Below are 61,136 nucleotides of genomic sequence, written 5' to 3'. Positions count from 1 at the left end.
TGGAAAGAGCCAAGATGTCCATCGACAGATGAATGGATAAAGAAGATGTGGTATATATATACAATGGAGTATTATGCAGCCATCAAAAGGAATGAAATCTTGCCATTTGCAACGACGTGGATGGAACTGGAGGGTATTATGCTGAGCGAAATAAGTCAAACAGAGAAAGACATGTATCATATGACCTCACTGATATGAGGCATTCTTAATCTCAGGAAACAAACCGAGGGTTGCTGGAGTGGTGGGGGGTGGGAGGGATGGGGTGGCTGGGTGATAGACACTGGGGGGGGTATGTGCTATGGTGAGCGCTGTGAATTGTGCAAGACTGTTGAATCTCAGATCTGTACCTCTGAAACAAATAATACATTATATGTTAAAAAAAAAAAGATAGCAGGAAGGGAAAAATGAAGGGGGGAAATCGGAGGGGGAGACGAACCATGAGAGACGATGGACTCTGAGAAACAAACTGAGGGTTCTAGAGGGGAGGGGGGTGGGAGGATGGGTTAGCCTGGTGATGGGTATTAAAGAGGGCACGTTCTGCATGGAGCACTGGGTGTTATGCACAAACAATGAATCATGGATCACTACATCAAAAACTAATGATGTAATGTATGGTGATTAACATAACAATAATAATTTAAAAACTAAAAAATAAATAAAATGTATGAAGCTATAAACTTAAGGTGTAGGCAGGTGATTGCACATGATCTGCAGTTTTAAAACACGGAGGGAGGGGCGCCTGGGTGGCTCAGTCGTTAAGCGTCTGCCTTCAGCTCAGGTCATGATCCCAGGGTCCTGGGATCGAGCCCCGCGTCGGGCTCCCTGCTCCACGGGGAGCCTGCTTCTCCCTCTCCCACTCCCCCTGCTTGTGTTCCCTCTCTCGCTGTATCTCTCTCTGTCAAATAAATAAATAAAATCTTTAAAGAAATAAAAAATAAAAAAAATAAAACACGGAGGGAGGGAAAGAGAGTTCCCGCGAAGGCGGGCTCAAGAGAAAATCGTGATGCGGAGAAGCAATTTGCTGTCGCAGAGACGGTGACACGAGCTGACCGCTAGCTAACTGACCCAGGTAGGCGGCGGACTGAACAGAGACCACACGGAAGGTGAAGCACCCCCCCCCCAGCCCCCGAGAGCTTCAGCAAACCCAGACAAGCCATGTCAGCAGGGCTGGGCCCTCGTGGGCAGGCAGGCAGGGCCACCGCGCTGTGCTCGCGCACACAGTGTCCTTCTTCTTCTGCCACCAAAGGTACGGGAAGGAGCTCGGTGACTGCACACCTCCCCCCCCCCCCCCCCCCCCGCAGCTGGCAGAGAGGCAGAGAAGCTTGCTCAGAGGCTTCGGAGGCTCTCTGAGCCCAGGACGCAGCGGGCAGCAAGCGGAAGGAGGGAGCAGGCATGTGGCATGTGGCAGGCATGTTCCTCGCTGGCTGTCCCCATGAGCTGCAGCTGGCCGGTGTCAGTCAAGCGGGGGGCCACCCTGATGATGCCCGTGCCGGTCAAGTCCCTTTTTAGGGACTAACCCAGGGACACTGCCGTTATACTTGAGCCATCTGAGGGATTCTTGGGCGGGTCTGCAGTTGGCGGTCGTTACCCGTTTTCCACTGAAGATGGCTCCAGGGCCAGGGGCCAAGCTCAACTCTGCAGCCGCGGGAGGGCTGCCCGGTCTCAAGAAGTCGCACTAAGAGCCTTGAGCTCCTCATCTGCTAGGCGGCAAGGTCTCGGGGGCGGCCTTGAGCCTGTTCTGCCATCACGCCGCGGTCAGCTGTGGCACGGACCCCTCGGGGAGGAGAGCAAGGACCCGACGGGGAGCTCGTCTGCAAGTGTGTAGCAAAACCAGTCCTAGAACCTCCGCTCCAGCCTTCTGCCCAAGCGTGGCCCCAGGGGCCGGCAGCCTCGCGTCCCCGGGGGCTTTCTAGAAACGCAGGGTCTCGGGCTCCACCCCAGACTTCCTGAATCGGAATCTGCATTTTAACAAGATCCCCAGGTGATTCCTACACACGTTAAGGTCTGAGAACCCCCGCTCTGTGGCACACTGACTTCGGAGCCCTACTAACTTTTCCCCAACAGGGAAGACAGAAAGTAAAAAATAATAAAGCAATTCATCTTCCCGCCCCACCCCCCGCCAGGAAGCTCTTTCTTTATCATTAATTTTGCTGCCAAGGCACACATAACTTGAAAGTGTCTCTCAAGTAAACAAATTCCATTTTCTGGTAATGGTCTGACCGCTCCATTTTTCAAATTTTAATCAAAGACATAGATCACTCCCTGTCAGAACTTCTCTTCCGTGCAGGATGCCAAGGGTTTCTTGGTTGATAGAATTACAGCAAAAAGCGAAGAGATATGCTGTTTGGTTAGCCTGGGAGGCCTTATCAGGGCTAAGTGCAGTATTTCCACTCGGGCCTTTCGGAGCCTTGGATTGAAACAAGACTGAGGACCATTTGCCCTCCAGTCTGCCCCGGGGCTGATGAGAATAACTGATGTAATTAAGTGGGACTGGCAGAGACTGAATCTGCCTGTCTCCTGGCCCCACCTCAGGCTCTGGTAAGACTCGTAGTTACAGAAGACAGCAGAGCCACGGAGCCTACAAGGATCAACTTTCATTCTCAACAGGGTCCGGCATTTAGTGTATAATTTGGGTATACACATGACATACATCTCACCTATATATATCTCAATAAACCTTACTTTAAAAAATTGCAATGGCATTTTTGGGGGGCTCAACAAAAAGATTCAGAAATGAAGCTGGCAAAAATAAATGTGAAAAATAGTTATAGGAAAGATATAAGTAAATACAAGAAGGGAGTAAAAATAAGAGCAAGGAGGAAGGACTTGCCTTGCCAATATTAAAATATATTGCTGAGCCGTAATTTTTTTTTTTTTTAATTGTAGTGAGTATACAGCATTTACCAGATCAAATCACAAACAGAAGTATGGAAACAGAGACATGTCTTGTAAAACTCTCTAACAAAGGTGGTATATATATCGGATTGGTGAAGATTTGTAACAGTATTGGGACTCAGTGAACTTAATGAAATGAGAAAAGGGAGATTGTTACTCTATATCCTCCATTCAAATGGACGTAGGTAGATTAAGGATTTAGGTATAAAAAATAGTATAAGCACTGGCAGGAAATACGTGTGAATAGTTACCCTACTGGGGGTAGGTTTCCCCCAGGTGTCATGGCGTGCATCCTGCCCACATGCACCTAATGGCATGGACCGACAGGCTGGACCACTCAGCTCCTCCCTCAGGAACGTGAACAGAGGAACGCTGAGCTGGTCGGCAGTGGGAGCTACCACAAGGCTTCAGTGAAGACGGTCCCCAGCCAGGCCAGAGGTGGTCGCCCTGAGCCACCGAGCCACGTGCACATGGAAACAATGCATGCACAGCAGTAAGCAAGCGGAGTCTGTGGGCAGAGCCAGGAGCAGGCAGACGGAGACAAGCCGGAACCCCAAAAGAGAGATTTCCTTGAGCGGCATTCTCCAACCTTTCTGAGTAGCAATTTTTTTTAAAATAAAAAATGTGACAAGCATCCTCTAATATATACACATTTATTATTTATAAATTATATACACATATTACTGCATGAATACACCTGGCAAGTGGTTGCCAGATGTAACACATTAGAGAAAAAAAAAAAAAAAGCCAGAAAAATGAGAGGCTGAAATAGCAAATAAATGGAATTTTTAGCCTGGGTGATATATACATGGGTATTTGTTATTATTTTATAAACTGCACATGTGCATGTTTGTATATCTTATGTATGTTTGCCCTATTTTCCTATAAAAATTTAAAACGTATATACATCTAAGTAGAGGGGCTAAAATCTTCTTCCCACATCCCACTGCTGTGTGTGCTCCTGACCTTGGAAACCAGCGCTTTAGAGTGCCTGGGGCTTCCCGTTTTAGACCGAATCTCCACCTCTTCTTACAGTGCCTGCCCTCCCCATCCCACCTCTTTTCTCTGGATGATAAAAAGTCCGACTAAGACAGTAGAGAAAGCTTTTGTAAACACGACTCACACGTTAGGCTTGATCAGAAACATATGTAACAAAGAGTTACCATCACTAATATATAAGGAATGTTTACGGATCCCTAAGGAAATAGAAGATAACACCCCAAGGGAAAGCTGAGCAAGGGATATAAACAGGCAGCTCAGGAAAGCAGAATATCAAAGAGTGAATAGCCATACCAAAAAAAAAAAACATTACTAGTGATCAAACAATGCAAATTTAAGGAGTGGAATTTCTTTCGGGCTGACAAAATGCTAAGAAGAATGTTACTCGCTGAGTGTGAGGGTATGGAGAAATGGACCTTCCCATGGAACTAGGGGGATATAAAGTGTGGCAGGCTCTCTGGACAGCAATTTGTCATTTTATGGCAAGCCTGCTCGTCCACCTATGCATTTATCCACAGAAAGAACCGTAGAGAATGCACAAAGATTTGGTCACTGCAACGTTTTTATAATGGTAGATAATAGAAAGTGTAAATAACAGAAAGCAACCTAGGGGACCAACTCTAGGGGATCTATAAGGTGCCCAGCTCCAGGGATAAATAAACCATGGTCCATTCTGAAGGGGACCCCCATGGACCATTGAAAGGGAGCCGTTGATTAATGTTGAATGATACGGAAAGACATCCAGTATATACTTTAAGTGAATAAGTAAGCGGCAAAAGCTTGATCTCATTTTTTGTATAAACCCCAAAAATACATACCAAAGTGATATTAACAACGATGGTCTTATGGATTATTTTCAGTTTCTTATTTTTGAGGATTTATTTCCTAAACGCCCCTAAACAAACATATTTTAATTTCGTAATAAGACAGTGATCTTTAGGAAAAATATCCTACTTTCAGGAAGACAAGTGGTTCATCTCCATGTCAATTTTAATCAAATAGTCATTGCTTCCTAGGAGACAATGCCAAGGATTCTGAAGCTGTGGCCGGGCTCAGATGGTGCGTGCTAATGATCCGCTAATGATGTCTGCAGGGATCGTGGGAGGTGGGAGTAAGCTACCTTGACCTAGTACCCTCCAGCCGTGACACAGAAATGCAGTTTATCAATGTGGCCTTGTGTTTTGGGTTGCTTTTGAATGGGGAGAGACCCAGCCAGAGTCATGTTCCCAGTTCCAGCCCGGGGGTGTCTAGGAAGGAACCGCTCTTGGTAACACACCGTCACGGGCACTTGGGACGTGGATGGAGAAAGACAACCCAGCTGCCTCCCGCACGCCACGTACATGCTTTGAGGATACAGCCAACGCCCTCATCCAAGTGGATCTCTCTGGTGCTTCAAATCACAGAAGCAAAAGATAGCGCTAAAGAAATGTAAGGGATCATTTGATTCTACTCCATTTTTTTTTTCTTTTTACAGAAGAGGAAACCGAGGAGCAAAGAGTTAAGACGTTTTGATTTGCATAGGAGAAAAGTCATTCCTCCCAGAATCCTGAAGGGTGCCACCAGGACCCTGTTGGAGCAGCAGGACAGCTTGGCACGCCAGGCTCCGAGCAAGGAAACCCAAATATTCCCCACTGAGTCACAGTTTCCACATCAATTAAGTGGGGATAATTCCACCTGCTCTGCCTACCCTCCCCCCGCCACCCCGGGAATGTTGTGAGGCTCAGATGAGATAAGGAACAAATGAGGGAAACATTTGCAATATACACAAGAGATTACCAAAATCTTTGACATATGAAAGTTCTTAAAATAGAAGCATATTAACCTCTCAAGAGGAAAAAGACAAAGGACATGAAGACTATTTATAGAAGAACTACAAATGACCAGAAGCATATGAGGTCCAACCTCACTCATAGTAGAAGAAAAACACGCTAAGACATCAGGAAGTTACATTTTTCACCTATAAAACTGGCACAAGTTAGAGCAATTGAGGCCCAGAGTTGGCAAAGATGTAGGGAAATAACCTTTAGGTGGTGGGGAAGGTGGGCGGGGGTTGGAGAGTGAGTAGATGTGATCCTTCGGGATCAAGGATGCTCATCACTATGATATCTTAAAAAGTGGGATTTATTAAATTAATTATGGTACATCTACATAATGCAATTGTATGGCACCATTACAAATGATACCATAAATCTAAAGTTCCTGACATAGAAGGATGTCCACAATAACATCATGTAAAAATAAAGTTGATTGCAAATACATTTTTGCATGATATCATTTGAATTCTACAGGGAGCATATGCTGCTTACTAAAAAATAGGTACACATCTCCCTGTTTATTTTGAAAGGAAAAATATGGATAGGCATATAAAAATATTTGGAAGTAATATATAATACTAGCGGTTGTTAGTCTCAGTGGGGAAACTACGATTTACCTTCATTACCTTATAATTTCCTATAAAATTTAAATATGTGTATGAATGTTGATTTTATTATCAGAAAACAATCTTGACAAAGGGAACCTTTTCCCATAAGGTCTGGTTGCTACCTCGTTTCTAAATGAACTCTTTGCTCATTGTCACTCCCAGTTTCCTGAGGACCCCAGAACCTGCTTTTCTAGAATGAATTATTCTGCCAGAGAGATGGTCCCTGGCATGGAGGACTTGTTTCTGGCTGGAGCTTCCCGTATAACACCTAAGAAAATTCACAATAATTTCGTATCTAATATCTAATATCCAGGTTATGCTCAGATTTCCTCAGATTGTCCACAAAATGCCTTTCCAGATGGTTCCAGATTGTTCTTTCTTCCCCCTTTCCCTTCGTTTCTTTTCTTCAATCTAGGATCTCACCGAGGTTCATGTGCTGCATCTGGTTCTATCTCTGTGGTCTCTTTTAACCTAAACCAGATTTAAAAGAAAATAACATCGACTCATTTTGAACTATCTTGGCCAGTTTGTTTTTTTCTTGTGGAATGTAACGCATTCTGGATTTGACTGATGGCTTCTTCTCCATGGCATCACTCATCTGTTCCTCTCTCTACTTTCTGAAAGGCATGACGTGGTGTCCGGAGGCTTGATTAGATTCGGGTTGGTAGAGGGTATTTATAGTGCGTCCTGGATCCTCTTGTTAGGACGCCAGGTTGTCCTAGCGGGATGTGATTTGTGGCTATGTTTCATCACCTGGTTAGGGCAGTGACTATCCTTCCTTCACCCAGTGGTTTTAGTAGCATTAATGATCCTTGCTTGGACCAGCTATAATGGAGATGGCAAAATGATGCTATTTCTCATTTTCTCATTCTGTCAGGTCTGTTGGTGGTATTCTTCTGTGAAGAAGAGGAAGAGCTCACTTCTTCAATACTCCCACCCCTAGGGCGCCTGGGTGGCTCAGTCGTTAAGCGTCTGCCTTCAGCTCAGGTCATGATCCCAGGGTCCTGGGATCGAGCCCTGCATCGGGCTCCCTGCTCCGCGGGAAGCCTGCTTCTCCCTCTCCCACTCCCCCTGCTCGTGCTCTCTCTCTCACTGTGTCTCTCTCTGTCAAATAAATAAATAAAAATCTTAAAAAAAAAAAAATACTCCCACCCCTCCACCCTGTCTTACTTTAGGACTCAAGGATTATTTCCTACTCAGTCTGCTGATACTCAAATAAAGTCATCATTCTTCCAGATACTCCAATCGATTCATACTAATAGGTCCAATTCAAATTAACATCACTGGATTTTTCTCACCTTCTTTTATTTTATACTTGTGCCTTTTTTTTCCCCTTAGAGTGAAATCTTGGTTTCTCATAAAGTGAATATTTTATGAATATTTTATAATTTAGTTATTTGCATTATCCAAAAACACATAAATTGTTTTGAATTGTAATCCAGTATTACAACTAATAAGAAGCCTACTGAGAAGAGTTCCCAATTTCTTTGCAGTTCTTTTCATGCTTTGAATACATCTCCTGAAGAATGTACAGAGTATTTTTCAGAATTGGCAGGAATTAAGATTTTTCCAGGTGTGGGTATGCTATGAATTTTATATACATGAGGTTTATTTGTTTTGTTTGTATTCAATTTTGGGAATTGCTTTTTTTCCTTCCTTTTTAATTTAGATTGACTTTTGAATATATAAACCACTGACATGGCTCAAAAGTCAAAACCATATTAGGAGGCACAGCTGTCTGGATTCCTATTGCCCCGCCATAGTAGCCATTTTTATTAGTTTCTGGTTCATCCTTCTTACGTTTCCTTTTGCAAAAATGAGCAAATATGGATAGATATTCTTCTATCTCCTTTCTATACACACTGTTCTGGACCTTTCTTTTTTCACTTAAAATGTATCCTGGAAATTACTCCCTAGCAGTTCATAGAGATCTTTCTAGTTTGTTTTGTTTTGTTTTGTTTTGTTTTTATGGTTGCAGAACCAGAGATCCACAGAGTCCCTCATGTGGATTTAGCATAATTTAATCAGTAAGCATCCCATCAATAAATCGTTGGGGTACTTTCAATTGTTTACTGTTATATATGGTGCCACAATAAATAACCGGGCGTTTACATTTTACTATTTGTGGACTTCTATCTTCAGGGTGGATTCCTAGAAGGGGTTCTGCTGGGCCAAAGGGAACCTGCATATTTAATGTTGCAGATCTTTGGAAACTCTCCTTCACGGCAGGTGCATACTTTTCCACCCACCAGAAAAGCACAAGAGTGCGTGTTCCAGCTCATCAAGGGAATCTGTTGCCCAGCATTTGGATTTTCTCCACCCTCACTGGTAAGAAAGTGCAGTTTTCATATAAACTACAGACAGATGTTTTTTCCTATCTTTAAATGCCACCTGCTTATTTTTTTCTGTGAATTGCCTGCTTGTGTGTTTGCCATTTGTTTCTGAGGGTTGTTTTAAAATTTCTTTTCTTCCCAAATTTTAAGAATTTATATATTAAGATCGGCCCTTCACGATTTAAATTGTAAAAATTTTCTTCCAGTTTGTCATTTGTCTTTTTTGTCTTTTTTTTAATTATTTATTTGACATTTTTCTTTTGACTCTGTTAATTTTTTGTCTTTTTTTTTCATTGTATAAATCTGGGGCCCTCAATAGGCATTTATTAACCTTCCTCCAGTGAATAACTTTTTGTCTTTTGACTCACCAAGCTTTAACCACTATGATGCTGAATCTCTATATTTTTTTTATTTTACCACTCTGAATCCTGAGGCATGGTAGGCCTTTCCCATTCCTGGACCGTAAAGGATTTTCGCCCGTGATTTCGTGGTGCTTGTTTCATTTTTACATTTGGACCTCATACATCTGTTACTTCATCTGGTGGGTGAGATGAGATCCGGATGTATCTTTTCCCAAATGGCCTCCAACACTATTATTAGAGACCCCATCTTTGCTCCACTGACTTGAGATGCCGCCTTCATCCTAAACCACATTTTCATATATATCTGGGCCTTTCTCTGACCTTTCTACTATGTTCCTTTGGTCCGTCTGCCTCTTCAAGCACCAAGATGACAGTCTTCAATATGTAGACTTCACAGTGTATGTTTTAGTATCTGGTAGAATGTCCTGCCTGTGACGTCTCTTCTCAGGGTTATGCATACATGAAATCTAGAATTAACTACCTAGCTCCAGAAAAAAAAAAAAAATTGGTATTTGTATTGGGATTGCCCTGGATTTATATATTAATGTGCACATAATCAGCGTCTTTGTGATGTTGACTCATCCTATCCAGTAGCAAGGAAAATCTACTTTTGTGTCTTTCCGTATTACAGCAAGGCTTTGGCACATATCTTGTTAAGTTTACGCTTCAGCATTTTCTCTTATTTGTTGCCATGGAGTCTCTTCTGCAATATGAGGTCATGTCTTCAATTGGTTATGCAGAGGTTTTTTTGTTTTGTTTTTTTTAACAGCTCCTTGGGTGACTCTAAAGTATAGTTAAATTTGAAAACTCCAATTCAAAATGAAAATTCACTGTTATCCTTCTATTTAAAGGTTATGCTTTAGGGTGCCTGGATATCTCAGGAAGTTGAACATCTGACTCTTGATTTCGGCTCAGCTCATGATCTCAGGGTCGTAAGATCAAGCCCCTCAGCGCAGAGTCTGCTTGAGATTCTCTCTCTGCCCCTGCCCCCCATGCTCTAAATAAATAAATAAAATCTTTAAAAAAAAAAAAAAAAAGGTTATGCTTTAAATCTTAACCAACTACCACGGCCCAAACTGGCCACCTTTCTTCCAGATTCTCTGTTCTCTGCCATTCGTCCTCCTTGTCCTCCCACCGGTAACTCTGACCTTTTCCTTCCAGGCCCCGCATGCAGCCCGGGGACCGGTGTACTTGCTTCCTTCTCTATGGTGTTGTTCTGACCCGTGTGTTACTGTTCATTCCTGTCCCCAAATCCCCTGGCAAGGCCCTGGGCCATGCCTGTGCCTTCCCTTGGAATGCCCATCTTCTCCCGACCAGCTCAAGCTCGAGGCATTCTTCCCGGCTTCAGTCATGCTCCATGCTCCTAAGCACAAGGGCCCATCAATCACCTGCATCTAAAGCAGGCTGGGACAGCAGCACGGCCACCCCACCTCAGGTACAGGACTCACCCCCCTCTGCCAATCCTGCCCTCGCTCAGCTCTGTGGGTCCTCTCCTAAGGCTTTCAGTGTGGGGGGCAGCGCCTCACCTGCTCAGCTTTTAGCACCTGCTCCCGCTTTCCCTTAGGGATTCAGGTTTGACATTTTCAAGCAGTTTGCTCTGGGTGACTTCACAAACTCCTGGCTCACGTCCTCGTTCCTGACCCGTCCATTCCCTGAGCTCCTCCCACGCGCACAGTGAGGTGGTTCATACACAGCACGGCTTTGACCTCAAACCCAGCAGCATTGTGGTCCTGCCTGTTCCTTTACTAGGAAATTTGAACTTAGCTGTATGTTTGCAGTTTTTCCGTAACAGAAAGTTGGGAAAAGTGGGTGTCTGTTGGACTAAAGGACAGCTATGGGCCCTCTCTGCTTGAAGTTCTACCTGGGGCTCCCGGCACTGTCACAGGACCCCCACCCTCCGCCCCAGGGCCAGGAGCGGTCTTGGCTCAGCATAACCAAGTGCCTTGCTTCGAGTGACACCTAATCCCCCTCACAGCGGGACACGGAGAAGGTCCTTGATCTAGGAGGCATCTGCTCTCAACGCTGACCTCATGCTCTGGCAGAGAGTGGGCCCGCCAGTGCCACCGCGAAGCTGGAGACAGCAACAGAGGGGAGCAGCTCGGGAGGGAGCGGCCGGGCTCTGGGGAGGGGAGTCGGCCGCTCTCCTTTACTGCCTCCCCAGTCAGAGAGCATTCTTGAGACACCCTATGGTTTTGTCTCCAACTCATCCAGGAATAAAGGCAGCTCTGTGCCCTGCTGTGGGGATTAACTCTAGCCAGGCAAGGGCTGAAGGAACAAGGGTGCCCCCTGTTCCCAAAAAGGCGGCTAATAATATACTGATAAGTCATCTGTTCCCCGCCCCCCCGCCCCCTCGCCCGATTGGAGGACAGATTCCACACCAGCAGAGCGTTAGCTTAGCCCCTTCACACGGTAAGAGGTTGTCTCCTTTAAGGTTTCTCTCCCTTTGGACATCTCTTTAAAATACTCCTATTATGTGTGTCCTTTCCCCCCTCTTCATCTCAGTAAACAGACAGTCGCTGTAATTTAGTCCAGGGCATCAAGAAAACCAGTCGTGCTACACTGTGACACAGGCAAGGCTTCAGACACAGGAGATTTAAACGTCCACGATGTGCCCTACACGGAGCCTAGCACGGTGTGTCTGACACTTTAAGATCCCGCTGAATGCACACATGTAGGCTGGGAGGCAGGTGCCTCGTCCCCATTTTACAGGCGGGAACATGGAGGCTCCGAGGAGGCCAAAGCCCCGCCCCCCAAGCAATTTACAAGGGGTTCTTCCCTCTCCTGAAAACACGTTGAAACCAGAGGACCAGATCTTTGGATTCCTGATGTCTAGTTTTTAAGCTGTTTTCTGCGCTGGAGGTTGTTCTTGTCCCTTCTTCTGTCTTCCTGGGCGTTTCTTCTGGAGAGCGGAGTCCTTCCCCACCTTGGATCCTCTCCCTTCCGGCCTTGGGTGAGCCCCAGGCCCCTCCTTCCATGTCCTCACATGCAGACAGAGCTTAGTTAGCAAATGGCCTGTGCAACCGTTCGGGTGACACTTCAGATCCTACGACCACGAACGTGATGGAGAGAAGGGAGAGAGGCTGGTGATTCTGGAAAAGCTGGGGTCGGAGGCCGATGACATTTCCAAGCTGGTGCCGAACGCGGCCGTGTGACAAGTGCTCTTTTACAAGGCACTCAGAGGAATCCTGTACTGACTATGTCCCCTCCATTTCCTGGGTATGGATATGGTTGGACAGAGAGATGGGTACACGGGTGACTAAAAAACGGAAACCCCAAAGTCCCACATAGTCCCTCCCAGCCAGTCTCGGTGTTTGAGAAGGAAGGACAAGGACCCACCCCCAGCATGGCCTGCCCTGCCTACCCACGACCCTCTCACTGCGGCTCGGCCCCTGGGCCTTGCTAACACCCCTGTTCCCAGGGGACACGATCCTAACCAGGCCTCCAGAGGAGATGGCCAGCCGACAGCATAGCGGTTTGGACTGACGAGCAGACAGGACAGGCTGCAGGGAGACCACTGTATTTTGGGGCACGGACAGAGACCAGGAGCGCCAGTGCTCTTTCCCTGCATGAGGAGGGCGTCCTAGTCCAAACTGGAAGAGAAGGGGCAGGGAAAGGGGCGCCTGGAGGGCTCAGTCAGTGAAACATCTGCCTTCGGCTCAGGTCATGATCCCGGGGTCCTGGGATGGAGTCCCAGTTGGGCTCCCTGCTCAGCAGGAAGTCGCTTCTCCCTCTGCCTGCCGCTCCCCCTGCTTGTGTTCTCTCTCTCTTGCTCACTCTCTCTCTCAAATAAATAAATAAATAAAATCTTTAAGAAAAAAAAAAGGAAGGGGCAGGGAAACACAGCCATCCCAGCAGGCTGGAGGGGCATGCCGGCGGGGTAGCAACTTTCTGCCCCAGTAGTCGCTCACAAATGTGTTACTACGATCTGAAATTGCCTAAATTTTGAACACAACTGATTCATCATTTAGAGTGTATACTATTCAGAGTAAGGCTACCCTTCATTTCCTTTGTATCTTCTCGAAGTGCCCCACGCAGGGACCAGCATCCAGAGGGTGTTTCATCAGTGTCCCTCCATCCGGGGACTGCGGCCCCGCTCCCCCTTCCCTGCCCCACGCCTCTCTGCGCAGCCTCCTTGCCTGCGCTTGGGATGGGAGGGTCGTCAGGGCGCAGCTCCTGTTCTCGAGTGGGAACGCTGACCCACAGTTCTAGCTACAGTTAATCACAGGATGCCCACCCGGCCACCCTCCCAAGGGTGTGGCCAAGGAAAAAAGTGGGGGGCAAACAAAAAAGTCGAACGAGAATGGGCGAAAGCTTCAAATCTACCGTTACTCTGGTCTTGAGGTTTTATGTTTCCAGTCTTTGGAAAACAGCCACAGGTGTCAGACAGCCCCCTGCGGGCTCCCCCTGCGGGCCCCAGCGCTCCCCCCGGCCCCCCACCCGGGCCGGCAGCTGGTCCTCCCCGATTGGTAATACATCTTAACACAGTCGGCCCTCACGCAGCTGTCGCGGAGAACTCTGGCTGCCGGAATAGCTCCCTGGCAGTCGTGCACTTGTTGGTCCTCCCGGGGCTTCAAGAAGGATTAAGTTAATAATGACACTAGTAAGACAGAAAGTTACACAGTAAACGGGGAGCAGGAGGAGGTGTTACTATTATCAGTGTTGTTGTTGTTGCTATTGTTCCTGGCATAGTTGTACACGCACACAACCCTGTGTTGGGACAACAGTCTTGCTCACCATCCCCAGGAGATTTTAGCCTTTCCTCCTGGGTTGCATCCACAGTGCCATGTGCGGGACGGACCGAGCTCTGTGCCCGCGGCCGGACGCGCACTGACTGCGAAGCCCCAGCCGCCCGCAGGATCAGGCCCTCGGCAGCCAGACAGCTGCTCCCAGCACGGCAAATGAGGCCGTGCCAGCCCCAAGTCCAGAGAAAGGCATCTCAAACTTCCCACTTCTACAGCTGGAAAATGGTTACGGACCCTGCTCATTTCTATATATACCTTTCCCTTGGCAACGACCAAAAAACGTGAGGAAGGAGCTGCTTCTCAGCTTGTGGTGTCGGTCACTCTCTTTCCAAATATAGAGAAGGAATGAGCCAGTGGGGTTGCAGGGGGGCCTATAAAAGCCCCGACGGCCACAGCCCCTCTGTAGCTCCCTCTCTCCTGGGCGGAGGTAAGTCACAGCGCCCCTCTCGTGTTTTCCGTCTCTGTGCTTCAGAGGACAGCGGCTCGGTGGGGCCGGGCACGCGGCGCGTGGCCCTGCCTGGCTTTGGTAAGGATCACTTAGATGTGAGGCTGGATCTCTCTGGCCCAAATGGCCATCCCCCTCTGCCTCCAGCACCCCATCGAGGTAGGGGTCCTTCAGGCCCTCCTGCCACCTCCCCACACTCCCTATGACCTCGTCTTTGGGTGCCCGCTTGGGTAGGATCCGTCTGCGCATGCCATGGACCGAGGCCTGTCCACCGTGGCCTGCTGTTCTCCCTTGGCCGCTCTGACCCATGCAGAGGGCGGGGGAGGGGGGCACTCCGTGCTTTCCCCTGCCCTCTCCCCTGCCCCACCTGGGCTGTGTGCCTCTCCAGCACTCCGTCCCCTCAAGACCATGCTGGCTGTGCGGCAATGACCACTGTCAGAGACATCTCTCTGTCCACTGAAGACTAGGAGACCTGACCCTGGCTGGAACCCCAAGCTTCTTCTCGGGGATTCTGACCTTACTGCCTGGTACTGGGCAGTCCTGGGAGGCACTGCCGGTTGGAGCCAGATGTGGGGGCAGCTGGGGTTTTCCTGCCTTAGTGGCTTCCCTGTGGGTCGTGTCCCACTTGCTCCTCCAGCTTGCGTCTGGGGCAAGGCTCTTCTTAAGTGATCAGCCTTGGTCCTTACGTAGTTATCCCAGCAAGAGCTGCTCAAAGCTGAACCGGACACTCCCCCGTGTCCTGACTCTGCCTTTTGCCTATTTATTGCAGGTCTGATTTTTCCACAGGTGCTGTTTTGTGCTGCCTTCCTGTGGGTGTGACCATTCAGGTGAGAAAGCCGATCAGGTCCCTGGGCTGTTGGAAGTCTCCAGGTAATCCCAGGTTCCCCATTCCTCCCACCTCCCAATGGCCTTGAGGGCGCGGAGTCTAAGAGAGCTCAGACAAGCACAATTTTGGCGGAAGAGGAAACTTCCAGATCAATGCTGGCATCCGATGCTGCTTCCAGTCTGAGCCACTAAAGGAAGCCAAAGCTGGTTTCCTTGTGTGAGGAGGTAGCCACCTTGAATCTGAAGGGTCCAAAAATTCCTTAGCTATTTGCACCTTAGCATACTCTCTTTGAAGAATGGTTATTTTTTTATAATGTTTACTTGTAAAGCTTTCCTCGGCAACTGCTGAGTTTTGCAGACCAGGAAAGTGAGGTCCTGGGAGCTGCACTCACCCCTGGGGGCCCTTCACGGTCAGATCCAAACCTTGGATCACCTGTGCTCTGTGCCCTTTACACAGATAAGCCACAGGGCAAATATGTGCACATGTGATTTTTGCAGCACTTGGGTCCCGCAGGTGGAGCCCCGGGGGATGGAGGGCGGCCCGGCTCCTGGACCTCTGCTCACGGGGTGCCGCGGGCAGGCGGAGCGGGCGGGGCATCACCTGCCCATCTGCCTTCCAGCGGCACCATGAGTAGCGACACTGAAATGGAAGTATTCGGCATCGCCGCTCCTTTCCTCCGGAAGTCGGAAAAGGAGAGGATTGAGGCTCAGAACCAGCCCTTTGACGCCAAGACCTACTGCTTTGTGGTCGACTCAAAGGAGGAATATGCCAAGGGGAGAATTAAGAGTAGCCAGGATGGGAAGGTCACGGTGGAAACCGAAGACAACCGGGTAAGCCCTTGCATGCCCTGTGCAGGCCCCTGGGGCCCTCTCTCTGCCCGGCAGGGTCCCCAAGTCTGTGCACCTGCCCACCCCTGCCACTTCCAGAGGTGGCTCTGGCACCTGGATGCCTCGCATGGCTTCCCTGCCTTGGCTTCCCAGGTGCCCTCAGAGATAGCAGAGTGAAAGTTGGCCTCGGGTTGAAGGGTAGAAGGACAACCCGGTTGTGGCCGCTCTTTGCCAATGTTCATGTCACTTTTGGGCATCGCAAGGGTGTGGGGCTTCCCAACAGTGAGAAGACATCCTTCAGTAAAATACTCTCCTTTGATAGCCTGGGTTTCCCTACTTCTTCTAGCAGTAGCCGTCTAGCTGAGGAAGTAAGGGAAAGTGAGTAAGGGATCCTAGTGGACCACAGGCTCCATGTGAAATGGCAGCCTCCCTATTTCATGAAGGCCATGAGCAGCGTAGCCTACTACGTTCTGTCCCAGAACACAGTAGTGAAATCCTGGACTTCACTAGCTTCTGAAATCGAGACCAGAAGAATCTGGAAATGTTCTGAGAAAAGTTAAAAAAATATTAAAAGAAGAAAAAGGAAAATCTGAAGGAGGAGGGCATAGTGTCATTGGGTTGGGTGTGAAGAAAGCAGGCAGTGAGATTCGCCCTTCGAGGCCACCACCCCGAGGCTCCCAGAGGGGGGCTCTCTGTACATGTCAGATGTCGGGGCTGAGAGTGGGTTTGCAAAGCAGCAGGGAAGGGGAAAGCTAGGCGGTCTAGACCCTTCACAAGAAGGGCTTGTTGCATGGGGCGGTTTAAGTGAATCCTGCTTGAAGGCAGGAGAAGGCAGGTTTCCCACCTGCCTTGCCCAGAGATGGGAGTGCTGTAGAGAGAAAAGGGTTAAATCCCTGAGTGACGGAGACAATCACACGCTCCCGGTGCCCCTGTGAGCCGCCCCCGGCCCCGTCTTCTTCCGCTGTCCAAAGGTCCTTCTCCCCAGGGCTTGCCCCTTGGGATCCAGGCTCTTAGTGTGAGACAAATAAAAAAAACGAAAACAGGGGCAAGACACACAGAGGACACGAGGTAGTCACCGTACCTCTTCCCACTCAGACCCTGGTGGTCAAACCAGAGGACGTGTATGCGATGAACCCCCCCAAGTTCGACCGGATCGAGGACATGGCCATGCTGACGCACCTGAACGAGCCGGCTGTGCTGTACAACCTCAAAGACCGCTACACGTCCTGGATGATCTACGTCAGTGCCCAGGGTCCCTGGGGCGGTCGGGGCGGGGGGGTGGAGATGGGGGTGACCAGGTGTGACACAGCTGTCGAGCAAAAGAGGGGAGACTGGAGGAAAAGGAGGAGGAGGGGAGGAGAAAGGCAGGGGGCAAGGGAGGAAGGTGGGATTAGGAAGAAGAGAGGCTGGAAGCAGGGAGCAGGGAGCAGGGCAGGAGAGCCAGCCGAGGGCTGGGGCTGGGCAGGGTCACTTGCTAGTCGCAGGAGGGCCGGCCGGTCCCCTCTGCGTCTCTGTGTCTCATCTCTAAAGAGAAATCCATCCCTCCTTTACAAGTTTAGTGTAAAGAGACAGAATAACAGCGGCAGAGAGCTTTACACTCGCACACGCGCACGCGGTTTTTCCACTCCCACAGACCTACTCGGGCCTCTTCTGCGTCACCGTGAACCCCTACAAGTGGCTGCCGGTGTACAACCCCGAGGTGGTGGAAGGCTACCGAGGCAAGAAGCGCCAGGAGGCCCCGCCCCACATCTTCTCCATCTCCGACAACGCCTATCAGTTCATGCTGACGGGTGAGTCTCTGGGAGGGCGAATGCCATGGAGGGTCCCCGCACAAAGGGAGGAGGGGAGGGGTAGTTAAAGAGGCTGGAAGAGGCCAGATCTTTTAGGGACTTGCAGGCTCTGCTAGGAAGTTTGGATTAAACACAAGCATAGGTTAAACCATATGAAACCGACATTTTGGGGAGGCGAAGATGAAGATTGACAATTTCACATAGTTCAACCCAGTGGGATGAAGAGCCGCTGGTGGGTTCAAAGCAGAGGCTTCACGTCTGAGTGTCGCTGTCAAGAAGGAGGCTCTTCCAGCCGCCCCCGGGACCACACAAAATGCTACAGGGAGGAGGCCTGGCGTAGCGAACCGTGACTGCTTGACAAGGGGCAGAGGGCTGGGGAAGCTCTTCATATTGCTGTCAACTCTGTTTCGTTTTTTCCTTTGGCAGATCGTGAGAACCAGTCCATTCTGATCACGTAAGTATCCAAGACCTAGAGCAGCTTCGTAGCTATGGCTCTTTGTCTCCAAGGCAGGAGCCTAAGGCACCGTTTGCTCTATTCTGTTAATTAGAAAGTAGGGGCGCCTGGGTGTCTGCCTTTGGCTCAGGTCATGGTCCCAGGGTCCTGGGATCGAGCCCCGCATCCGGCTCCCTGCTCAGCGGGAAGCCTGCTTCTCCCTCTCCCACTCCCCCTGCTTGTGTTCCCTCTCTCGCTGTGTCTCTCTCTGTCAAATAAATAAATAAAATCTTTAAAAAAATAAAAAAAGTACTTAGAGCAGGGGCGCCTGGGTGACTCAGTTGGTGAAGCGTCCAACTCTTGATTGCAGCTCAGGTCCTGGTCTCAGGGTTGTGAGATCAAGCCCCTCGTCGGGCTCCACACTCAGCGGGGAGCCTGCTTGAGATTCTCTCTCTCCCTCTCCCTCTGCCCCTCCTCCCCTGGCACTCTCTCTCTCTCTTTAAAAAAAAGAAAAGAAAAGTACTTAGAGCAGAGTCTGTGATGAAAAGACAGAGATGGAGATGCACACACAGGAGGGTATATATAAGGTCTCGAAAACTGGAATCACCCACTGTCAGGGCAGCTCAGCTGTGATGAGGCTTCCCTTGGGCCTCAGCCTCTCCAAGTAGTTTCTCACATTTGCCTGGTAGGGGTGTGTCTGCTGTGGCTCGTATGTCCAGGCCTCTGTGTGACATCTTGGGGAGGCTGTTTACACTAACAGGACACATTTCTCTCTCCCTCTCTCTTTCGATCACTCCAAATAGCGGAGAATCCGGGGCAGGAAAGACTGTGAACACCAAACGGGTCATCCAGTACTTTGCAACAATTGCAGCCACTGGAGACCTCGCCAAGAAGAAGGACTCCAAAATGAAGGTACAGGGGAGGGAAAGGCTTGCTGTGTTAACTTCACAGCGAGGGGCGAGGGCGGGCGAGGATTTGAAGTCCTAAGAGAGCCAGTTACTGCAGACAACCCAGGGTGTGGTTGATCTTCCAGGACCAGATCCTGTGACTTTCTAAAAAGGCAAGGCTCGAAGGCTTAACTAAGGAAGGTCATTTTGGGAGAAGCTCAGAGAGCTTGTTCTTTTAGGGCAGAATCACATGTACCGACTTAAGAGAATTGTAGCAATACTCACTTTTCAAAACAGAGCGGTTACGACCCGTAAGAAATGAATGCTGACACCCGAACTCGCTGGAGAGAAGCAAGGCATTTTGAAGCATTAAGGGAATTTTACATCAAGACACCCAAGTACACCCATATGTCACAAAATAGCGGAAGCGTTTCAGCTGAGCCACGCAGAGGATTTGGTTGAGACTTGTCCTGGAAAGCCAGGGGGACGGAGACGGGCTCTGCCATGGGCTTCCAGGCAGCAAGGGCGGGTAGGCGGGCAGAGCTGGGGAGCATTCCCAGTGTCACTTGCGGCTGCTTCCTCCCCTGATGTCTTGCCTTAGGGGACACTGGAAGACCAAATCATCAGTGCCAACCCATTGCTGGAGGCCTTCGGGAACGCCAAGACTGTGAGGAATGACAATTCCTCCCGCTTTGTGAGTCTGAGTTCAGTTCCGCTGGGGTTTCTCGGGCCCTTAGGACAGGCGAGTTTCCTGTCCTCACAGAGCTACAGAGGCTATGGGCTGGGGGCAGGGCGGGGTGGGGGGTGGAAGGGTGGGGGGTTGGGGAGGTGGGGGGGAGGGCATATAGCCAATGACAGAATGAAACTCAGCAGCGAGACAATTTCATGAAAAGCTCAATAAACAGGGAGTAACTGGGGGCAGGGTCTCCTTTAGACAAGGTTGGCAGAAAAGGCATCGAGGGGGGCCGGCCTGTGAACCCCAAGATCTGTAGGATGGGGAGGGACAAAGGGAAGAGCAAGCACACACTCTCTGAGGGGGAGAAGGGCAGGTATAGTCAAGGGACCCACGAGAGTACACGCGGCGGCAGCAAGGTGGACAGGGGGTGGGTCCCACAAGGTGGGGGAAGAGGCAGACAGAGGTCTGGTCATGTAGGAGCGTGGAGGCCACGAGAAGGGGGCTGGATTTTATTCCGGAAGCGCCTGAGGGATTCTGTAAGCTGGGAAATGATATGGGTTCATTTGCATCTTGAAAAAAGTCACTCTGGGCGCCTGGGTGGCTCAGTCGGTGAAGCGTCTGCCTTCGGCTCAGGTCATGATCTTGGGGTCCTGGGATCGAGTCCTGCATCGGGTTCCCTGCTCTGCGGGGGGCCTGCTTCTCCCTCTGCCTCTCCGCCTGTCTCTCATGAATAAATAAATAAAATCTTAAAAGAAAAAAAAGGCACTCTGTTACTTTACAACTGGATGGGGTTGGGGGTTTGGAGAAATTGTGGGGCGAAGGGCATAGAAGCGAGGGGACACATCACACTGAGCAGAGAAGGGAGAAGAAGGAAGACACACTGAATTTTAGGTAGGGGAAGAAAGCTCCTGTTCACGTTGCCCAGGAGACTAGCAGAACACCTGGAGCCACGTAGACACTGGTGTCCCTTTCCCCCCACAGGGCAAGTTCATCCGAATCCACTTTGGGACCACTGGGAAGCTGGCCTCTGCGGATATTGAAACTTGTAAGTCAACTACAGAGCAGATGGCGTCTCGGGGTGGGTGGGGCAGTTTGGAAAACAGCACTGTGTTTGTGTCCACAGATCTGCTGGAAAAATCAAGAGTGACTTTCCAGCTAAAGGCTGAGAGAAGCTACCACATCTTCTACCAGATCCTTTCCAACAAGAAGCCTGAGCTCATAGGTGAGGCATCTGGGCCCTGACGTCACCAGACCAAGGAGAGCTGCACCTGCCTATACATAGGTGACTCGGCAGCCAACGGAGGAAGTTTGTTTTAGAAGTGGGATGGGGCTGTTTTTGACAGCGATGTGCCAGTTTGAAAGAAACTGAATCCCCTGGGCAGGAAGGAGTTTAAACCACAACCGAATTCAGCAAGGGCTCATGAAAACCTTCTGAACAACTAAGCATTTAATTGTCCTTCAGTGCCCCCTGGTGTTCTGACATAGGAAGCAGCCTCTCTCCAGACCAACAGCCCCTCGTCCCACACCCAACACAGGCTTATGTGCACGCCGTGTGCTTGCTCCACCTTCTGGTCCCAAAGCCTGGAAACAGGCTGCAGCCCTTCAACAGGTTTTGGAAAAGGCTATGATAATACCAAAGCACCTGTGCTTTCCCTCGGTGTGGGCTCCTCTCCTGACCCAGGCTCAGCTAGCTTCCCATATTAAATTTCCCCAACCTACACTGATATGCGCCATTCACGTGCAGAGCAAGAGAACCTAAATGTGCTCTCAGGGGCTCTTAATCCACATGGCACAGGCACGCTGCAGGAAAGCAATTTCTGACTCTAAATTCAATTTGAGCTCCAGTGGTGAAAGTCTCAGCCCAGAATCTAGGAGCTCAGATCCACCGGGTGGATGTTTCCTTTGCATCTGTGTGACCTCTTTATTTGAAATTTCTTGTTTCAGAGCTGCTGCTTATTACAACCAACCCTTACGACTACCCGTTCATCAGCCAGGGTGAAATCCTGGTGGCCAGCATTGACGATGCAGAGGAGCTGCTGGCTACGGACGTAAGTAGAATGAGGAGGAAGGTGTGGGGTGCTCCTCCTCCATCACTGGGGTCAGCCGACTAACATGCTGTTCTTTGGCTGTCAGAGTGCCATTGACATCCTGGGCTTCACCCCAGAAGAGAAGTCTGGGCTCTACAAGCTCACGGGAGCCGTGATGCATTACGGGAACATGAAGTTCAAGCAGAAGCAGCGGGAGGAGCAGGCCGAGCCGGACGGCACCGAAGGTACGAAATAACCACAACAGGCCATTCACCAGAGCTGGGTGAGAGGTCAGTGGAGATCATTTGCTGCCTCTTTTGAAAGCAATGAATCCTCTCCTGGGCTCCGATGCCTACCGTTACCACCCCCATTTGCTGAATCACAGGAATGGGCCTGTTTCAAAGGCAATGAGACATGACCAGGGCTTTCTGGAACCCAGTCCTGCCTTCCCATGAAACCTACTGTATTCTCGGAGTGACTTAGCTTCCACTGGCCACATACAAGCATTTAAAGAGAAGGGATGTAAAAACAGCCAAGACAAGCTTCGCCAAGCTTTGAAACGTCTGCAGAATTTTTCAAAGTTGTTCTTCTACTTTGCCAAGTATCAGGGGTGCCCCTTTGTGATCGTTTTTCTTTTCCTGGCAGTGGCCGACAAAACAGCCTATCTGATGGGCCTGAACTCGTCGGACCTCCTGAAAGCTTTGTGCTTCCCCAGGGTGAAAGTCGGGAATGAGTATGTTACCAAAGGTCAAACCGTGGATCAGGTAAGCTCCTGCTTCGAGGCTGCGAGAGACGCAGGCTTCCGATGGCCACTGCCTTCCAACTTCTGTGATCTTTCCCCCAACAGGTTCACCATGCTGTGAATGCCCTTTCCAAATCAGTTTATGAAAAGCTGTTCTTGTGGATGGTCACTCGCATCAACCAACAACTGGATACAAAGCTGCCAAGACAACACTTCATTGGTGTTTTGGACATTGCCGGCTTTGAGATCTTTGAGGTCTGGGTTCCTTAGGATCGTGTTTTCATGTGGGGTGGGATTGGTCATCATGATCCCATAGGAAGATATCAAGGTGAGCAACATGTCAGAGCATTACATCGTGTAGGAAACTGTAGGGCAGATAAAGGTAGAAGAGAAACACCTTGTGGGGAGGGGGGTTGTATAATTTCAAGAGAGCAGAAGACTTGGGACAAGTGGAATTTTATAAAGGACATTATTAAATGGATAAAAGAAAGCACTCAAATGCAATCATTGACATAGGTAGAGCCAGGCATATAGAGGATTTGATAAGCCAATCACGTGACCTTTACATAAATATCCTGCTGGTTCTGGGTTAGAAGCATATAGCCGTTCTTGAGAGCATATATTTTGTGTCTACCAGACACAAGACATGCTGGCGAACGGAAGATGAGTTTGTAGTTTATAGAGGAAAACAGAAGGTATATATGGTACATGGAAGAGTAACTATAAAATAAGGCAGACCATGGTTGGTGCACAGGAGAGATCCCAACCACAGGGACTCAGGAGACAGAGAAACACCTTCTAGCTGGAAGTTCAGAGAAGTCTCCAAGGAAGAGATGTGATCTGGGCTAGACGTTAAAGAACGTGCCCATATCTGAAGGGTTAAATGAGCTGGCAAAGAGGCAAAGAGGAGGCAAGGTTGATGGGTCTTTGATTTTGAAGGAAGTCTGACTTTGCATGTGAACACCCTATTTTGGTATTAGTATAACAGCCTGGAGCAGCTGTGCATCAACTTCACCAACGAGAAGCTGCAACAGTTCTTCAACCACCACATGTTCGTGCTGGAGCAGGAGGAGTACAAGAAGGAGGGCATCGAGTGGACCTTCATCGACTTCGGGATGGACCTGGCTGCCTGCATCGAGCTCATCGAGAAGGTCTCCTGATCTGTCCACTCAGTAACGTCTTCTCATAAACTCTGTGGCTTATCCTACAGCTCATATTTACCCTATATGCATTTTGCTTTGCTTTAATCCAGCCCATGGGCATCTTCTCTATCCTGGAAGAGGAGTGCATGTTCCCCAAGGCCACAGACACCTCCTTCAAGAACAAGCTGTATGACCAGCACCTGGGCAAGTCCAGCAACTTCCAAAAGCCCAAAGTGGTCAAGGGCAGGGCTGAAGCGCACTTCTCACTGATCCACTACGCAGGCACCGTGGACTACAGTGTCTCGGGCTGGCTGGAGAAGAACAAGGACCCGCTGAACGAGACCGTGGTGGGGCTGTACCAGAAGTCCTCCAACAGGCTCCTGGCGCATCTCTACGCCACCTTCGCGACAGCAGATGGTAACAGACTCCACAGACTGCCTTGTATTCATGCTCTCTCCTGCCACTCAGTTCACAGGCCCGAGAAACCCCGGGAGATCTGAAAACAGCGCGCGCCATCTTTGTCTTTCAGCTGACAGCGGAAAGAAGAAAGTCGCCAAGAAGAAGGGTTCTTCTTTCCAGACTGTCTCTGCCCTTTTCAGGGTAAGAAAAATACAGGCTTATTGGCTTGTAATTGGTTTAAGTGATCTCAAAATGAGCAATGTAGAGATTCTGACCTTGGTTTATTTAAGAATAGTAACGTGGTCTTACTCTGGTCTTACTCTGGTCTTAATCTGCTGTTACTTGGTGAAGCTGAATGGCAATATGATAAAATATACATATACAAATATATAATCATATAATATATAGTAACTATATAAATATATATAATATATAAACGAGATTTAACAAATGTTGGCCCAGAATTCAGTTATTTTGTACTGCTGGTAGTTGAGTTGGCTGGCCTGGGGGATGAGTCCTCAGCACAAACTTTCTCACTTGCCTGAGGGACCCAGGCAATAGCATCTCAAGCTCCCAGCAGAGCCAGACACATTTCTGGAATTGGTTTCAAAGAGCATTTTTACGTGGTTAGTCTCTGGCTCACCGTGAGGCAAAAGACCATTATATCAGTTATGTGCCTGTACCTCTAGTCATTGGGTTATTTTAAAAAAGAGTTAAATAATTTCATTCTTTAGAATTCATGATACGTTGAAAATATAGATCTTATTTTTCATCACGGTATATCTCCGTCTTTGTAAAAGCCTACAGTAGACTGTCAAATTTCATCTTTTAGGAAAACCTGAACAAGCTGATGTCAAATCTAAGAACGACTCATCCTCACTTTGTGCGCTGTATAATTCCCAATGAGACCAAAACCCCAGGTAAGATCCCTGCTGATGCTTGCTGTAGATGGTGCTCAGTTTCTGTGAAATCCCTCATGAAGCTGATGTCTCTCGCTTCTCTTCTCAGGGGCTATGGAACACAGCCTTGTCCTGCACCAGCTTCGGTGTAACGGTGTTCTGGAGGGCATCCGCATCTGCAGGAAGGGATTCCCAAACAGGATTCTCTATGGGGATTTTAAACAAAGGTGTGTTACAAAAACGTTCTATATGCTTCTTGCTGTGGTTTGTAGATGCTGGAATTTGAGAGGGAGAAATACCGATATGAAAAGGCCCACTTCAACAGAGCAGTTGTAGACTTTCATGTCAAATGATTGACCTACCTCCCAACCAAGGTATATAGCTTTTTTCTTCCACGTTTTCTCAAGGGCGTGTCTGATATATGATACGGCAGGAAAAGGCCTGCCCTAAGCTTCAGGAGGCTTGGATTCCAGGCCACCACCTAGCAGTGTGACGATGGGCAAGTTTCTTTCCCTCTCTGGACCTTGGCCTTCTTGCCTGTTAGATAGAAGAGAGGCCTGAACTAGTTGGTCTCCAAGGTTAACGTCTTTGCTAATGGTCTGCGATTGTTTCTGTGTCTACAACGGCAGATACCGAGTGCTGAATGCCAGTGCCATCCCTGAGGGACAGTTCATTGACAGCAAGAAAGCTTGCGAGAAGCTGTTGGCCTCCATCGACATTGACCACACTCAGTACAAATTTGGACATACCAAGGTAATGCCTCGGTTCTGACAGATGCTGGCCTGCAGTCCCTTCTGGACTTCTCCATCACAGGGACTCATATCATCCTTCTCCCCTGGAAGGTGTTCTTCAAGGCTGGCTTGCTGGGAACCCTGGAGGAAATGAGGGATGACCGCCTGGCCAAACTGATCACCCGGACACAAGCAGTGTGCAGAGGGTTCCTCATGCGTGTGGAATTCCAGAAGATGGTGCAAAGAAGGTTGAGCAGGGTCTCTGTTCAAACATGAGCTCTTTGGGGAGCATGGGGGGTCTCTCCTGGAAAGAACTCATATTTTGTTTTCAGGGAGTCCATCTTCTGCATCCAGTACAACATCCGTGCCTTCATGAACGTCAAGCACTGGCCCTGGATGAAACTCTTCTTCAAGATCAAGCCTCTCCTCAAGAGCGCAGAGACTGAGAAGGAGATGGCCACCATGAAGGAAGAGTTTCAGAAAACCAAAGACGAGCTCACCAAGTCAGAGGCAAAAAGGAAGGAACTGGAGGAAAAACTGGTGACTCTAGTACAAGAGAAGAATGACCTGCAGCTCCAAGTGCAAGCCGTATGTGTTTAGGATTGTTTACCTTTGCTTGTGGATTTCATTATTGAGAAAGACAGGATTTGGGGTGGGGATTTTTGCTTTGCAGTTGGGATGCTTCCTAAAGGACTTCATTTATACCAAGGTACTGGAATGTCACAAGCCTTATCTCATTAAAGGAAATCGTGATTCTTCTTTTTTTGTTGTTGTTTTTTGTTTTAAAGGAAAGTGAAAACTTGTTGGATGCAGAGGAGAGGTGTGACCAGCTGATCAAAGCCAAATTCCAGCTGGAGGCCAAGATCAAGGAGGTGACTGAGAGAGCAGAGGATGAGGAGGAGATCAACGCCGAGCTGACGGCCAAGAAGAGAAAACTGGAGGACGAGTGTTCAGAGCTCAAGAAAGACATTGACGACCTTGAGCTGACCCTGGCCAAGGTTGAAAAGGAGAAGCATGCCACGGAGAACAAGGTACTCTCTCTGTGGGTCTCTCCAGTTTCATGTAGTTATTGCGAACCAGACTTTATTTCTTCTTATAATTTGCTTGTGTCCTCTTCTTAGGTTAAAAACCTTACCGAGGAACTCGCAGGGTTGGATGAAACCATCGCAAAGCTCACCAGGGAGAAGAAGGCCCTCCAAGAGGCCCACCAGCAGGCCCTGGATGACCTCCAAGCTGAAGAAGACAAAGTCAATTCTTTGAGCAAAATCAAGAGCAAACTGGAACAGCAAGTCGATGATGTAAGTAAATAATGCTAATGGGAGTCCTAGAACTTAAGGGTGGGAAGAGCCCTCCCCAGGAACCCTCGGGTGCAAAGAATTTGTTCTCAAAAGGATATGGTGCCCTTTTCAGCTGGAAAGCTCCCTAGAACAAGAAAAGAAGCTCCGTGTTGATCTGGAAAGGAATAAAAGGAAGCTTGAGGGAGATTTGAAGCTTGCCCAAGAATCCATATTAGATCTGGAGAACGACAAGCAGCAGCTGGATGAAAGGCTCAAGAAGTATGTCCTAAAGCCACTGACCTCAATCTTCTGAGTCTCTGGCTGTTCTGTCTTCACAGTCTGCATTTCCCTCCACAGGAAGGATTTTGAATACAGTCAGCTGCAAAGCAAAGTGGAAGATGAGCAGACTCTGGGCCTCCAGTTTCAGAAGAAGATCAAAGAGCTACAGGTAGGAGGCATCCCGGATTCTTCTTTCACGTGAAGGTCCTGCATGTGGGCTGGGTGCTGTCTGCTGTAAGCCATTTCGAGCAAGTGGGCAGGAGCACGGGTCTGCCTGCCTCATCAGTTTCCTTTCTCCTAGGCTGACATAGCAACGGTGAACAATTTTTCCATAACTTAAAATACATAATGAAGGTATTGGGGGGTCAACACTAAGTTGAATGGACAATGTCCTGGGTTGGTCACTGCAGGGGTAATGACCATGTTGGGACAGGAAAAATTCATAGTAAAGGAAATTAACAACAGTCCTATTTCCCTGGGAGAAGCCCAACCACTGGTTTGTTTAATGAGAATGGAAACTAGCCTGTACTTGACGTTCAGAGTGACTCACCCTGGGGACCTACTGCCCATGGGTGAATGGCTGCCCTCCACAGGCTCGGATTGAGGAACTGGAAGAGGAGATTGAGGCGGAGCGGGCAACCCGTGCAAAGACAGAGAAACAGCGCAGTGACTATGCCCGGGAACTGGAGGAGCTGAGCGAGAGGCTGGAAGAGGCAGGAGGCGTCACCTCCACCCAGATCGAGCTGAACAAGAAGCGTGAGGCTGAGTTCCAGAAAATGCGCAGGGACCTGGAGGAGGCCACCTTACAGCATGAAGCTATGCTGGCCACCCTGCGGAAGAAGCACGCGGACAGCGTGGCAGAGCTCGGGGAGCAGATAGACAACCTGCAGAGGGTCAAGCAGAAGCTGGAGAAAGAGAAGAGCGAGTTCAAGCTGGAGATAGACGATCTGTCTAGCAACGTGGAGAGCGTGTCGAAATCCAAGGTGCTCAGGCAGGATGGGACCCAGTGCTTTTGAGGAGAGACACCTCTGGGTCATTCCAGTCTGAATATGGACTATAATGTTCTCCCGCTTCTCAATCCTTTAGGCCAACCTGGAGAAAATATGCCGAACTCTGGAGGATCAGTTGAGCGAGGCCAGGGGCAAGAACGAGGAAATTCAGAGGAGCATGAGCGAGCTGGCGACACAGAAGTCCCGTCTGCAGACAGAGGCTGGTGAGCGATTGGATGGGAGGGGCCACACCTTGTGGTCGCCTCCGGGGGGATGGGGGGGCAACTGGTCAACAACAAAGGGCAGCACCGTGTGGGGGAGAATCTCTAGGAAAGCATCTTTTCGGAGAGAAGCTATCAGAATAACTCAAAAAAGAGTAGTTCAAAATATTGTGAAGGAGGCAACATTGAGAGTTCAGTAAAAACAGGAGCGAGAAAAGCAGATCGGAACAAGAGGGGAGTCAGAATATCACTTGGTTCAAGCTCTTTCAACATTAATAATACCTTGCATCAGAAAGAATCTAAATGGCAGAAATGATACTAGAAATGAATTCCCAAGGCTCTTCTATTTGTTGCTGCACACGAATTCAGATTTGTGGTCTGCAATCAAATGTTTTAAGAAAAGAGATAAAGAAACACAGCCAATTTGTACAGGTTTCTGGTATGTAGTAGAAATATAGGGGAACAAAGGGGCGCCTGGGTGGCTCAGTCGGTTAAGCACCTGACTCTTGATTTTGGCTCAGGTCATGATCTCAGGGTTGTAGGATTGAGCCCCATGGCTGGAACCGCACTCAGTAGGGAGTCTGCTTCTCTCTCTCTCTCCCTCTCCCTCTGCCCCTCCCCCTGCTCACAGTGCTCGCTCTCTCTCTCTCTCTCTCTCAAACAAATAAATCTTAAAAAATATATATATAGGGAACATTATCTGGGGCTTTCACCTAGAAAACGTGGCCCCACCTAGCCCTGGTCCTCCAGCCCATCATCCCAGGGAATCAATCAATCCTTTGCTGGCAGCCACAACCAAAACAACAAAGAAAAGAGGTCTAGTTTCCTCTTCTATAATCATCTTGGGGATTCACCTCTGGAGTCATAAGCTCTCTCCCTCCACCTTTTCCCTCTTACTTCTGCATGAGCATATAAACCTGAACCCACCACATTTACCCAAGAGTCTAACTTCAAATTACGAGCTATAAAGTCCTAAGGAAGGCACTATTTCTCTTAATGACAAATCAACAAGCAGCTGGACACACCAGCCCTGGAAGATCTGATGGGTGTTTTTAGGTGGTAATGTTTAAATTTACAATTGTTCTCAGTGGGTTTTACTGACCAAAGTCACTCCAAGCTTCTAGTAGTTTAGAACAATACCTTATCAGTTGAGTCTTTGGTTTCTTTTTCACGGATCTCTCTCCTCTCCCCCAAGAAAGGACCACACCTTGTCATTTACTCTCTCCCCGGATCTTAGCATGGTGCCTTACACACAGTAGGAACTTGATGAATGGATGAGTGCATGAATAAAATGAAAATATTTCCTTCTGGACACAGGGGAGCTGAGTCGTCAACTGGAAGAAAAGGAAAGCATAGTGTCCCAACTTTCCAGGAGCAAGCAAGCATTTACCCAGCAAATAGAAGAGCTCAAGAGGCAGTTAGAGGAAGAAAGCAAGGTAAGTCATTTGAGGGACTGCTTTCCTGGTCTAACCTTCAATTACCACCTGCAGGAAAACAGGGCAACTTTATTCAGCAGGTGATGATAGCAGGAACACGCTTGGACTGTATCATGCACATGACACCAAAATGCTCATCCACTGGGGGCTCTCCTCTTTCTGGACTCCCGCAGGCCAAGAACGCCCTGGCCCACGCCCTGCAGTCCTCCCGCCACGACTGTGACCTGCTGCGGGAACAGTATGAGGAGGAGCAGGAGGGCAAGGCCGAGCTGCAGAGGGCGCTGTCCAAGGCCAACAGCGAGGTGGCCCAGTGGAGGACCAAATACGAGACGGACGCCATCCAGCGCACGGAGGAACTGGAGGAGGCCAAGTATGCAAGTCCATTTGCCAGTAGAAGAACGAGAGGTCTCAGATGATGAGATGATAGAGGGCACTGGCTTTAGAGCTACTTGGGAATGGTTTTGTTATGTTACGAGGTGTTTCCTCACTTCATCTCTCTTAATGCAGTGCTGCGCGCGCCATGAGAGGGACCTGGCGTTACCACACTCCATTAAGACAAACAACTTTGATCTCGGTTAGAGACAAGGCAGGTTATTGATCACTGGTTTTTAGCAGACAGGAAGTTCTCCTGGGCTTCAGAGAGCAAATGAGTGTTTGAGTCACACAGATGAGTGATTCCAACTTGATGAACAGTGACGTTCAAGAGGATTGAGATTTGAATAGCGCCTGCTTCTCTTTCATATGCTTTAAGGAAAAAACTCGCTCAGCGCCTTCAGGATTCGGAGGAACAGGTTGAGGCAGTGAATGCTAAGTGTGCTTCCTTGGAGAAGACCAAGCAGAGGCTGCAAGGGGAGGTCGAGGATCTGATGGTTGATGTTGAAAGAGCCAACTCTCTGGCTGCCGCTCTGGACAAGAAGCAGAGGAACTTTGACAAGGTGTGGGGTCAGGTCCACACAAGCTCATTGGGGCTCCCCAGTAGTCATGGAAGGAGGAGACTGGGTCCCAGTCCTGCCTCTGCCCCACCAGCCGTGTGGCCTTGGGCAAGTCCTGAGCTTCACTGGGCTGTCGTTTCCTCTGGTGTAAAACGAAACGGGCGTGGGATGGGGGTGGAGGTCCCCTTCAAGCATTGTCAGAGGAGATGAACCAATTGCTAGCATGTGTTCAGCTCCAAATATTTTTGTTCCCGCACACTGCTGGGGGCCTGTCTGGTGGCTGACATGTGGGAATCTAACTCGAGCCCCATTGGAAGGCTCTCTGAAAGCCTCCCTTTTAGTACGACATTAAGGTTGATTTGAACCCAAGTTTTAAGGAAATATTTAGAAGGGCAGGGCCATTCTCATATTAAGAAAAGGGCAGTTACGCCCAGAGACTACCTTCTCAGAGGATCCACGAGGTTTTTAGAGATGGCAACTGTTGCTGATATGTTACTGATCTTGAGCTCCTCAAATCATCAAGATCAAGGCGCCAGGCAAGAGCCACTGCTGAGGGAATACCCCAATTCTAGGGGTATTTCCGTTAATGCTTATGCTTAGTTAGGAGCTTGGAGCAGAGCTAATCAAGGGCACGCCTCTCATGCCCGTGTTCCAGGTGCTGGCCGAATGGAAAACCAAGTGTGAGGAGAGCCAGGCAGAGCTGGAGGCATCTCTGAAGGAGTCCCGCTCCTTGAGCACCGAGCTCTTCAAGCTGAAAAATGCCTACGAGGAAGCCTTAGATCAACTCGAAACTGTGAAACGAGAAAATAAGAATCTGGAGCGTAAGCGGTTTGCGACAGCCTGACGTCCCCCTTGGCACTGTTGGGCATGGCTTCAGGACGCAAATCCCTGCGCGCAGCTCCGTCAGGGCATGCACGGAAGGTGCCATCAGCCGAGGGGGGACTGCGGAGCCTCTGTCCAGACACAATCTTATCTCTAGGGAACAGCCACCTTAGAATGACGGGGAACTAGTTACAAAGCATTCGGTAGGTGTTTACCGTGCCCGGAAACCTGTGCAGAGGAGGTTTCCAAACTTATGTCTTTGCAGAGGAGATTGCAGATCTCACGGAACAAATTGCTGAGAATGGTAAAACCATCCACGAACTGGAGAAATCAAGAAAGCAGATCGAGCTGGAAAAGGCAGATATCCAGCTGGCTCTTGAGGAAGCAGAGGTGGGCAGAATGCAAGCAGGCATCGGCGGGAGGGGGGGTTGGGCACTGCCCCCCCCACCCGGGTGGAGCTGCAGCCCGTCAGGGGAGTGGGGAGGGGGCTAGCTGGCCTCCCTCTGTCTCCCTTCCTGCCTTCCCGTCTCTGTCAAGCCACAATCCCGAGGCCGGCTCCTTTCCTATCAAATGGCATGAAATAACACCTGTGGATTATCTTGGACTTAGTGAAGAAAAATCATTACATTAAAATAAGTCTAAAAATGAGATTTTACCAAACCTTAGATGAACTTAAAGTATCTATAAGGTGCTATATGCTCCTATGCAATAGGATGATTTAAATGTGATTATTGTTCAATAGTATAATAAAAAACAAACAGCAATGCAAGAGGGGTTATTTCTGCCCTGAAGGTAAGTTAGGGATTTAAAAAAAAAAAAGAAGATCGTTTTGAATATTGTATAGTCACAGTCATGAATATCCCACTGAAGCTTTATCACCACAGAGGGTGGTGGTTTAGCAGGTTCTGTCCCTTCACTGGCACCATTTCTGTTTTGCTTTTGTTCTCTAAAGGCTGCCCTTGAGCATGAAGAGGCCAAGATCCTCCGAATCCAGCTTGAACTGACCCAGGTGAAGTCAGAAATCGACAGAAAGATCGCCGAGAAGGATGAAGAGATCGAGCAGCTGAAGAGGAACTACCAGCGAACAGTAGAGACCATGCAGAGCGCCCTGGACGCCGAAGTGCGGAGCCGGAACGAGGCCATCAGGATCAAGAAGAAGATGGAAGGTGACCTGAATGAAATTGAGATCCAGCTGAGCCACGCCAACCGCCAGGCCGCGGAGACCCTCAAGCACCTCCGGAGTGTCCAGGGACAGCTGAAGGTTTGAGACGGCTCCTTGGCGGGAACACTCAAAGAGGCTGACTCACCTCACGGCCCTCCCGCCCCCACGCCAACTCGGCTTCTCCTTGCTTGTCTGGCTAGGACACCCAGCTACACCTGGACGATGCTCTCCGTGGCCAGGAGGACCTGAAGGAACAGCTGGCCATTGTGGAGCGCAGAGCCAACCTGCTGCAGGCCGAGGTGGAGGAGCTGCGGGCATCACTGGAGCAGACGGAGAGGGCTCGGAAGCTGGCCGAGCAGGAGCTCCTGGATGCCAACGAGAGAGTGCAGTTGCTGCACACCCAGGTGAGGGGCGGGCAGGCAGCGGGGAGAGCCCTGGGCCCGATGCACGCCCGGTTAACACCGCTCCTCCGGCCCTAGAACACCAGCCTCATCCACACCAAGAAGAAGCTGGAGACGGACCTGACACAGCTCCAGAGCGAGGTGGAAGATGCCAGCAGGGACGCAAGGAACGCTGAAGAGAAGGCAAAGAAGGCCATCACAGATGTAAGGCTTCCCTCCCCCACCGCCCCCACCTCCTGTGCCTCTGTGGTGGCCAAATTCGTACTGCATTGAAGCCCCTCCTTCTCCCGACCCTGAGATCGTTCCCCCTAGACAGGTCGGGGCCTCCCCCGGGGCACACGGGGGTTGTTGCATTCTGCTCCCAAACTGCAATCCATCTCTCCTGCATCAGACTCAGCACGTCCTCTCCCGCACTTTAAAAGGCCAATATGATAAATAATGGAGCATAGGAAAAAAAAAAAAAGACTGGAAAGGATTATAGTCCGTTTCTAAGGCCCACAGAGAGGTATGCTCTTTTCTTCAACATCTGACTTATTGCAAACATGAAAACAAGACCCTTAGATGTCGATGTTTCACCCAATGTCACCTGGCGTGAAGTTGGCTTCCCTCCCACCTGCACCTGACCCACCTGGGCCTGAGCAGCCTGGTCCCAGCGGCCACAGCTCCCACAGCGCCACCTGCCGCCTGGTGGGGACCACTGCAGCTCTTCTGCTCTCGCGTCTGCGCCTGCCTCAGTGCCCTGCCCGCCTTCCCGTAACTCACTATCCCCACACCTGCCCTGTGGGGTACCAACCGGTCTTCCCCAGGCCTTAGGTTCCTTTGAAAACATGTTGGTGATAATGAAGAACTTCCTGGGGCTGTAGGGGGGTGGGGGCGGGTAAGGTCCCAGAGAGGCCAGTTTGAGAAGGGGAAGAAACCATTCTCCATCTAGCCCCTGGACATTGCATTTCTGAGGTTCTGTTATGTACCCGGCGTAGCTCTTCTCGTGTTCCACTGTGGAAGGGTGGGCTCAGTCATTGCCTTCCCTGTTGTCCTTCTTCTCTAGCATGGCTCTGGTCCTCGGGGGGCCCAGGTTTTGAGAGCTCCGAGGCACCTGATCTTTGTCTGCATTTACAGGCGGCCATGATGGCCGAGGAGCTGAAGAAGGAGCAGGACACCAGCGCCCACCTGGAGCGCATGAAGAAGAACATGGAGCAGACGGTGAAGGACCTGCAGCACCGTCTGGACGAGGCTGAGCAGCTGGCCCTGAAGGGCGGGAAGAAGCAGATCCAGAAGCTGGAGACGCGGGTACTGGCAGGATGAACCCCCGGCATAAGCAGGGCCTCCGGCCACAGCCGCTCCTTCTCCAGCCCCAGACCAACTTCCCAACTGTTTCCCCAGATCCGGGAGCTGGAGTTTGAGCTTGAAGGGGAGCAGAAGAAGAACACGGAGTCTGTCAAGGGCCTGAGGAAATATGAGCGGCGGGTCAAGGAGTTAACTTACCAGGTGAGAGAAGGAAAGCCCCGTAGGCATTTTCTCTGCAGAGCACAAACACCGCCCTGGGTTCTCTCTCCAGAATACGGGAAGAAAGCCGTGGCCCAGAAAACTGGCCAGACCTCGTGCAACTCTGCCCCCTCCTCTAGCTACAAGCCGTGTTCTTGCTTTTAGAGTGAAGAGGACAGGAAGAACGTGCTGAGGTTACAGGACCTGGTGGATAAGCTTCAAGTGAAAGTCAAGTCCTACAAGAGGCAGGCTGAGGAGGCTGTAAGTCAGACAGCTTGGGATTTTTGAACAGCAGCCTGGGCTGTCTCTCACTGGGAGCTCTGAGACAGGTGCACGCTCCCCTTACCCGCCTGGGCTCTTTGGTTTTAGGACGAGCAAGCCAACGCTCACCTCACCAAATTCCGCAAAGCTCAGCATGAGCTCGAAGAGGCAGAAGAACGTGCTGATATTGCGGAATCTCAAGTCAATAAGCTTCGCGCTAAGACCCGCGACTTCACCTCCAGCAGGGTAGGTGGTTCCCGTGGGCACTAGAGGCCCCAGATGGAGAACAGCAAGTGCATGCCAGGGTTGTCGCTCCGGGGCCAGCTGGGAAGAGCCCACAGTCATGCAGACACCTTTGAGCTGGAAGGAACCTTGGAGATCCCCGTGCCTTAGGACTTGGTCAGTCTCAGGCTCAGGAAAGGAAGGGATTTGCTTCAAGTCACTTAGCTGAGAAGAGCCCCACCAAAATGCAAGTTGCGATAAAGCAAACAACATCCTGAAAAGGAAGGCGCATTTTCCGGCTGCGATCGTTCAGGCGCCCTCTGCTGGCGCTAAGTCTTCAGTCACTGTCCGTGTAGGTAACCGATAACCAGAGGTAGGAAGTCCCCGAGGGTGGGGCTTGCTCTCTGGGGGTCAGTTTCTCAGGCTCTGGGGTGACTCCCTCCACGTATGCAATCGTATATTCTCCTGAGGTCCAAAAAATATCCTGTGTCCTACTGAAAAACACAAGCGAGCAACTCCCCGATGCTTGCGGCGACAGGGGACAGGAGAAAATGGGTCTCTGCCATCTGACGTAACTAAAAACGCCTACTTTCTTTCCAGATGGTGGTCCATGAGAGTGAAGAGTGAGCGATCCTCTTCTGAGCCGGACGGAAAATATGCAAAATGTTTATTTTCATGGTTCCTGGCCATTTCCACGAATTTCCATGCGACTCCTTCATACGAATTAAACTTTGCTTCGTTTTCAACTCGAGGCTGTTTCACTGTATCTCTTTTCTCTTCCCTGGGTGGAAATGGCTCACTGCTCAGTGATTTTTGTGCCTGATGTTGAAATCTCCATCAGCAGATGGCTTGATAAATTCCTCTGGTGTGTGTATTTGGGGACAGGGAGAGATTGCTTTTATTTATTTTTAAAGTTTGTTTTTGTTTTTGTTTTTTTTAGAGAGAGAGAGAGCAAGCGGGGAGGAGTAGAGGGAGAGGGAGAGAAAGAATCTTAAGCAGGGTCCACATTCAGCGCTGAGCCCAACACGGGGCTCGACCTCATGACCCTGAGATCATGACCTGAGCCAAAAGCGAGAGTTGAACCCTTAACCGACTGCACCACCCAGGTGCCCCGAGAGATTTCTTTTAAATGTGAGATTAGATCATAAAGCAAAATACTCTTAGATTAACCACTGCTTCAGCAGAGGGAGGAGGGTGGGGGAATTTGTCAGAAGAGTTGCCTCTCAGTGTGGTGTGAGGGAAACACATGGGCTCAGGTCGGGGAAAACCCTGGGTCAAGTTGAACAGGGTTATAGGGCAAGGGACAGATCCCCCTCCTCCACATTTTGTCAGGAAGGACCCCTGGAGTCCAGCAAGGATTTGTCGGGCAGCCCTCCGTGCAAGTACTGTGGTAACTATTAAACATACACAAATGAGTGAGGTACTGTCGGGTCCTTCAAGAGCTCTGTCAGGATCTACCACTGAGCCCCAGGCTCAGTCTGCACTATTCCAAAGCCGCACAACAGAAAATCTTACCCTTTACTCAGGGTAAACCTGTCTTTCCCGTAAGAGAAAAAAATGGCAGGAAGTCACAGTAACTCTCTGGCTGATCTGCTATTGGAAAGAGCATCTTCTAACCTGGCATCATCCGTTTCTTGTCATAATTAAACTTATCATAAATAGTCGCCAGGTTCCCTTCTTTGTCCGATTCTAGAAGATGAGGAGACACTCAGTGAGCATCAAAGACCCGGGGAGGGGAGGGGGAGTTTCAAGCCTCCTGGGATCTGTCACTAGAAAGGAGGCCAATGTTGATGTCAGATTTGGTGTGTCAATGGTTTCAGAGAATTCTGTCTCTTTGGCCTTCTTTCAGTACTTTGTGGCCACACTGGCACTAAACAGTGGCATGTCTCTCTGGGGCAGCTGCTGTTGAGAGGAGTCATGGTGAGAACAAGCCTGACCAGGACCCAGGCGTGACGCTGGACCAAAAGGGCGGCGGTGGCTCAGCGCCGCTCAGAATGACAAGGACTGCCACGGACTGCCTTCCGTGGGAAGTGGGCGACACAGAAAGCAAACGGTCCCTTGTTACAGGGGTCCTCAGACTGGTAAATATAGAAATGAAATAACTGGAACATCACAATTGGGGTATGAATTACGAGCCCCTGATGAATTCTGGCTCCTAGGACCACAAAAATATAGACCACCAGACATCGTACGCCTCCTGACAGAAGTACGCACCGTTGCCCGCGAAGATTTCCTGCCCCACAGTCTGACCTGGGTCTGGTGATCTGGTGACCACTCAGAGGAAACGCAGGAGACAGAGACCCGAGAGTCAACTAATAAACTCCAGGATGTGGGGAAGTCAACCGAAAAAAAAAAAAAAATCCAGTTTTCTCAATAAATAAATTGCAAGGAAAAATATACAAAAGAAATGGAAGGAGAAATTATAGATTAAAAGATATTTAACAGACCTGCCCACCAACTGCTCTGCATGGGCCTTGTGAGGGCACACGCGTGTGCACATGAGCACACACTCACATACACACACACTCACACACACACACACACACACTTGTTCATCTTCAAGGTATAATGTGATGTTATGATTACGTTTTCCAAAATAGTCCTTATAAAAATACATACTAAAATACAGATAAGAAAGGAAGACAGAAGGGAGAAAGGGAGGAAGGAAGGACCATCTTGGAAGTAAACTTATTCTATACAACTCCAGACTTAAAGAACTGATAGATGAGGCCCTGATGCATTTTATGCAGACCGGGGGCCACAAACATAAAAACCTCTGGAGCTGTGGGACCCGATAATGTCCTCCTACCAGCAAAGCGTGGTGTTTCTCACAAAGGAGAAGGTGAGCCGTTGGTTCTGGAAGCTATCGTGACTATCTGTAGTAGCTCCCATTTTGTGAAGGACAAAATGGAAAAACTAATTTTCTAAGAGTTCATGTTATGCCCAACGTTGCCAGTGTGTCTGCTCCATGAAGCGAGGGACGGTCCTGACTATAGAAAACACAAGCTTGGTTATTCTAGAAAATGAAATACGATCTCCTTCCAAATTCCAAATAAGGACTTGATGGGGCCGCACATGCAGGAGAAGGGAAGCCCAGGATGGAGAGGAGGAAGATGATCTCAGGCGCTATTTACTGAATCTTACCATGGGCTCTCAGCACGCACCACCCCACGTCATCCACAGACCAGCACAGTGAGGACAAGCTGGGCCATGCCCCCTGGGTTACAGATGAAGACACCGAAGTAGAGTAACTTGCTCCAGGTCAAAATGGCAGAGCTGGGAATCTCTCTAGATCCCAAGACTCTTAGACCACAAAGCACTGCCTACCTGAGCATCTGGCAAAACGGACTTGAGAAACACTGGGAGGAGGGGGTGTGGGGCAGAGGTGTGTTAGGATTGGGCTGATGAAACCCAAAGGGTGCATTTTTTTTGTCTTTCTGACTGCTGACCGTGTGTGTTAACTCCTCCAGGCGTCACCCCGAAACCCTTCTCTTGCCCACCAACTCACCCACCCCATCCTCAGACAGCCTTCCTCAGGCCATATGACCGTCCAGCAGGAACTTGGGTGATCTTCAGCTCATTCGCAATATCTCCTGGTTCTTCTGCACATGAGCCCCCCAAACCAGATGACAACAAAGGGTGCAGGGTCCCTCCGCTTCTGGCTCACTTCTTTAGGTGGAACCCCGCTACCTCCAAATTAAGGGCCATTTCAAATTACTTTTCCTTTTGCTAAATGGCCTCACTCTTTCATTATTTTTTTTCTGGGATCTGGGCATAGAATTTATTTATGTCCCCCCCCCCATAATCCTTACACTATCCAGAAACCTCAGACTCTCTGGATTCTTTACTGAGCCTCAAATCTCTTAGCAGATTTCTATTTCTTATTACCTTTTATAATTTTTAATTATACAAGACATACATGCTCCAGCACAGGATTAAAAAAAAATCTCCATCAACTATAAAGGGACTGCCAACTAAGACGGTAGACTCCTTCTTTATTTGGAACAGATGAGATCTTGATTTATGATTGGCAGATGGCCCTCTTCTTAAGGACATGTGAGGGACACAGCTTCTAATATGAGTAACATGTCCTTATGCGGGCACACTGGTTGCTTTGCAGCCTCCCAGCAGCTGGTAAGGGCTGCTTTTCCTTTCTCCATGCCTGGATCACCGTGACAGCTGAGAGCCTTAATAAAGCAAGGTGCGCCTAGGAATGTGGGGTGAGGAAGCCACCAGAACACGGGCGGTCTATTTCTGCCCCTACCAATAATCCCACTGTTACAACAGCTGAGGCTGAGAGCGTCTAAGGGTGCCTGCTGGCGCCGAGCCGGGATCCAGTTACCCTGAGCAATGCCGAGACATTCTGGAGGCTCTCCTGCCCCTGGAGGCAGGCCACCAGCAGCCAGGGGCCCAGGGTGGCACCGATTATTTTTAGCTAAGATGTTTCAGGCTTTCCATGGCAGCGAGGAGCAAGAAGCCCCACCGCCTGGGCATTTGTGGGCCTTCTCGGTATTTTATCACATTAGACGTGGCCCTCGCAGGACAGCAGGTGACAGACACCCTTAGACCACCTTCATCCAGAAACCCGACACTAGCTTGCTGAAAGTAGGGGCAGCTTACAAAGTGGACAGTTGTCACCAACACGGGTGACCCAGTGCCCCAGGCACAGAAAGATCAAAGTAAGACAGAACCTCGGACCCCGAGGACAGGAAAGGAAATAGAAGTACTCAAACAATAGCGATGAGAAACAACACAAAACCCAGAAGTAATGGGCCACGGAGGAAGGTGAGGCCATGACATGCTTTTATGGATCGTAAGAAAGTCCATCCCATTAGCAGTGAGCACAGAGCTCTGTGCACAGCAGGAGCTCAGCGCCTCTGCGGAACTGAGTTCCCAGCGGCGTAAGTAAAGTGGTGGGATTCTGTGTGCCCTTGGGGAAAACGTGTTCTTTCTATACTGACTCTCTGCCTCCCAGTATCAGGAATAAAGAGTAATACCCCAGAGGGGGGATCTTTACAAATCTGTGAGCCATCCTAACTATGAACTTGATTTTCTTGGCTTTCTGAAACAATGGGTGTTTGCAGTTCACACCAGCTCTCAAGCCTTCGGAGAGAATCAAGTATCAAAGAGGAGGCCCTTGAGGGTGAGGTGTTGCCGTGTGAAGGCTGGAGACCAGCGGCTCCTGAGCCCCAGGGCCAGAGCATCCAACTGCCCCATGCTTTGCTGCTAGAAGTTTCTTTATATGCTCATTCATTCGTCTATCATTTACCAACTGCCTACTATGGGCCCAGGGATGGGGAATGGGAGAAGCAGAAGTCTCCAAGAAGGCTAGACCAGGAACAGGAGAGCGAGCGAGAACTCCAGTCTTGAGACCTCAAGGCTCAGAGTGGGGAGGCGGGGAAGGGGGGCATACATTTCCAAATATGGCTCTGGGTGAGATTAGCCTCCGCAGCAGCTGTGCCTATTTAGGGCTTGGGGTCTCTGTCCCATGGGCAACAGGTGTTGAGGCCTGAAGAGCAAGGCATACCCGTGAGTGCCTATTTTGAGGGCATCCTGGCAACATTCCTGGGGCAAAAGCCAGCTTTTCAAATAATCGTCCTCGGCTAGGAACTTCATATTTCCTCCTTTTTTGTCTCCCCAGTGGGCCCGCCAGCTCATGGCCGTCTGAGCCACCCTCAGCCTTGCCCTGGAGGGCCTGCAGGTTTCTGGGAGGAGAGTAGGTTTGGGATGTGCGCCCCTCTCTGGGCTGTAGAGGGTGGAGTACATGCTCTGCTTACAGTCACAACCCGCCCCAGGAGCAAGGCAGGAGGCAGAGAGAACTGGGCGCCCCTCTCGCCCCCCACGCTGAGGCCTGGCACCTGGCACCTGAGCGGGCTGATGAAGGAATGCACCATCCTGACGTACACTATCTGGATTGTTTCCACCACCGCCCCAGGAGGCAGCAAAGGCCGTCAGCCTGCAGACATACGTGATGATCGCTCGTCAGAGAGTTAAAATGACAGGAGTTTTTACCTGATAAGTGACTTGCTTTCAGTCCCACAGTAAACCCAGACTGTAACAGGGTCTTAAGTGTAGTGTAATGGGTGATCAGTAAATGCACCTGATAAGATCTGTGGCCACAAATAATCTCCCACGGCCAGGAGTGTGTGGGCCCCAGGAGGCTCATTCTCACCTTCTGAGAAGCGGGTTCTGCGGGACATGGCAGAAGGCCATCCCCTCCGGAAAAGCAGCACTGCAGCTGTGACCTCAGCAGGGCCTTTGTACTCAGGGGGAGCCTTAAAGAGAGTGTCTCCCGCCCCGTCCTTCTTCCCCCTGCCTCCGTGCCCCCTTAGGGAGGGCTCAGAGCAGCAACACCAGCTGGGCTGCCCTCCAAGCCAGGAATCAGTCCTGTCATCGATGAGGGGCCCCCAAACTTCGGAACCCCAGACAGCTCCACAGGCTGGGGTTTGAATTCCTGACTAGTACCAGGGGCATTTCTGCCTCCCGAGGGACCAGGTGCTGGGCACTCAGTCAGGGCTCCCTCGGCCCAGGTCCCACCCCCCCTTCTTCCTTAAAGCTCTATTTTGCCTTGTAATCCTGAGTGATCTACTGGCTTCGATTCATTGCCTGAAACTTGGGGCTGAAGGTGAACACGGGCTGTGTGTGTGCGTGTGTGTGTGTGTGTGTGGCCCTAGCCATCTCTGTAAGGCAATATTAGTAGTTCTGTTTTAAATCATTCTGAGCTCCTGAGACAAAGACAGTGTGGATATCCATCTTTGCTCCACCGCAGAAGGAAGAAGCAAATTTGCCAGGCTCTTCCTGCCGTGTGTGGTTGGACTGAAACCCCTTTTTGGATGTTAAAGGTCAGTGATTTGAAGACGTGGTGAGCTGGGGTACACGCAGATCACAAGCCATTTGGCCAAGAGTATTGTGTTCAAGGTAACCAACATCACGCTGAGTTCATTCAAATTGGCTCATACAGCTCAGCCCTCCTTAGGCCTATTTGAAACATGACTCCGATCTGTCACTGCTCTGCCCAGACACCATCCATGGCCCCCTCTGCCCCTGGGCTGAGCGCACAGGCCCCAGACTGACACCCACCTGACACTGCACATGCCCGAGCTGGTCCCCCACATCCACCACTGGTCACCCCCTGATCCTCTGTACACATCTCTGGGGACACGTTCTTGTTCCCTTGACCCCCTCTAAGTAGGAGTTGTAAGTTACTGCCTTACCTACCTTTGTACCTTAGTTCCTACCCCAGTACCCTGCGTTTTCAAATTTACACACACACACACTCACACACACACTCACACTCACACTCACACACACTCACACACACACACACACACACTCACACACAGAGCCTCGTCACTGCAGGAACGCCAGACCAGCAGTGACAAAATCCGAGGTCCAGTGTGAGCTTTGCTCCAGTTTCCTTCATAATCATAAACGACGACAGGGTCATGACTGCTTCGAGGCCACCCCACAGGTCCGGCCCGGGTGACTGTGTCATGGGGACTTTCTGCCCCCGCGGGAACTAACAGAGCCCCAGCGACACCACCTCACACCTCCTATCTCCTGGCCCATCTGTTCACACAGTCCCTGGCCCCAGCTCTGCCCTGGACAGCGGCGGGGCATCGCCTTCCACACGTTGGTGCAAGAGTCTCCACTAGGTGGCACTACTGCTCTGCCAGCCGCCGCAGGCCCCCGGGGAAGGGACCAAAGCTCTCCAGGTGCAGCCGTGTGGCTCAGGCGGAGGGCTTGGGGGGGGGGCGGGGAGGGGAGAAGACCCCCTCTGTCCTTTGCCTGCACTTTGCTCGAGAAGTCCAGAGCAGGGCCCCGTGCTACGTATGGAAGCCGAGGCAAAAGGAGAACATGCCAATACCAACCCAATCTTAGTTTAAAATGTTGATATTTTGCTCATCATGGATTCTTGTGCCTTCATTTCGATTGAAAATATATTGCGTTGCAATATCATTAATCGTATTCATTACCAAGTGTTTTGTTGTCCCCTCAAATTCTGCGCTCACTTGCCTCACCCAGGTCCCCACCCAGGCCATGGCAACGTGGTTTGTGCTCCAGGGTCATAGGCTGATGGAAATAGCTGTTTCTGCCATTCTGGAACAGCAAGCCCGTGTATCACCCTGCCTTCTAGAATATTCCCCTGCTCCCTGCATGGCTTGATTTAATTTGTTTCCTGAGGGAATCACGGCCTACCACTCCCTCCTGCACGCTGGCTAGGCTCTTGTGTCTTGTCTCCCTCTTGTTTTGGGAGCAACCTTTTCATTCCCTCCCCCTGGGTGAGCCAGTGTTCTTTACAGCGTCTGGGGGCACCCCCAGGCTCCCCCTGCAGGGTTCAGGGAAAGAAAAAGTGAAACAAGCTGCCCACTAAACCAACAGGAACGTCAGCCACTCCCTCTAGAAGCACTGGGAGGTCTAAACATCCCCAGGCCCGGGCCGCACCCACGACCAGTGACACCCGAACCGCTGGGGGAGCAGTCCTGCCCCTCCCCTCAGTCCTCAGTAGTTTGTAAGTCCCCTCGGGTGGAAAGACACCTGGCCAACAGTGGGAACCCAGGCCCCACCAGGCTCCGGCCCGACTCAGCGAGGGCTGCCACCTGCAGGCGAGAGCCGGTACTGCTTCCGGGGGTAGGCTCACAGGCTGGGGGACGGAGGGACATCAGAGGCTTTAAGGACTTAGAACAGTGCGTCCCCTGTACAAACTTCCCAGTGACCTCCAACCTAAGCCCTTCCGGAGAGGCTGCATCTCCACGTCACCACTTTCACGGGTGGGGCAGCCCCCAGTGGCTAGCAAACCGCTTTGACATGCAGCTGAAATCTGCCTTGAGAAATCCGCTCTCCTGGCCCCAGGTCTGCACGCTGGAGAAACAGAATTAACCTGCTCCCGCTGTTCTGTGGGGATCATAAAACAGCTACCATAGTCCTACAACACCATGTCTACCAAAGGAGAAGAGCCCCGGTTCCTGGCCCCTGCCCTTCCTTCCCGGTTACCCTCCTCCGAATGTGCTTGACTGGTAATATCCCTTCCTCACCTGCCACATCGAGAACTTAGTCTAAATTTAAAAATAGGGGCGGGAGGGCGCCTGGGTGGCTCGGTTGAGTGGGTGTCTGACTCCTGATTTCGGCTCAGGTCATGATCTCTGGGTCGTGAGATTGAGCCCCAGCCCAGGCTCTGTGCTCAGTGGGAATCTGCTTGAGATTCTCTCTCTCCCTCTCCCCCTCCCTGCTGGCACTCTCTCTCTCTCTCTCTCTCTCTCTCTCAATAATATATATTCATTATGAAAATATATCTGTAAAGCATAAAATAAAATAGAAGTGCCCCTGCCCACTCCACTCCCCTCTCATTCCCATGGTCCAAGGCAGGAGCTGGGCGGGGACAACACCATTGTTAACAGGTTAGTTGCACCCAGAACCGAATGTCATATTCTTGCAGCAAGAGGGCAACTTCCTCTCTGAGCCGGATTCTTCATCTGTAACCTGAGTAATTACAGCACCTGTCCTAGAGATCAGTAGTAAGACAGAATACAGGGCCTAGCACAATGCCCGCCACATACTGTGTTAGCGTGGTAGTTCTTAAAGGCTAACTGAACTGTCTGGAACCAGACAGACGCACCAAGTACGTTTTCCCCTACTTATTATACTCACAACACAGCAGGACTGGGTTCATGTAGATTAGTTAAATTAGTCCCAAAGCCCAAATGCCGAGGGCATCTGCCAAGAAGTTGTAAGCAAAGGAGGCTCCGGCTAAGCCAGGCAGCATTTGACCGACTTGACCACCAGAGGGCACTGCCGGGCCACTTATGAGGGCTTGCTTCCTGGTCAGTGGGAGGCAGGCCCACAGAGCAGAGCAGCTGGGGCCCCCGCCTCAATTCTGGCCACCTCTGAGTAAGCCTGGGGGTACCCTGTCTGCTAGTCTGTCCAGATCTGCACTCAGCCTAGCCCCCTGATACCAGGGCATCCAGAGCAGGGTGCACCCAAACTCTTCTCTGGTGCCCAACTGCAATTTGGGGCCGCTTTAGTGTCTTGGAGCTCAGACTCTGTTCTCACCTCCCCCAGCAGAACTTGCCCGTCCATTTGTCCATTTGTCCATTTTGCTCCTCTCCACTCACTCACCTGCATCTGTGGCCCATCAATCCTAAGTTACAGCATTTCCTGCCGAGCCTACGCTGAAGCTCTTCCGCAGCCTCTCGTGTCAGAGAGCCGTGGAGTCAGACTCCACACCAGAGACCTGGTCACTCAGCAGATATTTAGCGTCTGCTCTGTGTCAGGCACATCCTCCCTGCCCAAGGCAGGCCAAGAAGGGGTGGTTTCCCCTACACAGAGTGAATTTTCTTGGGTCTCCAGATCCACATCTTGGAGCTGCTCGACGCAAGGGTGCCCCAAACTTGTGGGCTTATCCTGACACTGAGCATAAGAGAAGCCCGGAAATGTCACATTGCCAAGACACACTCCTGGTCAGACCCTGCCATGTTCCTCTAGCTAAATTCAGAATAGTGACAATCCCGCCCTGCCAAAACAACTCAAACCTCAAACAACCCCTATGAGAGTCTCACCCAGGCCCGAGGTTCTTCTGCCTTCGCTCCATTCCTACCAAAAGGTAAAGGAAACACTTACAGAGATTCTACTTTCCAGGACAGTTTAGATGTCAAATAGCCTCTCTCTGAGTCAGACATTCAAATGCTCTTGGACTTGGCAGACACCTGCCCTGTTGACTTAGGGGCTGCCCGGCCCCACCCTGCTTGGAGGTTTGCATTCGAGAATGTTTTGATTATGCACTGCTCTTCAAGGGAAATAACAGAAAGTGTTCTATCACAATTATACAACTTTAGAAAAAGGGGAGTCAGTAGAGTCCTTGACATGAGAACTACAGACTATTTTAAGAAAGGTGAGAGGAAGGATACAAGGAATCAAAGGGTTTAGTGCCACTTAAAGCAGACAGATCATAAAATACTTGTGGGGGATTTATCTCTAAGATGGAATTTAGCTGACTGAATGATACGAGATACTCAAGATAGCAATAAAAAAGGGAAGATTTCAGCCTTTTTAGTCACTCCAGAAGGACAGAAATGCATCAAAGAGGTTCACAGTTGAGCTCCATCATAAGCCTGGACCTGGGGCCTCATCCAATTTATGTACTAATGGAGGACTGATCTGCACAAGTGGGAGGATCACAAAGGACATGATTGTTAAAATGAGAGTCAAAGGTCATACGACAAGGTGTTCGAGAGGTCACCTGATGGCCTGAGCTGCAGAGCATTGACAAAGTCCCATTCATCACAATGGACCACGGAATCTAGAGGCCAACAGCCTCCCTGCCTCAGCAGTCTTGAGGTTCTCATGAGCACACTGTCAATGATAAGAAGCCTAAACTATCAGCAAATGGTAAACTACTATTTATTCTGAGAGGACAGAAACAAAAGACCACATGTTATATGATTCCATTTGTGTAAAATATTCAGAATAGGTAAATCCAAAGAGACAGAAATAGGTTAGTGAGTGACTGCTTAATGGGATGGGCTTTCTTCTGGGGTGTTGAAATGTTCTAATATTAGACTGTGGTGATGTTTATACATCTCAGCGAATATACTAAATGCCTCTGAACTTTGGATAGGTGAATGTTGGGATATGTAAACTATGTCCCAATAAAGCTGCGAGGAAACAAGGGAGATAGGAAGGTATGTGATAAACATAAATAACTTATAAATATTCCATTAGAAGTTATTCCAAACTTCAACTTCTAATCTAAAGGGATTAGACTCATTTACCTAGAGAATTCACAGCGTGGAAAATACCATTCTCAGGCTATGCTGGAAAAAGGAGGTGTTTCTAATATAGCCAGCAGAGTTGAATTCTGTTAAAAAGATTAGAGAAGGAAATGCAAAACATACCCTCAATTCAAGAGAATTACAGACTCTCAGAAAAGGGGTTCAGAGGACCATATGATCCTTCAGATATAATCTCTTATTTAATGGATGAAAAAGCAGTCCAAAACAGCACAAAAGGTTTTAAAATAAAAAATGTCTCTTTCCTACTTCAGTTCATCAAGTCACCTTCTCTAAAGTAATCACTGTTTCCAGTTTCTTGTATATCCTTCCATAAATGTTCTTTTGGTGTGCAAGGACATACACACACCTCCCCTGGTCCAACTAGACTAAGAGGAAAAATGCACATTAATTTTAAGGAACGGTTTCCTTAACCTAAGAGCAAGTCCTCAGAGTTACTCTAACATTTCTATATGGAAGAAGCACTTCCTTTTATTATTCAAGCATGCTGAGAAACAGGGGGCAGCAAGTGCTAGAGTCTACTAAATTTATGCCTGAAATCAGGATTGAATGTGAGTGACACACACAGCTCATTAAATCAAAAATGTACAAAGATGTAGAAATATATCCACCGTTCAGTTTGGACCCTCAGCATCACACTCCATGCTTTTCTTTAGACAAACACCAGCATCTGGGCAACACAAGCACATCTCTGTTCCTCTGATCTCAGGTCTATGTGGGAGCTCACCAACTATACAACTGGGTCGGGAGGCAGTGGTGGCACGTAGGAGGATTACGGCTGATGCAGAAGGATGGAAACTTACATCGGCAGGAGGAAAGTGAAGCATTGGCATGGTGCTCGTGGAAGGTGGCTACTTCTCTATGCTGAGGCTAAACGGTGATGGTGTTATACGGGAAATCACAGGCAACATGATTATTGGGTGTATTCACGGGGAAAAGGCAACATTATCGTAAGGCTCAGCATATGGATTGGCTTCTAAACAACTACAACATGAACTATTGGTCTAGCAGGTAGCATGCAGCTTAGTACAATAAAAAGGCTACTGCCTTGAAATATGGTAGCAAGCTATCAGGAACACAGCCCAGGTTGCCAAGTCCCCTTGAAGATTATTCACACACCAAAGTATTTTTAGTTGAGGTAATTGTAGACGGTGGACAAAGCGCTACCCTCAAAATAAGATGGCTCCCGAAACGAAAGGTCAGCAGATGCCATCCCTGTAAGTCAAGCTGCAAGAAGGATGGGATTAGCTGTCTACAGGACAGCTTCCAGAAGTAACCCATCTTGCAGAATGACTTGGGAGTGACCTTACCGAGGAGATTAAAGTGCCTTGCCTGAGTATGTCATGAGCCAGCAGTCAAACTCAACGTGAGCCAGTCCAACACTTGGGAGACTGTTGTGGTAACAAGTGTGAACGGCACGGTGGGAATCTGCATGAATGTTTGACAAGGGAAAATGGCACAACCATTATCTGTCAGTGCATCACTGGGAGGTCCAAAAGGCACTCTGGTTCTGGATGGTTGCTCCTGACCCTTTACATTGAAAGAGCCTTAAAAAAATGGAGGCCAGGCCATTGGATCACCAGAACTTGGTAACAGGGGCACATAAGAAGATCCAACATCTGTTCTGTGCTCACTGAGTAACCTTCTGATCTCATTCGCCAGGAACAGACTGCACTGGGACAAAGACTGGTTCTACTCCTTGGACCCTGAGAGTTCCTTTTAGAAACAAATAAACTGGAATTCAGGCATGCAAATAGACTCTTGCAAGTTTGATTACTAATTTCTGATGACCTGATTAATCCTAGATGTCTTCAGAAAACATGTTCTTAAACTTCAATCTACCATTATTTCACCCAACATTTATTAAGCACCTACTCTATACCACGCATCATGATAGGAACAGGTAAGACCCACATAAAGCTCCTCGGGGAGCTTCCAGACACCAGTGCTGACCAGGCCTGCATGGTAGTTAAATATCACACTTGTTATGGCTGAGCCTGGAGGGGGCAATGAGTCTTCTCCACTATCACTGAATCAGTACTTTATAGTTTAGCCCTGGGATCAGAGAATTAATTCATCCTAGATCTGCGAGGAAGTTCAGACATCATTATATCTGCTGGTTCTCAATCCTGCCTGCACATAATCATTTGAAGAAGCTTTTTAAAAATTCCAATGTCTGTTTTTCCAAAGAAGACATCCAAACGGCCAACAGACACATGAAAAAGTGCTCAACATCGCTCAGCATCAGGGAAATCCAAATCAAAACCTCAATGAGATACCACCTCACACCAGTCAGAATGGCTAAAATTAACAAGTCGGGAAACGACAGATGTTGGCGGGGATGCGGAGAAAGGGGAACCCTCCTACACTGTTGGTGGGAATGCAAGCTGGTGCAGCCACTCTGGAAAACAGTATGGAGGTTCCTCAAAAAGTTGAAAATAGAGCTACCATACGATCCAGCAATTGCACTACTGGGTATTTACCCCAAAGATACAAATGTAGGGATCCGAAGGGGTACGTGCACCCCGATGTTTATAGCAGCAATGTCCACAGTAGCCAAACTGTGGAAAGAGCCGAGATGTCCATCGACAGATGAATGGATAAAGAAGATGTGGTATATATATACAATGGAATATTATGCAGCCATCAAAAGGAATGAGATCTTGCCATTTGCAACGACGTGGATGGAACTGGAGGGTATTATGCTGAGCGAAATAAGTCAAACAGAGAAAGACATGTATCATATGACCTCACTGATATGAGGAATTCTTAATCTCAGGAAACAAACTGAGGGTTGCTGGAGTGGGGGGTGGGGTGGGAGGGATGGGGTGACTGGGTGATAGACACTGGGGAGGGTATGTGCTCTGGTGAGTGCTGTGAATCGTGTAAGACTGTTGAATCACAGATCTGTACCTCTGAAACAAATAATGCAATATATGTTAAGAAAAAAAAAAAGAAGAAGAAGATAGCAGGAGGGGAAGAATGAAGGGGGGGGATCGGAGGGGGAGACGAATCATGAGAAACGATGGACTCTGAAAAACAAACTGAAGGTTCTAGAGGGGAGGGGGGTGGGAGGATGGTTAGCCTGGTGATGGGTATTAAAGAGGGCACGTTCTGCATGGAGCACTGGGTGTTATGCACAAACAATGAATCATGGATCACTACATCAAAAACTAATGATGTAATGTATGGTGATTAACATAACAATTTAAAAATTTAAAAAAAATTCCGATGTCTGGCCCAACCCCTAGAGACATTCACTGAGTCGGTCTGCAGGATGTCACGCATCAGTAATTTTAAAATTTGCCCAACCGACTCAAAGGTGAAGGCGGGGCTGAGAATCACTGACCTAGTCCAACCCCCCAATATTTTCCAGGTAGGTAAGCTGAGACTCTGAACTGAACTGAAGAGGTGTGCCCAAAGCAACACTCACTAGGTGTAATGCTCAGGTGAGTTCAGCAACTCATCATACACTTGGCCGGACTACGCTTTGGCTCAGGCAATGGCTCCTAAATGTGGTCCTTTGCATATCTTCACAATATTTGCCACAGACACACGCATCTTTACATATTTAATATTTTTCCTTTAAAACTAATGACCTAATGATTGAATTTCAATGCTTATTTTAGCCTTGCCCTCTGCAATAAAATTTGTGAAATATGCCTAAAACTTAACAAGCTAAAATGCAACAGATTTAGCAGGAGGCTACCTTAGTTCATGCTGCCTATCATGCCTCGTGCATGTGGCACAATTTGCAGCCACAGGGCCTGGGACCCGACAGCAGTGGGAAGCTTGGGAAGGTCTGGGCCAGGTGTTGCACACTTTTGCAGCATGTGCCCACACGTGGGGCTGAAGAAACTTCAGGTGACCACAGGTACTAGGCAGCAACTGCATGGGGTCTGTCAGTCCTGGGAAGTACTCAGGTTGGGAGGACTGATTTACGACAAAGTTGGAGTGAGGCAGGAGGGGGCAATGTCAGGAGGGCTTATTTTACCTCTTCTGTAAAGGACATAGGTCACTCCTGTGACCAACAGACTCTTAAAATGAAGCCACCTATCCATCACCTGGAATCTGCTGATGGAAACATGCTGAAATTGATCTAGAAGGAGGGAAAAATACCATCACAGCATGCTCGCCAAGTAACACCCAGGGACATCCTTCAGTCTGGCTCATAACAATTCAGGATCTTGAATTTACCATTCCACTTAGCAAGACATTTTCTTTCTTAAATAAGCTCATTGGACTGGATATCTTGTTTAACATGTTCTAAATCAATATGCAATATTCCAAGAAAAAGTAAAGGAAGTTCTGCTTCAGGAAGAGTCAGTTCTCTGAGATCTGACCAAAAAATTCTTTGCAATCTGGGCTTTAATGAGGAAGGCTCCCAGTTTTCAAATTTGAGAAAAACATAGTAAAAAGAAGTGGGGAGCACACCCTCACATGGAATGAAATGACCCAGTGTCCTAACTAACCCCACTTCCCAAAGAAGACCAAGACTTCGTGTGCGCGTCTCCCACTCTCTTAAAATTTAGCAGATGTTTCTATGGCCCAGTGGTTCCCCCGCAAGGACAACCCCTAGGATGGACTCTGGTTCAAATGTACAAGACCACACAGACAAGGATGTTCAGTGCAGCAGTTGTTATAATAGAGAAAACCAGACATGTCTTGGTCTGAGTAAAAAACTATGTCCATGAGTAAAAGAATGGATAAATAAACTGCAAAGAGCTATACAGTGAGATGTATATAGCAATGAAAATGACGAACCATAGCTACATGTATCAACGTGGATAAACCACAAAAGAAAAGAAAGTTGATAGGGCACCTGGGTGGCTCAATCGGTTAAGCATCCAACTCGATTTTGGCTCAGGTCATTGATCTCAGGGTCGTGAAATCAAGCCCCACATTGGGCTCCACGCTCAGCAGGGAGTCTGCTAGAGATTCTCTCTCTCCCTCTGTTCCTCCCCACACCTCTCTATAAAAAAAGTTGATGAAAAACAACAAAAAGTAATCATATATACAGAGCCATACCATTTTGGTATAGTTTGGTAAAATATAAAATAACAGTGCATATTGTTCATGGATACACACGTAAAACAAAAGTCTAAAACACTGGACAGTAAGATACACATCAATTTCAGGGACACAGTTGCTACTGCAATAAAGGCAGGCGATAAATAATTACTATTATTATTATTAATTGCAATGATTTTTAAAAATCTAAAGCAAATATGGGAAAATGACAGTTGCGAAACCAAGATGGTGAGTCATGGATATTTGTTAAATGATTTCCCAGACTTTTTTGTCAGCTGGAAACTTCATAGTCAAAAAAACGTCACTTGAGCTATTGAAGCTCTGAGTTAAATGCACATATTGAATCCATTTGGCACAGACATTTGCTTGTGGCAGAAAGGCCTGTACGGTCCATATTGAGGGACGAATGCAAAACTCAACTTTTGCCAGGTGGGCTGACACATGTAATATTGGCAGAAAGGATCTGCTGAAGAGTTAAGAAAATAACATTTAATTCACAACATTTTATACAATTTAAAAAAGCGAATTAAGAGTTGCCCTTAATGAGACAGATCTGCTTTTGAAAAACACATGGCAAAAAAAAAATTTTTTTTAATTTTTCTTGCTTTCTTGAATTTCCTTAAAAAATGGCAAAAGTAACATATACTCATTTGAATGATCTAAGCAATATAGAGACAGTTAAAAGCTGGCAAGCACCTATGTCGTTTCAATTCTACCTCCATCCCACAAGTTAAACAAGGCCAATGATTTGAGATGTACACCTTTACCCTATTCTCTGTAAAATTTTACAAAATTGTTTTTGAATTTTTTCAAACCAATTCGATTTTTATAATTGCAGATAATTTATTTTTATCATTGCTAACACAACCCATATTCATTTTAGAGAAATACAGAACATGCCCATGAGTCAAAACAAGGGAAACTAAAAGCATTTAAATGAGTGTGCATTTTATTTTTTTTGAGATTAATTAATTAATTTATTTGAGATAGAATGAGAGAGAGAGAGAGCACAAGAAGGGGGAGGGTCAGAGGGAGACGCAGACTCCCCGCCGAGCAGGGAACCCGATGCGGGACTCGATCCCGGGACTCCAGGATCACGACCTGAGCCGAAGGCAGTCACCCAACCAACTGAGCCACCCAGGCGCCCCTGAGTGTGCATTTTAATTTGCTGTTTGAAAAAAGCCTAACACACATTTAAATCCCGAATCCAAGGTTCAGGATGAACTCCAGTAGCCAGCTCACAGATGGCTGGCTTTGTTCATTTGTAACAGTCACTTGCCACGAGAGGACATTAATGACCCTGGGTGAGTCACCCAGAATGGTTTCCACCTGAGGCAGGGTGTAATTTGGGTTGGTAAATCACTGATCACACCTGAGGTTCAAGGTGGGGCACCACCTCCATCCCCCCAAAGTGCAGCAAGAACCACGGTTGGGGACAGGACGCCCCACTCCCTTCCCCAGGCTGCTTGCTGGCTGTGGCTCATCATCTTGGTTTCACTCCCTGCCACCTTGTCCTTCCTTTCTCCTCTGTCCCACTCTCCACCGCCTCCCTCACCCCACTCCTTCCCTTTCTCCACCTGGCAAAGTGTCCATGTCACTCACCTCTTAGGTAACTGGAGCCCTTCAGCTGTTTGGGTCCCTGTTTGGAAGGACATCTCAGCATTGCCTGGGGCGCCTGAAGCAGCCAACTTCCCACAAGGCTTCATCTGTCAGAGCAAGAGGCTGACTTAGGTTTCCTTACAAGATCTTTGCAAGAGCAGTTAAAATAAGTTATGTTAGGTGCTGAGAGAAATCTCTCCAGAGTTGCCCCCGTCCCTTTCTGAGAATTCTGGTTCAAAAAACTTGCCCCTATCACAGTTTGGTGACCCCACCAGGTAGCCCTAGAAACTATGTGGGGAAAAAAGCTGCAAGGAAAAGCCTCAAAGAGTTATCTCTCCAGGAAGAGGAAGGCCCAGAGGCAGATGCAGGACAGATTTAGGAAACAGGAGAAGAACAGGGACATTTTAGGCAAGAACTATCACTAACCTTTCCTAAGAGCTTCTGAGATTGGGGGTGGGACTTGTCTGGGTGAGCCGATGGTCCTTTGTCTTCTCTCTCTTTCCTTCCTTCCTTCATGCCTTTCTCCCTTTCTTTTGTACTTCAACTCAATCTTAAATGCTATGCTCCAAAACAGGTTACTGGGAAATAGCATCACCAGCATTACCCCAAATTATTTGGATAGACCTTCCTGAGATGGTTGTTGGTCTAAAAAGTTGACAACTCCCATAGAAGGTACAACAACAAGAGTGAACCCTCGTGTATATTAAGGAATTTGGGTAAGATGATGCATCAGTGTAGGTTCATTGAATGTAACTAACGTACCATTCTGCTGGGGGACGCTGATAGTTGGGGAGGCTGTGTGTGGCAGGGCAGGGGGGTAGGGAGTATGACAACACTATGACTTTCTGCTCAGTTTTGCAGTGAACCTAATATTGCTCTTAAAAAATAAAATCTAGTAAAGAATCTCTTTTAAAGTCAAGAAACACTGCCAGGAAGTAGACACACTCTCTGTACCCACCTATATGAGGCAACTGTTAAGCACACAAAGACAAAAGGGGAAAGAAACAAGAACTTTATAGATAGTCCCTAGGGCCCAATATCAGCAGGCACCTAGTAACCATGTGGGGACAAGGAGCCTTGGATGGGGGACACATTCCCTTGCTTAGTGCCAAGAACCTTTGGCATTATCATTTTACACAGGGAGATGCAAGTCTTCATAATCCAAGGCTTGGGCTCCCCCTCCTTGATCCCTAGGGGGAAAGAAATCTGAGGACAGAGTGAGCCTGCTGGGCATGTCCTCCCAACACGGCAAATCTGGCTGGGACATGGGGCCCAAGCTGTAAATCCCACCAGGGCTGTTCTCAGAAACCAAGTGATGGGATTATCTGACCTCACTTGATCTACCGGACCCTGGGCTTCTCTACTGACCCTGACCAAGGAAATGTTATTATCAATCATATGTTATTCATCAGATATTAATACGAATCACGTATTATTATGAACTCAACATTTTTTGAGTACTTCCTGTGTACCAGTCAACATTTGTTGAGTGCGTCACATCTATTCTCTCACTAGTTCCTTTTGTTCCTAGTTAGGAAGAAAGTACTAGTCTTGGTGCTGTTTTACTGGTAATACAACGAGGTTTAGGGAGGGTTAATAATTTTCTAAACCCACAGTTACAGCAAGTTTTGCAGCCCAGAAAACCACTCAAGTCCGTCGCACACCAAAGCACACACTCTTGCCTCCTAAGTCCTGTTCTCCAAGTCTCAGTAATATTATGGCATGAGCAAAAGAGCCCTTCTGCTCAAAAAGAGGGTTTTATCGGTGGTTGCAAGCTGTTTCATAGTGCCCAGACCCGAACTGATCGAAGCCCCTTCGTCTCTCGCCTCTGCATGGCTCTCCAGATTCTCCTGTGCTCTTGCATGCCCTGCCATACCCCGTACAGTAGCTACCGGGACAATTACTTTTCTCAGACTTGTCAGGCTTCCCTATATCTCCATGTGGTTCCACCAGCTGGGGATGCACGTTCTCTATTCTCTGTCTGGCAAAGCCTCCTTTCGAGAATAAATATCAATGTTGGGGTACCTGGCTGGCTCAGTCCACGGAGCATGTAACTCTTAATCTCAGGGTCATGAGTTCAAGCCCCATGTTGGGTATGGAGCTTACTTAAAAATTAAATTTAATTTAAAAAAACTTTTAAAGAATAAATGCCAGTGTTGTCCCCTCCTCAGTGAAACCTTTCCTAGCCTTGAGAGAATTTACTTTTCCTCCCCTCACTGTGTTCTCCACATTGTGTCACCCTCAAATCTAGCCTCTAGCATATTGCTCTTGATTATTTGTGTGCATGCCTGTCTTTTCCACTAGACGCTGTGCAAGCAAAAGTTGTTCATCTCTTGCCTTATCTTACTAACCTCCAAAATGAGTTAGTACTAGTATTATTGTACCCAGTGCATGCTGGGTGGCCTTTATAGTAAACACTAGTGCTATTGTACCAAGTGCATGCTGGGTACTTAAAATATCTGTAGTATAAGTGAATGCATAAAGTGAGTTAAATTGGGAAAAAAAGCGAGTTTAATTAGAAGACATAATTAGGACTTTAGGGGTCACTGTTTCGCATTTACATGTGCAGACACTGAGGCTCACAATGATTGGGTCAAAGTCATATTACCCAAATTACAAAAGAATTAAAGGCAAAAGCTAAATCAGAACCAGTGTCAATCCACTGAGCAAACCCTCAGTCTTAGCTGGTAACCTACTACCTGTACATTTTGTTTTTATGAAAAGTAGTCCAAGATGGAAAGTATGTTCTGAAAACTGGACTTATTTGATGACACATAAGGATCTAATGGGAACATTTTTTTTTTTTTTTTAAAGATTTTATTTATTTATTTGAGAGAGAGAGAATGAGACAGAGAGAGCACATGAGAGGGGGGAGGGTCAGAGGGAGAAGCAGACTCCCCGCCGAGCAGGGAGCCCGATGCGGGACTCGATCCAGGGACTCCAGGATCATGACCTGAGCCGAAGGCAGTCGCTTAACCAACTGAGCCACCCAGGCGCCCCGGGAACATTTTTTATTCATAAAGATTCAAGGAGATTTTCCTCATTTATTGACTTCTAAGGGTCAAACCTCCTTCCTGAGACCTCTGGAAAAGAGGGGAAATTGCTTCTTCTGGAAATAAGTAGACACCAACTAGAAAAAAGTTTTATTGTAACTGTGCGCCAAATAATAATCCTTCATGATGTGCTTCCATGCTGTTAGGGGGACTTTCAAGTTCATCCCAAACTGGGTTCAACATCAGTCAGAGAGACCACAGAGTGTGCTTACACCGGGGCACCTTGGTCGCCTGGCCTAGCAGCCACCTGGACTACGGGTCCTGGGAGGTGAGAGGCCCTCTTATGTTAGAGGTTGGACAATGCTTTGAAGATGTATCTGGTGCAGCAGGGAATACTTAGGGAACTCAGCTGCCAAACTGGCCCCCAACTCAATTCAATCCATCAGTCAATCAATCAAATGATTAGGACCAGTCCTAACATGCATCTGTGTCTAAGCTCCAGCTGTAGTCCATGCACTGCCTTCTCCAAGAGGAGCTGTGAAGTGGTAAAAAGGGGCTAAGCCAAGAGTATGGGCTCTACGATTTCATCCTCCGTCTCCTCTTCCCACCCTCATCCATCACACATTATTATTACACACACGATAGTGAACTCTAGGCACTACACCAGGTCACTGTCGGACTTGACATTTCAAGTTGAGTGGTGACAACAACTAGGTCGTGTGCTAAGAAATACTCAGCCCAGATTCTCCATTGCAGTGCAAAACTAAAGCTTAGCTATGAGTTCGGCTTGGCTCTTGAGTCACATGACAGGGGATTAGCATATGGGTGTTCTCTGCACCTGTGCTCAGGTGTAGACTGCCATCAGCAGCAGTCATGCTTAGCAGCAGAGTGGGTCTGAAAATAGGTGTGGGCTAAGGATTCTTTCTAGGAAATATCACTCCTAAAGCACTCGCTTTTTATTGTTTAGAAAAAAGTTGACCCCTTGGTAGAGTGACCTGGGATGTGCCTTGGTTTCACTGGAGGAAGAGCACCAGAGTGCTTCATCCACTTCCCTATTTGACCTAATAGCCACTATCTCGATCATTTTATTTTACTTAAAGATTTATTTATTTATTTTAAAGAGAGAGAGAGCGCATGCATGCATGAGCGGTGGGCAGGGGGAAGGGGCAGAGGGAGAGAGAGAATCCTTAAGCAGACTCCCCACTGAGCATAGAGCCCAATGCAGGGCTTGATCTCACGACCCTGAGATAATGACCTGAGCCAAAATCAAGAGTCAGATGCCCAACTGACTGAGCCACCCAGGTGCCCCTCTCTACCATTTTATAATCCTAAATAGTAATACTGGAAAGAAGCATAACACTGAAAGAGTAAATTATCCTTAGGCATTTCAAAGATGTTCAGAGCAGTTTGTGTTTCTTATACTTCTGTTGAAAGCTGAAGCAGGCCTAGTTTCAACTACTGTTGTTTGGAGGGGGGAGGTTTCATGGAGGTTCACTATTTTAATCAAGTTCTTGATTATATTCTTTATTAGACTTGAGGTTCCTGAAAACTGATCTTACTACATTATTGCTTCTATGAATGGACAGGCTCCTCGATACGCTCGCTAAAAACACCACTCCACTAGGGATTACTATGAGTGATTGTAGCACAGCCTTCTCCATGAAAGAATGCAAGAGAAGGGCCAGACGGGTGCCCCAGGATTACTACAACAATAAACTCAGCAGCAGGGAAGGTAAAATAGTGTCCTGCTAACATGATGGAATGCTTTATCCACATTCCAAAAGCTTAAAAGAGGTGCCAGCTTTGGAATCCTACAGCAGTAAGGGCAGGGACTGGTCACACTGCATTCCTACTGCTGCTCAGGGAAAATTTAATGTACAATGACTTCCGGCTTCCCACCTGCTGAGCCATGCTGTAGGAATTGCCTGAATTTATTGAGCAGCTTCCAAAAGTTCCAAACATTTTATATATGAGATCTCTCATGAGTACAGTGTTCCTCCAAAAACGAAGTTAAGTGCCCTGTTCTTACTTCATTGAATGAACAGTAACAGAGATTTGAAGGGAGCTGGCTTCAGCAAGAACTAATATTTAGGAAACGAAGGAGTTCTTTTGTCCATTCTGGCTCTGCAGCAAAATTGCTCTCGGACCACACAGGAGTCACTCAGTTACTCAATGAGCATTCATTCATCAATTTGAGTGTCTAGTATCTGCCAATCACCATGCTAGTAGTCACGGAAAGCGAGATAGGCATGGAATCTACTCTTATGGCGAGAACAGTCTAGCATCTGATTGCCTTATTATGGGCTAGATGCTGCAGGGGAGACATAGTCGTCTTATAAAATCCCCTTTTTAAAGGAAACCCATGATCGCCCACATGCCAAGCTCCTTCCTGCCTCAAGGCCTTTGTATGTACTGATCCTTCTGCCTAATGCTCTTTTTCTGACCAGACAGATTTCAACTCAAATGCTTTCTCCTCGTAGAAACCTTCCCCGAGCAGCTCATCTAATGGTATCCCTCTCTCTTATTCACTTTACTATAACACTGCTTCATTTGCTTCACTCTGAAATGACTGCATTCATCTGCATGCCTCTTGATTCTGTTTCACACAGTTGAAGGTGGCTCCGTGGCAACAGGATCTCATTTGTATCCCCAGAACCCAAAGAGCACCTGGAATGTAGTGAGTACTCAACACACATTTGTTGAGGGCTCGGTCAGTACAGTATTCCACAGAGAAGTACCTTATAAGTAGAAGAGACAAAGTTTTGCACAGTGTAAGGGGAATGAGTATGGTGAACTGGGTTGATCAGCAAATGCTATCTGCAAAATTCAGATTGGAATCTAGATCATGATGAACAAAGAAAATATTAATGCGGCTGGGGCCATGTGAGGGTGGGCCAGAAGGGCATGAGCGAAGGACGTGGAAGCAGGAAGGAGTCGTTAGAGTGGCTGAACCCAAGAGTTTGTAGAAGCAAGCAGTGAGCCTGAAAAGACAGCCTGGATCAGCCCGTGGACAGCCCCAGCGCTGGCGGCAGAAAATATTCTCCAAGAGGAAAAAGGACTCAAGAATATTCGGTTGCAGGCGCCTGGGTGGCTCAGATGGTTAAGCGTCTGCCTTCGGCTCAGGTCATGATCCCAGAGTCCTGGGATCAAGTCCCGCATCGGGCTCCCTGCTCCTTGGGAGCCTGCTTCTCCCTCTGCCTCTCTCTCTCTCTGTCTCTCATGAATAAATAAATAAAATCTTTAAAAAAAAAAAAAGAATATTCGGTTGCATTCCTACTGAATAAAGCCCATAGTTTGTTGTTGTTTTGAAGGAATGACCATTGACATTTCTTAGAAAATACCATACAGTATTTTTTCAAGTTTTTATTTTTAATTCTAGTTAGTTAACACACAGTGTTATATTAGTTTTCGGTGTACAATATAGTGATTCAACCCTTCCATACACCTGGTGCTCATCTCCACAAGTGCACTCCTTAATTCCCATCCCCCAACTCCCCTCCTCTCTGGTAACCATCAGTTTGTTCTCTATAATTAAGAGTCTGTTTCTTGCTTTGTCTGCCTCTCTCTCTTATTTTCCCCTTTACTTCTTTCGTTTCTTAAATTCCACAAGAGTGAAATCACATGGTGTTTGTCTTTCTCTGACTTAATCCACTTAGCATTATACTCTCTAGCTCCATCGCTGTCATTGCAAATGGCAAGATTTCATCCTTTTTTAGGACTGAATAATAGTCCATTGTATCGATATACTACATCTTCTTTATCCATTCATCAGTTGATGGACACTTGAGCTGCTTCTGTATCTTTGCTGTTATAAATAAGGCTGCTATAAACATTGGGGTGCATGTATCCCTTTGAATTAGTGTTCCTGTATTCTTTGGGTAAATACCGAATAACGCAATTGTTTGTTATAGGGTAGTTCTATTTTTAAATTTTGGGGGAACCTCCATACTCTTCTACACTTTGGCTGCACCAGTTTAATGCCATCCAATACTTAGACCTCTCATCTCCTACTTCAAATGTAAGCAAGTCAATGAGAAGCTAGAGGAAGGATAAATAAATCCATTCAGAGCCAACCTCTCCAGGGCTCTCCCAAACCTGACATGGTGTGAAAAGCATTGGGGAACTGAGGTAGGCACAGCGAAAGGGTCCAAAGTGCTCCCCCAACCCCCAGGAGACGGTGTGGAAGGCACACACAGCACATTGAAGATGAGACTCAGTGCACAAGGACCATAAATCTATTGGCAGCTCAGGGACTTAATAAGAAGTAGGTTACCAAGGAACTTCACATTTATGAGGAATGAGTTTGCCATTTAAGACAGTTTAAAGTAGACTAAAAAAGGACCATTAAAAGCCTTCATTCTTGCAAAACCATTTTGGGATAGCAGAAGGGAATCTGATTAAAATTTTATAAGTGAAAAGATACCGTTTCCTTGCCCCTTTCTTCTTTAAAAACATAAAAGAAAAAAATCTCTTTTTACAGCCGAAGGGGTCTGAAAAAGGTTCTGTGTGCATGTGAAGGGAGAATGACACTGCAAAACTTAAAAAAAGAACCTGATGATGTCTAAAAGCAAATGCATAACACTTGAAGCTTCCTTGACACAGATCAGCTTCTGTTTGCAGCTCAGCAAACCATATGCTATATTCACTCACTCCTCAAGGATCATCC

The 61,136-nt window shown here is 48.3% G+C and overlaps 1 protein-coding gene across 1 annotated transcript; it reads left to right on the top strand.

Annotated features, from left to right (window-relative positions):
- Positions 1 to 14,982: 14,982 nt before the first annotated feature.
- Positions 14,983 to 35,803, top strand: LOC116649224 (myosin-3). The gene is made up of 40 exons (XM_032431831.1): positions 14,983 to 15,025; positions 15,644 to 15,854; positions 16,947 to 17,090; positions 17,485 to 17,641; positions 18,068 to 18,095; positions 18,878 to 18,986; positions 19,563 to 19,655; positions 20,619 to 20,682; positions 20,761 to 20,859; positions 21,582 to 21,685; positions 21,771 to 21,909; positions 22,310 to 22,428; positions 22,512 to 22,661; positions 23,387 to 23,557; positions 23,659 to 23,965; positions 24,078 to 24,148; positions 24,780 to 24,867; positions 24,956 to 25,073; positions 25,476 to 25,599; positions 25,689 to 25,825; positions 25,910 to 26,165; positions 26,366 to 26,608; positions 26,699 to 26,875; positions 26,988 to 27,133; positions 27,212 to 27,302; positions 27,727 to 28,116; positions 28,220 to 28,346; positions 29,661 to 29,779; positions 29,953 to 30,149; positions 30,531 to 30,714; positions 31,367 to 31,532; positions 31,799 to 31,923; positions 32,486 to 32,794; positions 32,896 to 33,099; positions 33,175 to 33,300; positions 34,213 to 34,383; positions 34,477 to 34,581; positions 34,744 to 34,839; positions 34,948 to 35,085; positions 35,662 to 35,803. Exons 2-40 carry the CDS (start codon positions 15,651 to 15,653, stop codon positions 35,686 to 35,688), a joined length of 5,823 nt encoding a protein of 1,940 aa, XP_032287722.1. The 5' UTR covers positions 14,983 to 15,025; positions 15,644 to 15,650; the 3' UTR covers positions 35,689 to 35,803.
- Positions 35,804 to 61,136: the final 25,333 nt, after the last annotated feature.

Source organism: Phoca vitulina, unplaced genomic scaffold, assembly GCF_004348235.1.
Source record: "Phoca vitulina isolate PV1807 unplaced genomic scaffold, GSC_HSeal_1.0 scaffold47, whole genome shotgun sequence".
NCBI lineage: Eukaryota > Metazoa > Chordata > Mammalia > Carnivora > Phocidae > Phoca > Phoca vitulina.
Note: the sequence above shows the minus strand (reverse complement) of the source record. Positions and strands in the feature narration are given on the sequence as shown.

What these genes read in the sequence shown, in the direction of transcription:
- LOC116649224 (XM_032431831.1), top strand. Translation starts at nt 15,651, where the DNA reads ATGAGTAGCGACACTGAAATGGAAGTATTCGGCATCGCCGCTCCTTTC. An exon ending in CTCTGCGGATATTGAAACTT is followed by an intron (nt 20,683 to 20,760) that starts GTAAGTCAACTA and finishes TTGTGTCCACAG; the next exon opens with ATCTGCTGGAAAAATCAAGA. An exon ending in TCAAGGAGTTAACTTACCAG is followed by an intron (nt 34,582 to 34,743) that starts GTGAGAGAAGGA and finishes TCTTGCTTTTAG; the next exon opens with AGTGAAGAGGACAGGAAGAA.